This window comes from Biomphalaria glabrata, chromosome 4 (assembly GCF_947242115.1).
Source record: "Biomphalaria glabrata chromosome 4, xgBioGlab47.1, whole genome shotgun sequence".
In the NCBI taxonomy this organism is placed as follows: domain Eukaryota; kingdom Metazoa; phylum Mollusca; class Gastropoda; family Planorbidae; genus Biomphalaria; species Biomphalaria glabrata.
Genome location: NC_074714.1, coordinates 5881834 through 5953922, shown reverse-complemented (window position 1 = coordinate 5953922; position 72089 = coordinate 5881834). Strand labels below are relative to the sequence as shown.

At 37.5% G+C, this 72089-nt stretch overlaps 3 protein-coding genes across 8 annotated transcripts; 2 read left to right on the top strand and 1 right to left on the bottom strand.

Annotated features, from left to right (window-relative positions):
- The first annotated feature begins 25098 nt into the window (after positions 1-25098).
- Positions 25099-45063, top strand: LOC106061661 (uncharacterized). Of its 3 annotated transcripts, none has more exons than XR_008777738.1 (11): positions 25099-25256; positions 25388-25501; positions 29152-29264; positions 30899-31039; positions 32845-33004; positions 35050-35165; positions 37287-37421; positions 37842-37992; positions 40669-40875; positions 41770-42680; positions 42729-45063. XR_008777738.1 is itself a non-coding variant. In XM_013219855.2 (10 exons), exons 2-10 carry the CDS (start codon positions 25405-25407, stop codon positions 41832-41834), a joined length of 1185 nt encoding a protein of 394 aa, XP_013075309.2. In that variant the 5' UTR covers positions 25099-25256; positions 25388-25404; the 3' UTR covers positions 41835-45063. The 3 variants fall into 3 exon arrangements, 1 of the variants encoding a protein (XP_013075309.2); XR_008777737.1 differs by having other exon boundaries at positions 41770-44644; positions 44702-45063; XM_013219855.2 differs by having other exon boundaries at positions 41770-45063.
- A 2518-nt stretch (positions 45064-47581) lies between these two features.
- Positions 47582-64107, top strand: LOC106061662 (uncharacterized). 4 transcript variants are annotated; one of them, XM_013219856.2, is made up of 10 exons: positions 47582-47965; positions 53316-53509; positions 54168-54279; positions 54566-54709; positions 55899-55976; positions 56195-56438; positions 57210-58227; positions 58722-58942; positions 60610-60806; positions 61648-64107. In XM_013219856.2, exons 1-10 carry the CDS (start codon positions 47724-47726, stop codon positions 62249-62251), a joined length of 3054 nt encoding a protein of 1017 aa, XP_013075310.2. In that variant the 5' UTR covers positions 47582-47723; the 3' UTR covers positions 62252-64107. The 4 variants fall into 4 exon arrangements, with proteins under 4 accessions (XP_013075310.2, XP_055883426.1, XP_013075311.2 ...); XM_056027451.1 differs by having other exon boundaries at positions 55899-55977; positions 56199-56438; XM_013219857.2 differs by lacking the exon at positions 54566-54709.
- A 1665-nt stretch (positions 64108-65772) lies between these two features.
- On the bottom strand, positions 65773-68648 carry LOC106061677 (antistasin-like). The gene is made up of 2 exons (XM_013219879.2): positions 68496-68648; positions 65773-66586 (listed from the first exon to the last, which is right to left on the bottom strand). The coding sequence occupies exons 1-2, from the start codon at positions 68560-68562 to the stop codon at positions 66129-66131; spliced, it is 525 nt and encodes a 174-aa protein (XP_013075333.2). The 5' UTR covers positions 68563-68648; the 3' UTR covers positions 65773-66128.
- Between the last annotated feature and the right edge of the window lie 3441 nt (positions 68649-72089).

Genomic DNA, 72089 nt, shown 5'->3' with positions numbered 1-72089 from the left:
ATTAGTTGTTTGTTTTTTTTTTCAATCTGTAAAAGACTCTTAATAAAATAAACATTGCTACCTGCATCGGTCAAGTTAACTGTCTGGGTTTAACCAGTGGTTCTCAAACTTTTTTTTGATCCAGGGACCCCTTTACATAGCCATAAAGAGAATGTTTTGTCGCCGTCAGCCGATTGTCCACAACGGGTGCCCAATCCGTGGTTTCTATGTGATGTGTGGCCCCCCTCTTGTCAAATTTAGTGGAACGAACACTAGATATTTTGATTTTGCCAAAATAAATGAATACGTGAATACGTATTATAACGATTGTACCCAATCATAAACAAGTTAACTCTTTCTCTCCGTAATTATTTACCACATTCTGGTGGAATCAACGCTGGTATCGTCAGTTAGGAGAGAAAGAGTTAACCATTGCTATATAAAAGCTTGTATTCAATCCAACCATTATGGAAGAATGCGGTAGTATTTTAACGTCCCAATCCAGCTATATTTGTCCGTTGTCATCAGTAATACGTTTTAAATCACCTTTAAAAAACTGAAGAACTCGAAATGGTGAGTGATTGTGTTGCAAACTAATATAACTAATAATATAGAATGCACCAGGCTAGGAAGAGGCGGCCTTAGCAGTGCGCGGGGGCCCTGGGCGAGTGGCAGGGCCACGAATATTTGCACGATGAGCTGACGTGACAAAACATTCTGTTTATCAAGGGGTCTCCCAAAGCGCAGGGCCTGTGGTGATCGCCCCACTCTCTACCCCTAAGGCCGCCTCCGGATTCTGAATTTGGTCAGCATGGAAGAATTCTGTGCAACGCATTTAGTCAACGTACCTGAGCATCGGTTGGTACTTCAATTATATACATGTACCGCTTTCATTTCACAAGGTGTTCAATCTATTTCTGATTAGCTGTGAACTGATTCGATAGCATCAGTGTTATACATTAAGAGATGAAATCATCTTTCTAAACCTTTGTGCCATTATCTGATAAATTGTAGCTATATATATTTCTAATGTTAGGAAGACATTCGTTTCAAACTTGCGCTCTTCAGTCTTAAATTGCTGCACAGGCCCTCCACACTTTTAGGTCGTGGCACACCGGTTAGGCTTTTTTTTTTTTAAAGCGTATGTGTATGTGTTCTATATATGTGTATGTGTGTGATGTTCTGATTGAGTGGAAGGGGGACATGTACTATCTTTATCAGGCCCCGCCTCTTTGCAGTCGTATGTAATTGATTGAATGATTGATAAGCTATTGAAAACAACAATTGGTGAAGTGGCAAGATGAGACCACCTGGTTTGAGAGTGCTTTCTTTAAAGATGAACCTCAGACCTACACTCAACTCGCGAACACTCTTTTTTGTGTGTGTGTGCGTTAGCGTGCCTGCGTGCGGGTAATCCAGTTTTTAAATTGATTGCCCCCACCTGTTTCATGCGCATCTCTCATAGAAGGAGGGGGGTGGGGGGGGGGGAGGATGTGCAAACGCGGGGTGGGTGGGGGGGGGACCTTTAATCTAGATGCAGACGACATTAAGCAGAAAATCGTTTGGGGGTGGGGTCCGCTTTATTTTAACCACAGGGGTGACAGTCACTGGATGACTTCACCCTCCCTATAGACCGCTCCCCCATCCACGCTTTTCTCCCCCCTCCCCCACTCCTTTGGACCCCCCTCCCCCGGCACCCCGTAATGTTGACGCGTGACAGGTTCATTAATTAGTGAGCCCACGATTCATTATGCCGCGAGATTCATTAGACTCTCGCGTTCAGCGCCTTTCTGAGGCAGAAAACAAGGTCGCCGCGACATCCAACGCGAAGTGTTAAATGTTCCCCCTGGCCAGGCCTCTTATGTAACGTGTCAACTCTTAAAGTCAGCATTGTTCCAGAGCAGTGAATTATGGCTGTACTAGTGATATTTATATCCAGTCGTGTTTGCGATTTCTGATTCGTTTTTTTTTAAACATGTTACTTTAAAAAAAAAAAACAACTTTTTACTTAAAAAAAAAATAAGTGGACAAGAATGTGGAGAATTGCAATTAGTATGTAATAAATATTCCCATAACTTAACATTATGTTTATGGTAGTAGCTTTGAATGGTTCTGCTACTTCTGACACCATTTCTCTATCTGTATTGGTATCACTTCACCTTTCTATGATACAGTAGTTATCCCTGCACCTGTGCTGTCCCTCTTTCATGACAAAAAGTACCCATTGACTTCAATAGGTAGCTTTATTTAAGTCCAATTGGTGGATATAGTCCTTGGATAAGTTACCATTGTAATCCACTGGATGCACTAGATGTCACTCTGACACGTTCCTATCCGCCACTGTTGCATATTTTCATCTTCTTGCAATCTAGTTTTCTGATTACTTCTCAACACCTGGGTGCTAGGATTCCATTGCTGTGCACAGCTATAGTGCAGTTTAGCACTACAGCCATGCTGCAGCCAGAGAGTGTCCTACAAGTGTATAGCTGTTTATAACTTTTGTTGATTGCTTGGTGCCTTGGTATATTAAAACTAAACAGCCCAACGAAAGCCTTATGCTATTGTCTTTTCTAATCTCTAGACATATTTACATGGACATTTTAAAATACTTTACTCATTGGTCTATTTTTTTAATTATTGTTACATCAAAAATCTTTATTATATCTTTTTTTTTCTTGCTCCTGGTATGAAATTTTCATATTTTTTAAAAATATTATATCCAGGTTCAAAGGTTAAAGGTGATTTGACACGGATTATTTTTGAAAGTTAAAAATTTAACAATTTATTTTTCCTTTAAGTTGTAAAATTGTGTTTTCATATAATGTGATATGTACCTAGCTTAACCATGTCCAGGAGCTGGACCGCCATGTTGACTGACCCTTGCTATTTGACCCATTTTCTCCATTTTTTAAATATTTTTTTTGTTATGGTTGAAAAAGTAAAGAATATAAAAATAATGATTGTGATAGAAATGTTGAAGATTGTGTTTGATTGTAAATTGAGGCACTATTTAGATGTGTAAGAAGTACACTGCTGCCTTCAGGTGACCAAATGACTCTTGTGCCACTGTTTTATTTTTCCACTGTCTCACATTGTCTGTCTTTCTTTGTCTCCTTTTTTGTTTTTTTTCTTCTGTCATTTCTAAACGCCTATAGCCATTGTAAAGTAGCCATGGAAATTAACAGATTTTTTTTAGAAAGTAAAGTTAAAGCTGCTAAATTTTTTTCATTTCATTGAATGATGGGATACGGCAAAGTTGAGCATTGCTTAGCAACAGTTTGTTTACTCATGGCAACGCCAGCTCTGCACTGGACAAATTTGAGCGGACTGATAATTAAGAAAGGGAGAGCATAATTGTGGTAATGAAGTCTTGCTGCCTTGTTGTTATCACAAGACACTTTTAACCTACCAGATCTTTTCCTTGTTTCGAGTGATCACTTTTAACAACTCTGTACCCCCAGCTATCACAGAACTTGTATGATCTACCTCCTTTTTTTTTTTCTCATCCATGTAGTGTTTAAAGTAATGTCAATGTGGTCACATGATTTGACAGAATCATTGCCTGTTATACATTCAGCACACCCCAGTATTCGTTACTTTGGCCAGATTTTTCTAAAGCCAGAAGTTAAACTGCATATTTGTGTTGTTTTCTGTTGAATTATTCTGAATGGTCTAGCTCTACAACTCAGTGGAATTAAGAAGCCTAGGTTGTTTTTGTGTTGTTTTTTTCTCCTGCAGTTTGTAAACTGTTAAACAAGACCACTGGTTGAGTTCACCCATGTGTGATATTATCTGTTATATTTCAAGTATAAACAAACTACATATATATTCAACCAATTAGTTTGGCTTCATGCACGTTAAAATGTTTTTGTGATGAATTGCTGTTATAACATTTTGAAAATGAATTATTCGATTGAGAGAAACCATGATGAAGACATTTAGTCTCTAGATATAATTATTGGACAAAGGCTGCCATGTGTTTGGATCTATGGTAGATGACATAACATCATCTCCTCTGTTGATCCTGTGTTGATTTTGTTTATGTTCTTTTTTCAAGTGGCCATTTTTTTTTTTTTGTTGATTTTGTTGATTAGATTCTTTCAATCACTTTTTAAAATTTGTGTTTTTCACCCTTATTTTTTTTTGTTCTAAGGTTTTGTTTTCTTAATGACGTATCGTTATCTGAGGCATAGCAAGTGTTGGTGTCTAGAAATGTGTTTGGCCTGGTCTATCGAATTATTTTATTGTAAAGCTAGCAATATTGATGGATGGCTGGACATGTAGTTAGCCCTTCGAGCTTTCATCAGGATGGCTTAAGTTCGAACCCTGTACACTGCCAATCCCTGGTGTCATGCAGGAGGCTAGAGCTAGGATGCTATAATCTTCATTTCTGGAGGAACATGCCAAAGAAATTAAACAATATTGCTATTAGTGTTTAATACAATATTCAGTTGATGAATTCTAATCTACGTTTTGTTAAATGACAAAGTGGCTCATTTGTTTTAAAATTGAATAGATACATTCATTTTAATTGGATCACCATGGTCCACCCGCCAAAATAGCTTTTCTTTGCCTCGTCTCCTCACCCCCCATCCTCTTCGCACTTTTGTCAATAGGAAGTTTTCTTAAAAATCAAGAAATGTCTGTGTCTGTGCTTTACAGTCAAGAACCAAATTGTATGGACTAATACAAAAGATGAATTTTCAGGATTTAGATATATGGCACATTTTCATTCTATGTTTCACCTACATTGTGTTTGATGCTTCACATAACGAGGTATGCAGTTTACTTTTATTTTTATATTGTTTCATTTCTTTTGTATACAAAATTTTCATTTTCCATGTTTGTTTTTTTTTACAAAGTTCTAGACCTGTTTTTTGATGGCGTTAAACATTTTTTTAAAAAACCTTTACTGTTGTTAAATCAATTTCTTTGTAAATAGCTTGTTGAGTGGCAGGCCTACACATGTTTGATCTGCCACATCAATTTCTTTGTTACTCTATGTTTTCCTGTGAATACAACAAATTGATTTCTGACACACCCGTTGAGGGCAAGCCTTCTCTCTATTCATGACAATATTCTGATGTGATTTGTAGCTTTCACTCTAAGTTGACAAATCACAATCCTGTAAGATGGGTCATAATTGTACACGATTTTTATCATAGAAATATTTTCTGTCTTAATTAAGAAAAAATATAATATTAGACATTTATTAATTACTTTGAATTTACCCTAATCAAAACATAGTCAAACATTTAGTCTTAGACTTAAAAAGAAAATTAGACAGCATAATGCATTGGACGGGTTTTTATGCTATGTTGTGGAGTCTTTATAAAGGAAACAATTGTTTCATAATAATAGAATTTTAATTTAAAAAAAAAGACTGTTACAAAATTGGTATCTTCAATATAGAATTATTATTTCAGAAATTAAAAAAAAATATATATATATTTATAGATATAGATAGATATAGATATATATATCATCTTTGATATATTCTAATTTAAGTGGTAAAAAAATGTGATTCGATTCAATGCATTATTCCAAGTAAAACATGTGAAATATTGAAAGACATAATAAAACAAAAGCACCTGGAGTCAACAGTAATGAAATGTTACTTGCTCGAATTATTTTGTTACAGAGATCTTTGTTTTCCATGCTTTGCTCTATTCTTGATTAACAGTAGATTAGCATCCATCTTGTATGACTCAGCCATAGCATTGATTAACCAAATATTAGTTGCCCATTACTTGATGGCTGCACATTAACCAAATATCACTTAGAATCTTTTCTCTTAATTTGTTTCATTTCAAGCTGAAAATTATTTTGAGGATTTTCAAAAACACTGTCCATTATTTCATTAGTTCCAAAATTAGGCTGAATTTCATATTAATCTGGAACCAATTTCTTCAATATAAAACACTTTAGGGTCTATCAGTTGATGAAGGGAGATTACTACTTCAAATTTAGTTCACTCTTGTGTGTGCAGTTGCATTAATAGTAATGTCCCTTGTCATGTAACACCCTAACACTAATGTAACTAGATGTAGCTAAACACTGAACCACTTGGATCACTTGTGTCTGAAAGTGTTGTCACATCCCTTTCATCAATTATTTTTTTTTACAGACATTCTGATAGAAAAACAAAACTAAACTCAGAAATAACTCTTTATTTAACTCTTTGAAGCCTGAAATTGACTGCAGCGAAGATTGGCTTTATTTATTTTGTTGATCTTATCATCATTGTTTGTTTGTTATTGTTTTCCTCTGCTTGTGAATACAATGATAAATATATATATATAAATATAATTTTATCTCTACCTACTTTTCAAACAATGAACACTCCCCTACTCCCACTAAAAGAATGACAGTGAATTAAACCCAGAAAATTAACTCAGTTTTTAACAAGTTCTTCTCCTGAAAAATGATTGTGATAATAAAACTATTATGATAAAAATCTACAAATGTTGTTGAGAGTTATTTTGAAGTCTGTTGTGCATGATGTGTGTACTAGGATATTTTGACATTATTTTTTAGTGCAGGACTGCCATACTTAGTGCCTATAATTGAAATCTTAGTAGTGATTAAGAACTTTTATTTCAACAGCTTCTGTGGATTCACTTAAATCTGGGTAGTAAAACCAAGTTGGAGTATCATTGAAAACAAGTTATGTAGCTTATATTGAACTTGAGGTTTCGATTTCGTATAGCATGGAAATGGACTAAAAACACAGCTTTACTTAATCTTCCTTGTACAGTAAAGTTCCCCTTTCAGACCTTGAGATCTATGGGGCAAATGATGATATGGCCCATGATTAATGAGGGTGTCATGTGGCCAGCACACTGCTCAATGGCCTTTATTTTTCCCCAACTAATGTCAGGTACCCATTAGAGCTGGGTGAACTCAGAGGCACCCTAAATATTCCGAAAGTAAAAATACCAGGCGCTTTACCACTCAGCCACTGTGCCTCTAATTTTTCTTGTGATCTGGTTTAAATAAAATTTTGTTATGTTTCGAAATTTGAAAAAATACTTATTCAATGATACAGTGGTAATTACTATGAAACAGAATTGGCTTCTTTACTTGCACAGAGCCTTTTAGGCGTAACACTACATTTGTATAGAGATGGGAAACGAACCGAACCCGAACCGAACTCGAACCTCACTTATGACCGAACCGAACCGAACCCGAACTTTGAAACTGCTTGGTACGAACCGAACCGAACGAACCCTCCTTTTCTTAACCGAACTAATTTTGCAATTTTTGCATCCCTTTTTTATATTTTGTGTTTAAAAAAAATAATTACTTAAATATTTTATTTAAATTCTAATGATTCCATTATACTTTGAAAACTTGGGAGGGGGGGGGGGTGGTATTTTGAAAAAAAAAAGCGGCGCGCTTTGATTCCCATGGGTTTTTCCGTACGTGCCGACTCTCCCCCTAACCTTGAATTTTCGCGGGCTGTTTGCAATATTGAGTTTTGAGTCGAATAGGCGCCCTCTAATTAGATCTAGATCTAGATTCAAGTTCCTAGTAAGTAGAAAGTCAACATTAAAATATTGTCACTTTTATTTGAGATGACTGTTAGTTGAGAGTAGAATATTTTTTGCCGATTAGAGAGTGTAGATATCTACAATAAGTTCATTTGTGTTCTAGTTTAAAATAAATTTTAATTATCTTCTATTAAGTGATTTATTTTTACAAAATTGTGAAGTATTCCATATTGGAATATTATCAGTGGCGTAGAAAGGGTGGGGGAGGAGGGGGAGAAATGTAAAATCCCCCCGAGCCCCCACTTGAGGGTGGCCCCAAATGAGTGTTTTTTTACAATAAATATTCAATATTACGCAAAATGCAGGGGCCCCCAAAGAGGTCCAGCCCCTCCCTGGCCCCCAAATGATGAAAAATTCCTATCTACACCCCTGAATATTTTTACTATTATTCTGTTTTGAATTATTGATCATCAGTATTTTTAATGCAGCGTTTCTCAAACTTTGGGTCCTCTCCCGTGGGTGGGGATGGTTAGTACCTTGAATTGGGGGATGGGGAGACGCAACTTCTTGACAAAAAGGGGTGTCATAGAGTGTGTGTGTGTGTTTTCTGGTGGCGGTAAGAAGAGGTTAAACGATTGATTGGTGTTTATGCATTAAAGATGTTGAAATTAGCGTAATGCAAATGTGAAACGGCAAACAATCTTGAGACATGAAAGAGTAAAGACGTTGTTTTGTGGTGACCTAGATTTTGTTTAAATATCAGTATATTTCATTAATATTACATCTCTATCTCAAATTAAATATGTGAATATTGTAATAACAGTTAGTGAGTTAGGCTATATTGAGTTGTTCACATAAAAACTTTATTTTAAAGTTTATTAAGTTTATATATTATTATAAGGCTTGTCTTCGAGTCCGAAGATTAGTGAGGAATGCAGTTTTTCCCATGGCTGCGCTTGCCCAGATGTGAACTACATATTTTTCCACATCCAGGGCAAGCATAACCACTGTTCGCAGGTGGTCAATTTAGTTTTTCTTTTTGCGTCTGCGTTTGTCCTCGGCAGCGGATTTTCTTTTGGTCTCAAATGTGTATCCCGCGGCCTTCGGGAGTGAATTCCAGCTGACTCGTTCTAAGGCCGCATGCAACCAGGTGCTCTCTTCTATGTCAGCTAAGCAAAGTTGACGCCTAAGCTGGTCTTTGAAGCGTTTTAGTGGGGCGCCTCTGTAACGTCGACCACCTTTTAGCTCACCAAAATAAAAAGACTGCCTTTGGCATACGTTCGTCTCTCATACGGGATACGTGCCCAGCCCAGCATAACTGTCGGACCATAAGAAGTCCATCTATACTATCCTTACCGGTAAAAATATAAAACGCCTATATTGGTTCAATTGTACGAGCTGTTTGTAAGCGACAAACCAACGACCAACTAACAAAGAGAGGGGGCATCGAAAAAAAAAGTTTTATTTTTAGTGTAACTTATGTGAATATTAGTATAATTACATGTTTAAAAATTAAAATATATTAAGTGATGTCATTTTATCTTCTAATAACACCTTGTCAACTGAAGACTGCTTTTTGCGAGGCGCGTATGCACAATATGGGTCAAAACGTTTTGAAGAAAACATTTTAAAACATCTCCGCTAGTGTGATTCTTCTGCATTTTTTTTGTCTCAGAATAGTCGAATTTCTTCCGTATATTGCAATTTATAACAGTGACGACTTATGTGTGAAAAAAAAATCCTCGATAGAGACGTCTTTACACGAAGAATATTTCTTTGCATAATTCTATTGGCCAGGTCTGCCTCTTTATTATTAGATTTAATATGGCCCTCGACTTTTTTTTATTATGATGAATAGTGCGTTCTGAAAGAAAGCACATCGATATTAGCCTTTTTAAAAAATTCGCTTAGCGCCGAGTCACGCCCTGAATTAAACCACTTGCCGACTTGAGCGAAAACCTGTCGCATCTTCATTTCTATCTCCATTAAGAAATTTTTACAACGCTTTAAATGTATTTAGGCAACATTATGTTGGAAAAAGTATTGCCCATAGGCCTATTATATATTGCAAAGTATTTGTTTCATGTAAAAACTCAAATAAAAAAGTTTTAACTAATAAATTGCATTAAACCGTATAACTTAATTTTGCTATTACATAATTTCATAGCATCGAACCGAGCCGAACCCGAACTTTAGACCTGACCGAACCGAACCGAACCCGAACTATACTCGTCATCGAACCGAACCGAACTCGAACTTAAATCTGACCGAACCGAACCGAACCCGAACTTTAAAAGTTGGGTTCGATTCCCATCTCTACATTTGTATAAGACCCTTTTACAACCATTTTTATATCTGATGGAAATAAAAATGTTAGTTAAAGGGAGGTAACCCACTTTATTTTATTGTTGTGAATAAGGGTTGTAGTTTCCCCTGGAATGCGATAATAATAACTAAGTTCAGTGCTCACATTTTTTTTTACATAAAAATTACAAAAAAAAATATATATAAATGGAGTGTTAATCGATAATGAATACATAACATACTAAAATATCAACCTTAACTGATTTCACGACTATATCACAATTTTCAAACACTTACTTCAAAATCAACAGACTGCGGCATTTATTTCTCACTGCATTATTCATTACAAGATGGCCGATATTCTCCACCATGCAGACCCGAACGAATCATGCAGCCTAAATTCATCAACCTGTTCGATATTAACCCTTTCTCTCCCAACTGACGATACCATCGTTGATTCCAACAGAATGTGGTAAATAATTACGGAGAGAAAGAGTTAATGTTGTTCATATAGCACACCCATACAGTTATGATATACATAGTGGTATTGTAAAAAAAAAATTTACACATGGAGACATCGCTATTGTAAATTTGTAGACAATATATTATTGACCATTTCTTAATTCATGCGCACGTCATTTTTGTGATGCCTGTAATTGTGAAAATGAGACACGGAAAGAAGAAGGTAGAGATTAGAACATGGAGCTATAATTAGAACATGGAACTATGATTAGAACATGGAACTATGATTAGAACATGGAACTATGATTAGAACATGGAACTATGATTAGAACATGGAACTATGATTAGAACATGGAGCTATAATTAGAACATGAAGCTATGATTAGAACATGGAACTATGATTAGAACATGGAGCTATAATTAGAACATGAAGCTATGATTAGAACATGGAACTATGATTAGAACATGGAACTATGATTAGAACATGGAGCTATGATTAGAACATGGAGCTATGATTAGAACATGGAGCTATGATTAGAACATGGAATGATGGAACTATGATTAGAACACTTCCTCTGAGATGATCGCCATTTAAAAAAATAAAAAAAAAATAGAAAATAAAATCACTAAAAAAACTTCAGAGCACACACAGAGACTATACACGAATAGGTCCAACCTTAAATGTATTCGTCTTTTCAAAATGGACTCCACGGCCATCACTAAGGCCAGATTCACTGATAGACAACATAGGGCCCACAAGAGATATTTAGCACTGACATATAATCTTTAGACTTATAAAACGGCCTTAGCACCTTAGCATAGCATCTCAATCACAGAAGAGATTTACGCTTAGACTAATAGACAAGTCACAGAGTTCTGCTCTGTTTGAGATTTGATCCAATTTTAGCAATTTGTTTTTCTGTCTGAGGACTCACACTACATGGAGGCCCTAGGTGGCTGCCTAATTTGCCTATGCCTAAGGCCGGCCCAGACCCAGGAACAGGAAATAGGATTGTAGTCCCAAAGAAAAAGCTATTTTGATGTCCAGAGTAGAGTATACTAGTTATGTGTGTGTGTGTGTGTGTTTCCAAGGTGACGATGAGAAGAAGTTAACGATTGGTTGGTGGCTATGCAGTGAGGATGATGAAATTACAATCGCGTCTATGACTATGTGTATGTATAAGAGAAACGACTCCAGGATGTCAGAGTGTAAAAATGTTGGTATTTTTTATGGTGAGTTAGATTTGTTTAATATCAGTTTATTTCCTATCTTTTTATGGTCTACATTGTTCACAAAGAAGTCATTCAAGGGAGTTCACGTTTTATACGTTGAACTATAATACGGCTGCAGCGGTTTAGTTGTCTACCAGCATTTTGGTGCTATAAGTCAACTACTGTCAATACTGCAATGTTATTAGGTCCTCATAACAGATCAACCCTAGAAGGTGGAGCAGTTGGGTGGCACATAGTTTTCTAACTCAGCCTTTCCCATATTATGCATCAGTTTAACATCCTGAACAGTTCTCACAAAATATTTGTTGTTTTTTTTTTTAACTATTGAAAACACACACAGTAAAGTAAAGATATAAAGCACATGATGTAAAGATCATCTTTTTCTGTAGCCCACGGTTAACGAGGGTGCCATGTGGCCAGCGAAACGACCAACCGCCCTTACTTTCCCCAACTAATGTCAGGTGCCCATTAGAGCAGGGTGGACTCAAAGACGCCCAAAAATCCCGAAATCTAAATCCCATGATTCGAACCCAGGACCCTCAGTTCAGAAGCCAAGCGCCTTACCGCTCAGCCACCGCGCCTCCAATAAAAACATGAGCAGGACATAATATTATATCGCAATGGAACAATGCACATCAGGGCCGGTCTTAGGCCACCGCAACCTATGCCGTCGCAGTGGGCCCCGAGCTAATTTTATGTGTAATTATTAATTGGAAAATATATACGAAACATTCCTGGAAATAACCTGCACTTACTAAAATTTCCTGAGAACTGCCCAGAGACACACAAATTTATCATTTGTGTGTGTCATTCATTATGGAAAACGCCATTCCTACTCGCGTTTAAAAAAGAATGAATAAAATGCAAAGCCGAATTTATTTTCTAATACAAAATCTTAATTCTCACTTATTTTCCTTATTCCCACCCAGACTAGGCCCCGCGCAATTAGTTTCGCACAGGGCCCCGCAATCGCTAGGACCGGCCATGATGCACATTATTGCCTTGATGTAAGTTACATACCCTTCATTACAAGTTGCCTCCTTTTCATTGCAAAACGCTTCCCCTTCATCTCAAACTTGAGACCCCCGTTCATTTCAAGTCAAATCTCTTTCCTTCACTCTTGTGCCACCACGGACTTAATGACTCAAAAAAAAAAAAAAAAAATAAGTAAAACTCTTGTATGAAGTTCCTGTAATATATTCGGCTTGCGTCTTCAACACTTCCTAAATCTGTCAAAACTACGCGAAATAAGAAACAAAAGTAAACAATGCACTGTAAAAACAAACACAGTCTGGAAACTATGTCACTAGGGCTTCCACAGAATGTCATGTCATTTCACTCGTTAAAATTATAAAAACAAAAAAAAAACATCTTGTTGTACTTTATGTAGGTTAGGGAAAAGCGTTTACAAACGTGTCGTTAGGTGTTAAGGGTCACACCTCGCTTGAACTCTGTACCAGTTGGTTCCACGCGCCTTTCTTTTTTGTCCAGTACAATAATTTCATTTGAGTTAGGAACTTGAAGTCTGGTCCTCTATGTCCTTCATGTCCTCTATGCCCTACTGTCAGCTTGAATGTTGTATGCTTAGTCTTGCGAGTTTGAAATATTTCTGCTGTACATTAATGTCTCGGGTGAAATATTGGTCGCCATGTTACGTAGCTACGTAAAAAATCTCATATTGAAATTTAAAATTTAGATTGACTTAGTAAATATACTCTGAGGCATGTTTGGTCTCTTGACTTTATGAGTGTGATACTCTGGGGCATGTTTGGTCTCTTGACTTAAAAAGTGTGATACTCTGGGGGCATGTTTGGTCTCTTGACTTTATGAGTGTGATACTCTGGGGGCATGTTTGGTCTCTTGACTTAAAAAGTGTGATACTCTGGGGGCATGTTTGGTCTCTTGACTTTATGAGTGTGATACTCTGGGGCATGTTTGGTCTCTTGACTTAAAAAGTGTGATACTCTGGGGGCATGTTTGGTCTCTTGACTTTATGAGTGTGATACTCTGGGGCATGTTTGGTCTCTTGACTTTACAAATGTGATACTCTGGGGGCATGTTTGGTCTCTTGACTTTACAAATGTGATACTCTGGGGGCATGTTTGGTTTATTGACTTTACAAGTGTGATACTCTGGGGGCATGTTTGGTCTCTTGACTTTACAAGTGTGATACTCTGGGGGCATGTTTGGTCTCTTGACTTTACAAATGTGATACTCTGGGGGCATGTTTGGTCTCTTGACTTTACAAATGTGATACTCTGGGGGCATGTTTGGTTTATTGACTTTACAAATGTGATACTCTGGGGGCATGTTTGGTCTCTTGACTTTACAAGTGTGATACTCTGGGGGCATGTTTGGTCTCTTGACTTTACAAATGTGATACTCAGAGGGCATGTTTGGTCTCTTGACTTTACAAATGTGATACTCAGGGCATGGAGATGTTAAGCACAGGATAGATCAGAATGGAAAGATGTGCTAGAGCAGGCCAGGGCCCTCCGTTGGTTCTAGTGCCACTGGGATGGATAGATTCTAATTCTACCTGAGTATCTTTAACATTTCTTCATACGACTTGGTATTGTGTGTGTATCTATGTGTGTGCTGTGTATATGTGTTTGTGTTCAATAAATGTGCCTGCGATTGTTCAATAAAGTTCTCATAAGCAGTGAAAGGAAAGGAAAAATCAAAGTCTCTGTTATCGGCGTAGCTAGAGTATATGATGCCTGGTGCGGTACCTCATCTTGATGCCCCCCCCCCCCGACCCAAAAAAAAAAAACTAACTAATTAATAACATTGCAAAACCTGTTCAAAATAATATGTATTCATAAATCAAATATTATTAATTCAAAAAAATCACTTTTACATAAACATACTACAAATGAATTTTACGCGCTTTCTTGCTGGCAAAAGTATCAATAATTTTATCGAAATCCATTTTTTCCACCAGCTCTTGTTAAATGGAAGAAAATAGTCAAAAAATATGCGAATCATGATGACGATATTCGGGACTGAATCATCTAGCTGATATTAATTTATAAATTTCAAGAGCTCAACAGGTTTTGGAAGTTCGGAGGCTTCTGATGAACCCGTTGAAGTCTCTTTCGCTCCAGCAGAAATTTGTTTTTATCAATGTCGCTAGGAGTACTATCGAGATTGATTTCGACCTAAGGATTTAATAGCTAGGACGATATTCGGGACTGAATCATCTAGCTGATATTTATTTATAAAATTCAAGAGCTCAAAAGGTCTTTATTTTGGAAATTCGGAGGCTTCAGATGAAACTGTGACAAACCGTTGAAGTCTCTTTCGCTCCAGCAGAAATTCGTTTTTATCAATGTCGCTAGGTGTACTATCGAGATTGATTTCGACCTGAGGATTTAATAGCTGGGAAGGCGACAAAAATTCATATCTATCTGCTACATCATGAAGTTGCTCGAATCGGGTGATTATTTCTTGAACAATCCTGTCCAAGATAGAATACATTTTCGTTCGTAGCTCTTCTTTGTGTGTAAGTACAGAGTAGTCACTTTTCTCACCAGGAATCTTTTTCTTATGGCCAATACGTTTTTGAGGTTCTGTACTGATTCTCAGATCTGAACACACGCTTTCGGCAAAGGTAATGCTGGCTTCAGCGATGTCCTCTCGATTACTACTTAAAAATGTTTCTAATGTTTTTAGTTTGAGTGAGCAGTCTCGAATAGACAATCTTTTTTTTTTTTGAAGGTAGAATTGCGCATCACTAATTTCAGTTAATACAGGAGCTCAAAATCCAAGATAGGTGAGAAAATTAAGAGACTGAACAGCAACCAATAATCCACCTGCTTCAGATCTAGTCGATGAATTTTCATCTCTGCTAGTTAATGTCTCCAGACTTTTAGCAGGCAATGAATAGTGACTTCTAGAATACGTTTTTGGACACCGTAGTTTTGACCTTTCATGACCGCAGCATTATCATAGCCTTGACCCCTGCAGTCCATTATGTCTAAGCCATCCGAACGCAGTTTCTCTAGAATCATCTCAGCGATTCCAGCAGCATGCTTTTCCTTTGTGTCGATGAAGTCAATAAAAGACTCACGAACCTGCACCCCGTCATTCTCCATGACAACGTACCGTAAAATTTGGAAAGTTTGATCCAGCTTTAAGATGTCAGGTGTACTGTCAAAAATAATAGAGAAATATTTGGCTTGTTTTACTTGCTGTATGATTTATTTTTTAGCGTGATCCCCCAATTTTGTAATAAATTTATTTTGTATTTGTGGAGACATGTATGTATTCGGTCTGGAACAAAGGTTAGTTCGAAGCATTTGCTCCGTCAAGAGTGGATCGTACTTTGATAGTAAATTTTCTAACTCTCCAGGTTTTCGTCTCTTGTATAATCAAATCTTGGGCCTTGTCCATATTGTTTCCTACTCTCTGGCGAACTTCAAGTTCCCTCCAAGCAAGCGATGACTGAATGTGAGCTCTGCTGGTCTCATGTTTTTCTATTTTCGGGGATAACCTCCACCACTTATTGAATCAATCTTTGGATTTAAATGAAGATGATGAAATCTTAACAAACGTGGCACCTTAACATTTAAGGAGGGAGAGGGCGGTACTTACGGCCTACGAGCGCTACAAAAGAGGCGACTCTAGGCTACCCACCACAATCTTAGTGCAACAGTGGAGAGAGAGGAACCGCATAAAATGCGATAGTTCCTCCACATTGCGGCAAATATGTCAAAATCATCTGGGCTCTCCACTAATAGAATTCCTATTAGAAAAATTAATACTTGCCCTCCGTGAAGGAGATTAAATTTTAATTGCCAGCCCCACAAATAAACATGTCCCTTATAGGACAAGAGGGAGCCACCAAGAGGCGATTAACACCTGCCATACTCCAAAACTTGGCATCAGCTACACTAAAGTCCTTCCCATCAGATGCCATTTTCTGCTACACCGATGGGTCGTTAATGAGGGACCCCGATAGATCTGGGTATGGGGCCCTTATAGACTACACAGACTGGACAGAACCAGAGATGCCGATTTCTCTGTCTGAGCTTAAAAGGGTTTTGAGGCGCCAGCCAGAGTAGTCAGTCTTGAGCACTGTTCATCATTTTGTTTACGTTACAGTATTACAATTAACTAGTTAGTTAAAAAAAAAAACTCGTAGAAAACAAAGGTTAGCTTATTTTAAAAAATTGACATTACAATAGAATTATTTCCCAAATTAAACTATTAAAAATCATAAAGAAATGAATAAACTAAGACAATTGTTTAGAGCTAGAGTTTAGAAATATATTTGTAAACTCTATATCTAGATTAAACCAATGGACTAAACAATGAAGTAAAAAAAAGGTTGGCCTATCTTCTTCTTTATATTACAGAGCATTGATCAGTGTAGTAACAACATGTAACGTGTGTTTGAAATAAATGTAGTAAATTAGATACAAACTGTTCTATAGCTTACATTGTATGGAAGAAATAGTCAAGGAGATGAAACAAAATAGCGACATGACTAGTTTATAAATCGTTAGTTCATGTTTAAAATACAGTCGTTTAAATTTGTTCGTGTCCATACAATTAGTCGTTTTTACTGAAACGCTCACGGAAATAGGAAATTAATACACACTGGGGGAATTTTGGTGCCCCTCTCCACTTGGTGCCCTGTGCGGCCCGCACCACCCGCACATTGGTAGCTACGCCACTGGCTTCAATTATAAGCGCTGTTATAATTATAAGCCTATTAACTAAACAGGCTTACGAATGCTGTTAAAAAGCTTTTAATCAAACATTATTTCCCTTGCAAAATTATGGGATATTGACATAAAGCATCAAATGCACGTAGTGGGGGTCTCTGTTGTCTTCGATAATGAACTCGTTCCATAGCTAGAATGTATGAAAAGACAATGCCATTATTTAAACTGGTCAGTGAATTAATTCTGAGATAACAAATGTGTGCCGGATTGATGAGTTTTGTTGAATGAAGTAAGGTCGATACATTTCTCGAGAATCTGAAGTAGCTTTTAGAAGCAACATTTTGTTATAGCGAAGAAGAAGAGACCTTCGTGACTTACTCACAAAGCATTTAACATTTAACCCTTTAAACGCGTGTGGTAGATTAGCCTCTAAACATCAGAATTGTAATTCCATATTTTTTTTTGTATGAACTCATTGTAAAATAGCTCAGCACTTTAAGGGTTAATAAGGGACCTCGTGTGTTCAGTCTATATGTAACTACACAGAATCGTAATACTACTCTTCTACAACAATTCCTCTATTCAGGTTGCACATTCATGGGCAAAAACATTTATCTCAAAAATGGGCTAAAAGGATTTTCCTAGAAATTTGACAGTTGATGAATATTGTTGGTTAAAGAGTTACTAGCTTCTTTTCCTTACTGGGGATTGTATACTTTAACCGTAAAAATATTTCAACGTAAACAAAATAAAGTTAAAGTAAACTGGAGGACTAGAAAATGTTAATTTTAAACCTACCACGTATTCCTGTATTTCCGCATGTCGTTCCTAGTCATTAAAGAGTTGAACAAATGAATGTTCAGGAACATTTTGCGCACCGCCTCTAAGGCCAATCATTGGGCATATTATAAGGTCTAATAGATTTACACATTCCCTTAACCTGGATTTTATCTGAGGGGGGGAGGGTTAAATATGTTCCATTTTTTACAGTCTAACTCTTATCATTTAATTAGAGCTAAATAATCGCTTTAAAAGATTTATAAAGGAGGAATTCTATTTTTTAACGTATTTTTTCTTGTTTCCTCTGGCTCAGAGGCGTAGCTAGGCCGGGGGGGGGGAGGGAGGGGGAGAATTTGAAAATCCCCTCCCGGGTCCCCACTTAAGGAGGGCCCCCAAATGAGTGGGTTTTTTTACATTAAATATTAAATATTACGCAAAATGCAGGGGCCCCCAAAGAGGTCAAGCCCCACGGGCCCCTAAATGATGGCAAATTCCTAGCTACGCCACTGCTCTTGCCAGCATCCTTTTAGCATTGATTAGTATTCTACATGTAATTTACAAGCTACGTTTAGGCGGGTCAGGCCACCGCGTCACCCTTATTGACCATGCAGGTCCAGATAACTCTGCTGACTTGAAAGGCTCCTTCTATTTAGGGGGGAAGGGGGGGGGGAAATGGGGGACTGGATGGTCACATCAGATGCTATCTAGGTAGCTGCTACTCGAGACATCTTTCTTTCACTATATTTTCTTCTGCTTCTCCTCACATTGACTGCTGTACTCTAGTGTCTGGTTGATTTAAGGCCAAATAAATACATAGACAATCTTTATGTGGAGGACTTAGAGACTGACAAAGTCAAATATCATGAGATTGAACACAATATAACCAAGTAACGAAATTTTATTTTAAAAACTATTCCTCCTTTAGGCAGCCAATTAACGGCTGTAAGAGCAAGTATTTCCCTCTTGGTATTTAATGAATAATAGATTTTTTTAAAAAATCGGAATATGTATATGTTTATAGGCCTCCATAAACTGTCAGATTTCTAGAAAAATCGTTAGAGTCATTTTTGAGATACGTGACCAGCCAGGCTTTTTTTTTTTTTTTTTGAAGTTTTTTTGTTGTTGTTTTTTAACCCCAGGGAGAATTTGCAAGCTGAAAAGAGGAATCGTAAAATTATTTTTTTTTAATTAATAAAGATTATATTGAGTAAAGGAAGCGCACCGTTTCATATCTACCATATCTCAATATTGCAATTTATCTCCTTTTTCCATATAAACCAAAATTAATTAATTATCACTAATTGATTAACTGTGTTTTTTTGGTGTTCTTTTTACTATTGATTCAAACGTTGTCATCGACAATGAATAATCTTGTAAAATTTCAACTAGATACGATAATGGGACATTGGAGGGAAAAAAAGTATAAAGGAATCCACCCAGACAGACAGATGTAGTAAGTGAATATAAACCTTATAACAAAGTATGTAGTACTAGGTATAGGGTTAGGCAGATCCAGTTATAACCGACATACTTTGCTACAACTAACATGGTCAATAACATTGTCGCTCAGAAGTCGAATAAAGATCTTAGCCTGTTTTCATCTGTAGATTTCCGTTGGGTCACAAATGTTTGTATGTCCCACCAGGGGCGTAGCAGGTTACCCGTGGGCCCGGGTTCAAGAATGCGAAGTTTGGCCCCCATCTTATAGTGTGACTGAACCAAAACTGGGCTCTACTGTATCTAACGAGAGAGTACATGTCAATGAGAACTTCTACGCCAGACACTACACAAAGTACACCTGTTTCTCACGGGGTAGAAGAGAACAATTTCCTCAGGCTTTGGATCTGTCCTGTCTTGTCCTGTCTTGTCCTTGTCCTGTATGGTCCTTTCTTGGATTTTGTGGGCTGTCTTACATTACTTTACTTATTCTAATGCAAGTCCGAACACATCCAAGGGCCGCAACAATTAACAATTAATTTACTTGATAAAACTTCTGAATTAATTGATGTTTTTTTTTACAGATGGGGATGATGGTCTTGTCTCTTTATCCGTTGTTTTAATTTGCAGATTATTCAATGTCCATCTTTCTACAAACCCTAGACATATTCTGCTCCTATCATGTACCCGTATTCTGCAGCGTCATTCGGCTGTCTGACTACGTCACTACTTTGACCGTCACTAAAAACAATGCACAATAGATTTATTTACAAAACTAACATAATCTCCAAACTATAAACTAGGTCACTGCAGATCATTTGAAGGGCCAATGTCATTGGTCAACCATGTGACTTGTCGGGACTGCGAGTCACAAGCTGAAACTTCATATATTCTGAATGTGTATTGGTCGTCATATGTATACGAAACTGACAGACTTCCCACAGCGCTATAGTTCTGTTTTACATTCGCTTCGTTATTTAGGAGATGATGGTTTTAAATGCACCTTTGTAAAGAAATTAATTGCCACCGCAATCCCCCGCCATCCCTGTGGGGGGTTTGTTTGGATGTTATAATCTTAAATCTAAAAAGTAGGAAGAGTAAGATTTCTACCTGGGATCATGCTCCCCCCCCCACCCCCATAAGCTATACGTGAGCTGGGCACAGGAGGACATGCCTCCGTTTTCTCTCCATTTTCTTGTTGAAGGTCTAAATTAAATTAGTTTCGTTTAAAAATGCATCCATGTTTTCTATCATTGTTGTCTTTAGATTTAGCAATATTAAAACCCACTTTCACGTTATAATGTGATTTAACAATAATTAGAAAACAAAATTAAAATTAAAGACCGAAATAATGGATGATCTATCTATCTATCTATCTATCTATCTATCTATCTATCTATCTATCTATCTCTCTCTCTCTCTCTCTCTCTCTATATATATATATATATATATATACAAAAAATACAATGAATATAAACAATATGATCAAACCATTTCGCGCCAAAACCGCTGCGCCAAAGAGACCAACGCGCAAATACGGGTGCGCCAAAATCGTCGCGCCAAAGCGGCTGCGCCTAAATGGTCACGCCAAAAACGGCTGCGCCAAAACGTCCTGCTTCGATAAAGCGATAGAGAATTCTTTAAATGTATCACAATATCGTCTTCACCGGAGCCAAAGGTTTTGAATTATATTTCTAACATTTATTCAGTAGCAGATTATACTTCCCAAAACACACAAGACAAAACCGTAAGTTCCTTCACAACAATTAAGGTTGACATCGTTCAGACATTGTTCAGACTTGACGCTGATTAGGTTGTCTCTTGTCCTCTGTTGTAGACACATGTACCTACACATGCCAAACGAACGATCCCTTGAAATTGGGATTTTTTTTCGAAAAAGAAACTGTCTTTAGTTTCCATGGAAGATAAAAAAAATCAGAGAAACATAATGCTACATGTTTTTTTGTTAGTACATTTACCAATTGACAAGCATGAATTGTTAGTGTAAATGTTATTATGATGATAAATGTACACTTCGAACTGGGCTAATCAACGCTAAGGCTGTACTCACTTATTATATCACGTTGTGTACAAGTCGTGTGTCCTGCTCCACTGTATACAGGCTGAGTTATGAGGAACAGGGGCGTAGCTTTGAATTTTTCATCATTTGGGGGCCCGGGGGCTTGACCTCTTTGGGGGCCCTGCAGTTTGCGTACTGTCTAATATTTAATGTAAAAAACACTCATTTGGGGACCCCCTTAAGTGAGGGCCCGGGGGGAATTTCAAATTCTCCCCCCTCCTCCCTAGCTATGCTACTGATAAGGAACTATAATTCCTTTTAAAGTAGATACAATTTTGCTCATGACTAAAAACTTTACTTGTATTATTTACAAATACAATTAATTCAAGTATTTTAACTGGTCAATAGGCATTGTAATATTAAAGAAATAAATAACTCTTGGACCAAAACAAAAGCAAATATTATCACATCATATAGATAAGATAAGATAATTTTATTGATCCAATCAAATGGAAATTCAGTTGGACTACAATTGACAACCTCAGCGTAAATACTTCGCTAAAACAATATGGATGAAAAAAATTGAACAGCAACCACTCACACACATACACATTCACAACCAGATCTAGAACTTGTTCACAATGAGTAGGCACACCAGTAGTCATTGTTGTTATTATAATTATTATTTATTATTAAATTTTAAAAAATCTAACAAGTTAGATTTAAATGAAACGCTGTTCAGACAATTTAAGAGTTACCTTCCTTTAATAGATTGCATACTACAGTAATACGATCTACATGACTTTCTTATGTTTGCTAGTACACCAGAAAAAGAATTTAAGAAAAATGAACATGATTTAATTAAAATAATGGCCCCTGGTGTTCGTGGGCCATGGCGCAATGAACCCTTACGAGCTACGCCACTGTGTCCTACGTCCAATATAAGAGTTTAGCTGTCGTTCCCAAACCATTTGCTGTCAGAACAAGATAGTTAAACGCGTATTTAACAGAATATTTCTTTTAAGAAACTTATGCTACTTTTATACAAATTGTACATATCTAAATGAAAAAACTGATACACTTTTATTTGTAATAGTGTAAATATGTTTGTGCATTTAAAATAAAATTTCTTTTTCTATGTGTTGGCTTCAAGACATAGCTAGTTCATGTGCACCATGGCGCTACATGTCTTCAACAAAGCAATCTGCATATCAGAAGCTACTGGTGTTATTAAACGGGTGGCTATCCCCATGCATATTTATTGCTTATTAGAATCAGGAGATTTCAAAACCATCTCTTCTTCCCTAGCCCAGCGCGACTTTGTGATGTCTTGCTATACAGAAACTAGACGGAAGGGGTTGAATGTAGCAGAGGCGGATGTTTATGTGGGTCGACAGAGGCGTTTCATTGTGCCTCTAAGAGGAGTGATAAATAGGTTTTTAAATTGATATGTCTGTGTGATTAGTGTGTGGGAATCTTTTTTTTTTAACATCAAGCTTAAAATGTGTTCATCGTTGTGTTGGTCTTGTTTATGTGTAGGATAGTTTTTTAAAAAATGTGTTTCTGTATATCTTATCTTATCTTATATAATACAGACGTTATTTAAAAAAAAGAAGATGATTATGTCCTATGCGTCATGCATTCAGTCATGCATTTTAACCAATGGCCTAAATTCTGCCAAGTCACTGGTTTTCTTGACTAGCTTAGGCCTGCTTAGGCAACCCATTCCATGCTCTAATAGCGCTAGGGAAGAAGGAGTATTTGTACAAATTTGTCCTAGCATATGGAACGAGAAATGTGCCTTTATCTTTGTGTCTTTCAGAGTATTTTATTAAATTTTGTTTTTGTATTTGAAGATTATGGTTCAGTGTTTTATGTATAATTGCTACTTTACTTTTGAGTCTTCTGTCCTGAAGGCTTCCTAAGTTAAGTGATTTTACCAAAGGTGTTACTCTAGTCAAATGTGAATATTCGTTTGTTATGAATCTCACTGCTCTATTTTGTGTCTGTTCCAGTTTCTTAATGTTTTCTTGAGTTGAGGGGTCCCAAACAGAGGATGCATCTTCTATTATTGGCCTAACCAAGGTTAAATGACCAATGTTTTATGTTCTTATTTGATTTATATTTTTTCTTATTTGTCTCTCTATATATACGTCTCTATATATAGCTGTCTTTCTTTCTATATATATATAGGTGTCTCTGTATATAGGTGTCTCTATATATAGCTGTCTTTCTTTATATATATATATTGGTGTCTCTGTATATAGGTCTCTGTTTTGTTTTAGAATCGGTTTGTGAGTGTGTGTGTGTGTCGTCGTTATCAGTGTACCTTTACTATTAGTGTCTGGGTGTTTATGTTGTGTGTAATAGTTGTTTCTGTGTTATTGGTTTGATATTGGTGTATATTTTTGATGTGTTGTGTTACTGATCGGTCTTCTTCTTATATAATACAGACGTTACTTTAAAAAAAGAAGATGATTACGTCTTACGCGTTATGCATCTAATCATGCATATTAACCAATGACTTAAATTCTGACAAGTCACTGGTTTTCCTGGCTGGCTCAGGCAACCCATTCCATGCTCTAATAGCACTAGGGAAAATGGAGCATTTGTACAAATTTGTCCTAGCATATGGAACGAGGAATGTGCCTTTATCTTTGTGTCTTTCTGAGTATTTTATTAGTTTTTGTATTTGAAGATTTTGATTCAGTGTTTTATGTATAATTGCTACTTTACTTTTGAGTCTTCTCTCCTGAAGGACTTGATTAAGTTTTGAACTATATTTATGTACAAATGTAATAGACAAACAGATCAGACACAATTTTGTTATGTCACCGAGCTTCTACATGGAGCTGCACAAATCTAATATGAGTTTAACAAAATCAGTGGGACCCTTGGGACCTGGTTCATTGAACACCTTCGCGCCATGGGTTCAAGTCCTGTTCCTTGTTGATGGATAGTAGCCTAAATGACACCGTAAATGTATTTCGTGTATTATGTAAATACGTAAACATTTGTTTGTAATTAATGGCAATAGAGATGTCAGTGTTGAATGCAGTGTCTCGTTTCCGTCCTAATCCAGCCATAGTGATATTCAATTCTGAATTGAGGTTTTAAATTCTAGGGTTACATAATTTTAAAACTTATAGTTTAAAAAAATGTAGGTACTCAAATATTCTACGAATAGATCTTGGCCCTAATTAATTGCTGTTTCTCTATCATTTTAAAGTTGCAAGATTATTCTTTCTAATATAAGAATGAAAATAATTTTATATAATATAGAGGTTTTTTTTTGTTTTTTTTTTTACACTACAAGTTGCTTTCCTTGACACTTTAAAATTAACCTATTTATAAGTAACATACTGACTAATACTACCTGTCATAATGTTTTGCTTATCGATTTTGTTTTACATAGACAGGTGAAAATGAAATGAAAGTGGATGATAGGTTATAAATAATAATCATTAATCCTTATTTGTCATTGTTTTATTTCAGTTTTCATTCACCCACTTTTGTTTGTTTAGATTCTCTAGTAAAGACGAAAATGTTAATTAGAAAAAGGTCCGGTATAATTAGAGATGTAGACGTTGTATTTCAAACATAAAAAAGAAAGTAACCAAATGCCAAGGAAGGAAGGAGGGTGGGGGAGGGGGGGTAGATGTATTGGAGGGTGGGGGGTATGTTCGATAATGTATGTAGACAACTCTGCCAGACTTCCCCGCGCATTGTGACGTCACGTAAATGTGAGCCGGGAAAATCTTCCATCAAGACCTGATGAGAGTAGTCTGATCAAGGGAGTGAAATCTCTTGGTGTAGGATATCCACTTATCTTCCCCTGTGAGCTAGTTTTAGCGCTTTCTGAGTGAAAAAAAAATTGTAAGTACATCAAATATTGTAGATAATTTAGTTTCATAGTGCACCTCTATTTGTACACAGTGCTGCTAGTTGGTATTTTTTTATATTTTAATATTTACATTTTTAAATAATACAATTATCTTCTTCGTTAGGAGAAACGCTTGTTGCCATGACAACGTATTCGTCTTTTGGACTCCATCTCTTAATGCTGACCAACTTGACCAACGTGTCGGTCAGTGGTAGTGAGGAGGAGAGGTTCCACAGGGGTAGGTCCAACTCAATTTAGAATTGATCTGTAATTAAAGCTGAATTAGAATAGGAAACATACAAAGTTTGGCAGTTTTTTAGGCACTGACGTCTTTCTGTTTTCTTGATGTCAACTTTCTGTTCCTTCTCTGCTTTCTTGCATCTGTCTTGCTGCATTCGTGGCTTTGTGCTGTCTTCTTGCATCTGTCTTGCTGCATTCGTGGCTTTGAGCTGTCTTCTTGCATCTGTCTTGCTGCATTCGTGGCTTTGAGCTGTCTTCTTGCATCTGTCTTGCTGCATTCGTGGCTTTGAGCTGTCTTCTTGCATCTGTCTTGCTGCATTTGTGGCTTTGAGCTGTCTTCTTGCATCTGTCTTGCTGCATTCGTGGCTTTGAGCTGTCTTCTTGCATCTGTCTTGCTGCATTTGTGGCTTTGAGCTGTCTTCTTGCATTTGTCTTGCTGCATTCGTGGCTTTGAGCTGTCTTCTTGCATCTGTCTTGCTGCATTCGTGGCTTTGAGCTGTCTTCTTGCATCTGTCTTGCTGCATTCGTGGCTTTGTGCTGTCTTCTTGCATTTGTCTTGCTGCATTCGTGGCTTTGAGCTGTCTTCTTGCATCTGTCTTGCTGCATTCGTGGCTTTGAGCTGTCTTCTTGCATCTGTCTTGCTGCATTTGTGGCTTTGTGCTGTCTTCTTGCATCTGTCTTGCTGCATTCGTGGCTTTGAGCTGTCTTCTTGCATCTGTCTTGCTGCATTTGTGGCTTTGTGCTGTCTTCTTGCATCTGTCTTGCTGCATTTGTGGCTTTGTGCTGTTTTCTTGCATTTGTCTTGCTGCATTCGTGGCTTTGAGCTGTCTTCTTGCATTTGTCTTGCTGCATTCGTGGCTTTGAGCTGTCTTCTTGCATCTGTCTTGCTGCATTCGTGGCTTTGAGCTGTCTTCTTGCATTTGTCTTGCTGCATTCGTGGCTTTGAGCTGTCTTCTTGCATTTGTCTTGCTGCATTCGTGTCTGTGTGCTGTCTTCTTGCATCTGTCTTGCTGCATTCATGTCTGTGTGCTGTCTTCTTGCATTTGTCTTGCTGCATTCATGTCTGTGTGCTGTCTTCTTGCATTTGTCTTGCTGCATTCGTGTCTGTGTGCTGTCTTCTTGCATCTGTCTTGCTGCATTCATGTCTGTGTGCTGTCTTCTTGCATTTGTCTTGCTGCATTCGTGTCTGTGTGCTGTCTTCTTGCATCTGTCTTGCGTCACATTGTCTTTTTTCTGTCTTCTTGCCTTTGTCTTGCGTCACTTGTGTCTTTTTAAATGAAAGGACATTATTTAAAAAACAAAATGAAAAGAAAGACTTTGTTGTGCGTCACCTGCTCCTTAGTACTATTGACTTTGGTCTATCATGATTACATTGACTTATCATTAAGTATAAAAACATTGATTTTTATTTTTCTTTCATATTTATATATTTGATGCTACTATGATGGTACTTTTGGAATGTAATAGTCATAATTTCTTATAGGTCTCTTTTTTTTTCTTTAGTTTATTTTGCCCATGGTTTTTATTGTATTGCCTAAAAACTAAAACCTCCTGAAAAAAAACAAGAAAAAAAAACGTATTGGTGTATGCTGAAATATATTTTAAGATTTTAGCTCTAGCACAAAGAAAGTTGTCAACAGGATACAACAGAAATAACCAAACATCTCCCTGATTTGGAAACCACTGCGCAGTTCATCTCACGTATTGGTCTAGTCCTCTGAACACTCCAACATAACGATGAGAACAAAGAAGAAGAAGAAGAAGAAGAAGAACCAAACATATTTTGGACGCTGAAAACTGAATTTAGGGAAACATGCTCTCTTATGTTGATACACCAGAGAATTCCAATCATTTTCTTCAAAGCTGCTTACTTTATCAAGAAGCCTGAACATGATATTGAACCAAAAACATTCCTTTTAAAAAATGCTGTTGATCTGGAAACTACTTTGAGGTTCTTCTCAGATACAGGACTAGTTATTGGACCCTTCAAGCTGGATTAAAGAAGGATGAAGAAAATGACTTAGAGTGCGGTAAGCCCCTGGAGACACAAACACGCGTGACGCTTCTGCGTTGCTTCCTGGTTAATTAACATGCTCGGCTATTTCCTTACACTGCATGTAGCATTTATCTTTCTCAATGTCAAGGACAGGTGCGAAGAACTTTACGTTTGATGAAGTCAGGACATGTTTGTAAGCACGAGCTCTTTGTTGGGGGCAATTAATTCACGTGATAAATCGTCTGCGATCTGGGCCTCCTTGATTCACCGTTCATCCAACCTTCATGTCCATCCTGTACATCTCTGAGCACCCATTTCATGGGCTCTTGTTGCTTTAACAAAATATTTTCCTACTGCTGGACCAAAAAATAAATGTCCTAACATTTTCATTGGACGCACCTGTGGAATGTCATTTTCGGTTTATCTAATGACAGACTGGCCTATATATAGTGTACTTTCACGATGACCCTCTCCTCCCCCAAGTTAAAGCCTTTTCCGTGTTCTTGAGATTTCTCTTTGATCTTTGACCTCTTCCGATCCTTAAGCGTGACAATATTTCACTTCTAGAAATTCTTTTAAAAAAAGCTTTAACCGTTCATCATACTTTAGTCTCAGAAATTAAAAAAGATGCCCAATGCGAACAAGATTTTCATGAAACAATAAAAATTTAAAAATTAAAAAAAAAAAATAAACGAAGCTAACATTGAGTGAAATTACATCAATTCTTGTCAAGCATTCATGTCATCAATTACTAATAGAGCTAGACTATCAGTAGTACATTTCTCCGTTTGGAAATATTTTTGTTTTTCTTTAGCGCAACTTTAACGCTTTAAGCATGCTCACTGCAGTATGGTCCAATCTCTTTTGTGGACCAGTTTGGGGGGGGGGGGGGGAGAGGCGTTCTGGGACAAGTTTTCCGTGATGCATTCTAAAAGCAATTTTTTAAAAAAGTTGCTTGATTCTGAATTCGAACATTAGATCTGAATTCGAACATTAGGTCTGAATTCGAACATTAGTTCTGAATTCGAACATTAGATCTGAATTCGAACATTATATCTGAATTCAAACATTAGATCTGGATTCGAACAATAGGTCTGAATTCGAACATTAGTTCTGAATTCGAACATTACATCTGAATTCAAACATTAGATCTGAATTCGAACATTATGTCTGAATTTGAACATTAGGTCTGAATTCGAACATTAGTTCTGAGTTCGAACATTAGGTCTGAATTCGAACATTAGTTCTGAATTCGAACATTAGATCTGAATTCGAACATTAGGTCTGAATTCAAACTCGAGGTCTCTAGCCTGACGTAGACCGACATGCTAGCCACTAAGCTATTTTGAGTACTGAAAGAAAAGAAGTTTTCATATAGACTATTATTAGTTTAAAATGTTTAGCGAATGACCTTATTCTCTACACAAGGCCTATCTTCCCCAAAGCTTAGTACTTTTTTTGTATTTTAAAATAATTAATTAATTACGGGTTATCGATTATATAGGTGCATCTCCAATTAATTTATTCGACGTCATCGCCAATGACTAATTGTGCAAAGTTTCAATTTGATCCAAGAACGTGAAGTGGGAGAATTAAAGGTGTGTACGAGTTTTGTTTTGTGCTAAATGCTTGTTATGTTTTCCTGTCCATAGAGACCATGCGGCTGTCCAATAACTGTTCTTCTATATTCATTCGGCTGGACAATTATCATCATAGGGTGGAACTAACTTCAACAGACGAGAACCCTCAGGAGTCTATCATACGGGTAATGTTTCTGAAATCTGAAGAGCTTAGGAATACGTAGCAGTGAAACTATATTAAATTCAGCATACGATTGTTAGACATGTAGATCAGTTATATTATTGGTGAATTATTTGGGAATAGAATAAAGCTTATTGATCACGTTATTTTCTTGAATAAAATTGTAAAAATTGGGGTCTTGATTATTTTGGGAGACAGGATTGTTTTGGCGCAGCCTTTTAGTCGTCGGATTTTTTTACGCTAATACTCGTAGTATATGTTCTTTTGAAGAGGCGGTGGCTGAGCCGTAAGGCTCTTGGCTTTCAAACCGAGGGTACTGGGTTGAAATCCTGGTGAAGACTGGGATTTTTAAGTTTGGGATTTTTAGGGCGCTTCTGAGTACACCACGCTCTACTGGATACTTGACGCTAGTTGTGGAAATATAAAGGCGGTTGGTTACTGTGCTGGCAAAATGACAGCCTCGTAAACCGTGGTCCACAGTAACAGATGACCTTTACATCATCTGCCCCATATATATCGTATGACTAATGAGTGGAACTGTAATTGACTCTTTCTATATTTTCATTTAATTGTTTATATATTGGTATTTGATTTGTGTTTAAAGTATGTATTTCTTATGTGCAGAGAGAAAATGAACAACCTTTTTCTGGTTACCATGAGACTTATTAATTCAAAACCAAAATTCCTTTTCATCATCTGAACTATGTATTATGTGGCCAATAAGTGGAACTATACTTTAACACATTTATATTTTCATTTAATTGTTTATATTTTGATATGTGATTTGTGTTTAAAGTATGTATTTCTTATGTGTAGAGAAAACAAATTCCTTTATTTTTCAAGGAGAGTGTTTTGATGAGAGTTTGAATGATGTGAACAGATCATGAAATACTCGATGTGAATAATAATTGAGATAATCAACTTAACACTATACATAGTGGAAGTAGGTGCCACCAATCACAGCCTTTTCTTTCACTTAAAGTGATAAAACTTTACTTCTAGGATCTAAAATCCTAACAGTTTTTATAAGGTACTAATATGGAGTAGGTGAAAGTAGCTTTATGTCTTTTATATTTTCTCTTCCGCTGTTAAATAAATTATAGCTTTTATATAGCGCTACTTTCATGCTTATAGCATGCTCAGAGCGCTTTGGTCCAATCTCATCTGTGGACCAGTTTAAGGGTGGGGAAAGGGGGTATCAGGGAGAAGGTTTTCCGTGCTGCCTTTAGGCGCTCAGTAAACACAACTCGGGTGTGGAACCTTAGAACACCTTTCCTAGATAGCCAAGTCCAAGCGTGCTTAGCATCTCGACCACGCTTCCCACTACAACGTCAGTTACGCCGCTGGTTGCCCGAGTATGTTAGACTTGGGTGACCAGCATGTGACCTAAGTGGCCTACACCTGGCACAAGTAACACCAATACGACTCAATAAAGGGGGCTAACTAGCTAATAGCATCCGATAATTAGAACACGAAAACATTAGGCCCATTGTTTGCTTCAGAGTTTGTTCCCCTTGTTGGCAGCTGCTCGTTAAATGTCAGTTGTGAACACAGTTACTGTCACAGGTGTCATTAGAATAACTATAACATGCGCAACAGTAGAATATAAATAGAAAGTACTCCTCTCTCTACTCTCAGGCCAATACGTCATGCTCAGCCCACGTTATGACCGGAAACAAAGATCAAGGCATCTGCATCCATAGCAACGACCTGTTTTTCTTGAGCAGAGACCTCGGTGTTCAGTTAAAAATATACACCTCCAAATTCGGACCTGAGAGGGTATGTGCTGTATTAATAATCTTAGACACAGAGAGAGAGAGAGAGAGAGAGTGTGTGTCTGTCTGTGTTATTGAAAAGGCATTGGCTATGTTTTATCACGCTCACATCTGCCATATTATAAGTTTTAGTATCACTGCCTTGTATGGCAATCTGAACATTAAAAATAGAAATAAACTTCATAGAATCCTAAATGCTACTGGTAAAGTCACTGGCAAAAATAAACAAACCCCTTTTGGGCAGCTGTTTGAGGCAAACATTCATAAAAAAGCCCTTTGCATCAGGATTTGTGATTTTACCATCACACAAGAGATACAAGATACCGATAGCAAAGACAGACACAAAAACTATTTTGTTCCCCTGGCAATCAAATCATTAAATAGAAACAATTTGATATCAACTTTTCACATGTAACTTACGAATGAGTGTGGTGTGAATGTACATTTTGGTTTTCTATAGTTACAATGTTTTGTTTGGTGTAATGCACAAATTGTAAGACCAATTTCCTTACGGGTAATAAAGATTATTATAATGGTGTGTGTGTGTGTGTATGGTGACGGTTCGAACTAGCGGGAAGAGATTAGCGATTGGTTGTGAATGATGCAACATAGGTGGCATTGTGGTCACTTGGTCTTAGGGGAGACGACTCCAGAATATAAGACAACAGCGGGTGTGTGTGTGTGTGTGTGCTATTGTGTGTGAATGACAAATACAAAGCTAAGTTGAATGAACACTAATACCCCCCCCCACACACACACACACAAACACACCAGCTTTAAGTTGATGTCTTTTCAAATCTTTAATATCACTTTTAAATAACATATTTTGATTCCATGGAATCTCTAAGACAAGAGGAACTCATAGACTTTGATATGTAGGTCAGTTCAGTAGAAGGAAATAATTGGATTTTGATCATTCTTTCATCCAGTATCTAATCATATCGTGTCTTCCTTGGATCATAATGTCTATACACCATATTTTGTATGTTTAGATATGAGGAAAAGGCACATGCAGAGCACATCTGGTAATATATATATATATATATATATATATATATATATATATATATATATATATATATATATATATATATATACGATCTTCTCAATCAGGCCTTCTGCAAAAACTGCTAAACACAACACAGCACATGTAACACAAGAACTTGACAACAAGAGCTAGGATGAACAATGTAGCGGTTTAATTACAAATACAAAAACAACTACTAATAAACACAATTGGCTACACTAACTTCAAATGCTACACTACAGAACTGCCTAACTAATCACTACAGGTCTCTCTAGCTCGTACAGCTACATTTTCGAGGACTCTCAAGGTACTGCACAGTCCTTTTGCTGTCGTGGACTCAACTGTCCTTTTTTGTTTTATACATTGTCTCTCGACCGTAAAGGCTTTCGGTCACATGACCACAGCACGGGTCATACTTGCGTGCACTAGCAGTACTGTCCCTTGTCTATCGACAGCCGTTGACTCGTTGACCTGTGTGATTGGCCTGAGTCGTGTATCAATAAGCCGCACACACATTAATCCTTTCAGTCCGCCACTGGAGTTACTACAATAAATATTGTTACGAATCTCACTATCCAGGCTCTCTGCAAACTGCACCATACACCACCAACTTAAAGAACTTGACAAATCAGGGCTCCAAATATATAGCGAGAGAGAGAGAGAGAGAGAGAGAGATAGGCCTATGTGTGTGTGTGTCTATTTATAGTTGTAGAAAAATAATTATTTATTTTGTCGGCATTTATTTTCTGCTGTTTTGTTGTTTTTTTTTACACTTCTTTCAGGCCTTTAGTCATGGTCACACAAAGTTTCGCCACTGGTGTACCCCCCACTCTTTGATCACCCTGGAGCTGACCACGTCACGTGACTTTCAAAACCAAAATGGCGAATACAGATTCACCTTCCTGCTGAGCAACGTGACCAAGGCCAACATCAACACGCACTGTAAGTCAGAGTGCTCTCGCTTTCCCAACCCGCACTGTAAGTCAGAGTGCTCTCCCTTTCCCAACCCGCACTGTAAGTCAGAGTGCTCTCCCTTTCCCAACCCGCACTGTAAGTCAGAGTGCTCTCCCTTTCCCAACCCGCACTGTAAGTCAGAGTGCTCTCCCTTTTCCAATCCGCACCTGCTGGAAGAATGTTAGGAATGCCACATCAGATGGATAAAAACATACATTCTCGGTATCCGGACCTAACCTTAGGACCCCCCAAAGCTATAAATGTAGCCCCTGCGTAAAACCTGCAATAAATATGCATGAGAAGATAACCTAGGTCAGATCTAAATTATCCCCCTTGTCTCCGGCAACGTCAGCCGTAGAGAAAATGTATCTGGCTTTTTTTTTCCTACCATTTTATAATGGCTAAAGTTCATTATTGCCGTGTAAGCAGTTATACCATTAAATGTGCCCGCAAAGCGTAGCCTATATATTTACTTTTTTTTTTTAGTCTAAAGTACGCATATTTATAAAGACTTTGAATCTGAAGCACTTTGAAGTTAGGGCATACAGTTGTGAATGACATCTCATTAGTTTGAATAGCCTCAGAACAGTGGTTCTCAACCTTTAAGCTCTGCGTCCCCTTTTTACAATCCCCCACTTTTCCGCGACCCCCCCCCTCTCCCATACACAAATACAGAATTGTAGGGTAGACAATAACAATCCATATTTTCGATGGTCTGAGGCGACCCCTGACAAATGGTCAATCGACCCCCAAAGGGGTCGCTACCCACAGGTTGAGAACCCCTGCCTTAGAAGGTGCAGGAGTAACTCTTGTCACAGAATCGATCAGTGAAAAAGAGAGAAAGACGTGAGTGAAGAAGATAAAAATAGGCGGTTGAGAGGAGGGTCGACAGAATGAGTTCGAGTAGTGAAAGACGGGGTGGAGGGGCATCTCATCATGATAATAGATTGTGTCGTATATTGTCTTGGTGACCATGGCCGAAATAAAATAATGGCATTTCATCATGATAATGGATTGCGTCGTATATTGTCTTGGTGACCATGGCCGAAATAAAGTAACGGCATCTCATCATGATAATAGATTGCGTCGTATATTGTCTTGGTGACCATGGCCGAAATAAAATAATGGCATTTCATCATGATAATGGATTGCGTCGTATATTGTCTTGGTGACCATGGCCGAAATAAAGTAACGGCATCTCATCATGATAATGGATTGCGTCGTATATTGTCTTGGTGACCATGGCCGAAATAAAGTAACGGCATCTCATCATGATAATGGATTGCGTCGTATATTGTCTTGGTGACCATGGCCGAAATAAAGTAACGGCATCTCATCATGATAATGGATTGCGTCGTATATTGTCTTGGTGACCATGGCCGAAATAAAGTAATGGCATCTCATCATGATAATAGATTGCGTCGTATATTGTCTTGGTGGCCATGGCCGAAGTAAAGTAAGTTGTATTTCGTTTCATCTGTTTCGGATATTCCTTTTGAATTGAAGATCATTACATCCTAGTCCTAATCACCTTCTTGTGGGCAAGGTTCGAACCTGGGACCTTCGAGACGACAGTCCAGATCACACGAGTAGGCAGCCAAGTGGATGCCTTGGGCAGAATGTTTGTGTTGGCCCACAACCTCCTTTCAATGTTTCTATGTAAATGCAAAAAGAACATTAACTAATCGAGTAGCAGGTCAGAGTGGTGAGGAAAGAAAGAAAGAAAGAAAGGAAGGAAGAAAGTAATATTATTACATTTTATCGTTTATCTCATTTCCTTTTCCTTTATTTACTTAATATTCATTTTGAACAAAAAACATATTTTTCTATTATTTGTAAAATTGTGACGCCCCCATTCGGGTTGAAGACCTGGGCTGCCTCACAGTCTGAACTACCGTAAATCTGAACCTGCATGGTGTTCTGAATGTTATTTAGTTTAATGAATGAGTAGGCCAATAGAATAAAACATTATCTTTTTTTTTTCTATTTTTTTTTTCAAATCTTTTATTTTCCTTCTGCTTGTCTATGTGTAGTCCATCTAGACTCCTTCGACCAGTGTAATTTAACGCACACTTTGCAGGCAGGGGAAGAAATCACAATATCTGGACAACGCTCTCCTGTACCTGATAAGCTCCCTTCTGTTTGCCAGGTAATTAAATTTAAAACGTTTGTTTTGTTTGTAAAATGTTTGACATGTTTCGGATGTTCCTTCAGAGTTGAAGATAGTCTACTTCCTCGTCCAAACCAACCGAAGGACGTCGGGGGATGGGAGCGGGCAGTGTTTGAACCCGGGACATCGATAAATCCAAACGACAGTCCAGCGAGCAAACCGCACGACCAGGCGGCCACCCGAGAACAAAGAAATAGAAATATAATATACTTTTAATATTATTTTGCCAATAAACTAAAATAGATCTAGTATATATAATGTATCTATTTATAAATCTTTCTATAAATTGTCTATAAATATATCTATAAATTAAAATTTGGTCGGATGTAGAGTCTTGGAGGTTGGCTGCAGAGCTAGAGAGAAGGATCCTAGCAAATGGAATTGAGATGCTACAGAAGAATACTAGGCATCACTTTCAAAGACCACATCACAAACCAAGAGATTAGAGACAGGGTTACTGCAGCGATCGGACCCCATGATGACCTGCTAACTACTGTAAAGAAACGCAAGCATAAAATATATGGCCATATTACAAGATCCACGGGGCTCGCAAAGACCTTCCTTCAGGGAACAGTACCAGGAAAAAGAAGAAGAGGCAGACAGAGAAAGCGATGGGAGGACAACATAAAGAATGGACGGGCCTACCATTGATAGAGATTTTAAACAAGGCAAAAGACAGGAAGGAATGGAGAAAGACGGTCGACAAATCTGGCTTGGTGCCCCAACGGTCCAACATACTAAGGGATAGGTAAAGGTAAAAAAAAGAGGCAACGGTAGATAATATTTTTGAAATAGACAATGGAGCGTCTTGGAAGGGATGTTTATCTTTGTTTAATTTGGATTGTAAAATACTTAACCTTCGTTGTATATAACAGTGGAGTCGTAAATATGTCAGCACATCTAAATGCTATATGGTTATCATCATTGTTGAGCTCCTCAGAATGACTATGACTCGTATCGTAGAGCATACCGAGATGAGTGCCTGGGCATTAGTTATGGTCAGAACTGTGTAGCCCACACAGCAGACCCCCTCCCTCCTCTCCAAGCATCCGATATGTCCGATATTTGCATCGTCCAATAGTTCTAACATTTTCTACCCCACTCTGTCCAACAGTTGACCCTGGATACAAAGACAGAACATTTTCTACCCCACTCTGTCCAACAGCTGACCCTGGATACAAAGACAGTTCTAACATTTTCTACCCCACTCTGTCCAACAGCTGACTCAGGATACAAAGACAGTTCTAACATTTTCTACCCCACTCTGTCCAACAGCTGACCCTGGATACAAAGACAGTTCTAACATTTTCTACCCCACTCTGTCCAACAGCTGACTCAGGATACAAAGACAGTTCTAACATTTTCTACCCCACTCTGTCCAACAGCTGACTCAGGATACAAAGACAGTTCTAACATTTTCTACCCCACTCTGTCCAACAGCTGACTCTGGATACAAAGACAGTTCTAACATTTTCTACCCCACTCTGTCCAACAGCTGACTCTGGATACAAAGACAGTTCTAACATTATCTACCCCACTCTGTCCAACAGCTGACTCTCGAGACAAAGACAGTTCTAACATTTTCTACCCCACTCTGTCTAACAGCTGACCCTGGATACAAAGACAGTTCTAACATTTTCTACCCCACTCTGTCCAACAGCTGACTCTCGAGACAAAGACAGTTCTAACATTTTCTACCCCACTCTGTCCAACAGCTGACTCTCGAGACAAAGACAGTTCTAATATTTTCTACCCCACTCTGTCCAACAGTTGACTCTCGAGGCAAAGACAGTTCTAACATTCTCTACCCCACTCTGTCCAACAGCTGACTCTCGAGACAAAGACAGTTCTAACATTTTCTACCCCACTCTGTCCAACAGTTGACTCTTGAGACAAAGACAATTCTCACATTTTCTACCCCACTCTGTCCAACAGCTGACTCTCGAGACAAAGACAGTTCTAACATTTTCTACCCCACTCTGTCCAACAGCTGACTCTCGAGACAAAGACAGTTCTAACATTTTCTACCCCACTCTGTCCAACAGCTGACTCTCGAGACAAAGACAGTTCTAACATTTTCTACCCCACTCTGTCCAACAGCTGACTCTGGATACAAAGACTGATGAAGAGTTTACCGAGATTTGCCTCCAGATGGAGGACTTCAGCGTAAAGGAGAACTGTGCCACTAAACTTGAAGTGTCAGGGTTTAATTCTCGCTTTTGGCCAGAGAGTGAGGTGAGTTATTTGGTCTTCAGTTTCATGCTCTCACTGTTTCTCACTGTTTCTTATAAACTGCACGAGATATGATTCTTGATTTCAGACATGTGTCATGGGGCATTAAACTTAAGGACCATTAATTAATAATATGTTCCAAAAGAAAAACTGATGAAAACTTGGCTTATTTTAGCTTTAATATATGAATCAGAGCTTTTTTCTTGTCTAAGTACTATTGAGCTATCGATAAATAAAGGTTAGTAGACAGTTTAAATATAATTCGGGTCTTTCTCTGTAAACTTTAGTTATACCAATAAGCACTAATCACCAAGGAAACGATTTGTACAGTAAGTCTTGATTTGATTTTACTTGTGGTTTAATAACTTTTCTTTTTGGTTAGTCTAAATCTTTGAATTTTTTTTTAAACATTTTTATGACTAGGTGCTTGGCTGCAATGATACTCATTCAAAGTTTAGATCTAAGAAAGAGCTGTGTTCCGGAAACAGGTTCCTGGTTGTTAACCTTTCAAGGATGAACTTGAACCACACAGGGATGAACTTCAAGGCCGTTGTGAAGGTGAAGCGACATCCATGTAAGTGACTGGCCTGGTTTGTAGGTCGTTGTCAGTTTATAATACCTATTCCCGGGACACAATGTTTGCTAATTTGTATCATTTTAAATGGGTGACGGGTGTTTTAGCATAGTCTTTTACGGCCGGCCTTAGGCATAGGCAAACTCGACAGTCAACTCGGGCCTCCGATAAGTTGGGGGACCTCTTCATTTTTTTTTTTTTTTTTTTTTTTTTTTTTTTTTTTTTTTTTTTTTTAAAGTTAGAGGGAAAAAAAAAGCTTAATTTGTGTTTTATGTTATTGTTTGAGTACACTAGGCTTTGAATAAATTTCGTCATTTTAGTTTTTTCTCTGTTTATTTGTTGCTTTTCTATTTCATTTGAGGTTACCAAAATTTACTCCGCATAGTGCCTTCAATTATCTAAGGCCGGCCCTAAGTCTTTAACACATGTCAATATTCTGTGTCACCAAAATCTATCTAGAAATAAATGTTTGACTTATTTGTGCAAGTTTCGAGCCTTTAAGTTGGAAAATAGACAAAAAAACGAATATACTGTGTTAGATTACTTTTTTTTTTTAAGAATCTCCGTAGTCTGCTATCGTAAACCGGAGTTATAAAGTTAAAATTTGTTAATATCTCATATTTAAAACATATACCAATTACACATTTGAGATCCTAAGAAGGGACCTTGCCAAAGACAGGCACAGACGCAGAATAGAAAATTTAATTAGACCGAGACCAGGCCTGAACACTAATTGTGACGTCACAGCCTGTGGGCAAGTTTAAACCAATAGCTCGTCGCCACGTCGTACAGTATTCTGACGTGGCAAAATATGCAGGTTACAAATATGTTTGCGTGGCAGCAACGTGGTCATGCGAAATACAGTACTTATCCTAAATCTTCGTAATTGAAGACGACGTATAGACCTAATTGACAATTACGATACAAGCCACATATTCAATGAACTTAAATATTTGAACTAGAAGCTAAAGATACTTTATTGCTTTCGTTAGGTTGCATTCTTATTTTACCGTTTTAATGCTCGGTCGTTGGTTTGTAACTCCAAACAAATATTTCAACAGAACCAATGTAGGGGTATTTAATTCTTAATACAAATACGCCGCTTTTTTGCAGGGCCGGCCTTAGGCCACTGCAACCTATGTGACCGCAGTGGGCCCCGCACTTTCATAGGACCCGCGCTAATTCTAGGTGCAAACTATTAAATTAAACCATTGTATAACTTTTAACAGATTTCTTGTGGCCTCCTGATTTACCAGAAGCTCCTGGAAATCTCCTGTAATTGCAAAGTATACTCAAAGGTCCTGAAAATCTCCCGAAATTATTAAAATCTTTTAAAAACTCATTCAAATATCCGGAAATATTTAGACAAAATTGTCATTTTGGGGTGTCATTCAATATAGAAAAAACAATCCTTCGATAAATAAAAACGACATTATGCAATACCCGTAATTGTGGAATCTAGAAAAAGAAGCTTCTCGCGCCTCAAACTAATGAAGAATTACTTGAGGTCAACTATTCTCGTAGATAGATTGAAATATTTGGTAAACGCTATTGAGTGTGATCTATGTAGGAAATATAATTTTTATGATATACTGTATGACTTCGCAACACGCATGGCTCATAAAGTAATTCTGTATGTAGTAAAGAACAAATAAAATGCAAAGACGAATTTATTTTCTAATACAAACTCTTAATTTTCACTATTTATCCGTATACCTACCCAAACTTGGCCATTCGAAATCCATTTCTCATAGGGCCATTCAATTGTTAAGTCCGGACCTGCTATATAGTGACGGTTGAATACTACTTGTTCTCCCCACCCCCTTTTTTTTCGTGGCGTAACTCTAGTTTGTCCGACTTGCAGAAATAAAAGAGTGATCTTTCCCTTATGTGGTGTCCAAACTCGTGAGCCTTTAAGAGAATTATATATGTATAGATAATATAGAATGCACCAGGCTAGGAAGAGGCGACCTTTTAGAGTGATCTTTCCTTTACTTCTTGGTGTTCAAACTGTTGAGCCATGAAGGGAATTATAGATATTGTTATGGCTCTTCCGCGGTGTCGAATGTAATCAATGCAATGATCATGAGGTAACCTTCAACCAAATCAGAAACACCGGCGAAATGCCAAACAATCAATATGAGTAGTCGACGCTAGTATCAAACAATCATAAATACATTAATACTTAAGAAGGGATCCGTCCAATGTCTTTCAGTAAAACCGTATATCTATTATTTGTTATTTCTAGTGCTCCACACAAAGCGTATTCTTTGTAGGGTAACTTAGAGCGTTCTTGTTTTTTTATGATCTGTCACGTCACTTGTCACTAAATAAAACTTTCCCCTTATTCCCGAAACAAATACTAAATTCTAATCATGTCATAACAATATATATATAGATAGATATTTACAGATTCAATTTGAGTTTTAACTCATTATAAAAAGGTCGTGTTCACTGTCTCATGTATCTTGGAAAACTTCCTCTACCATCACACACGTGACTTAAATTAACATCTATTATGACATACCAGCTCGTGGTTTCATCAGTAAACTGTTCCAGTCTACCCAACCAAAAACATCCGCTCCCCTTCCAAGTGGTTACCTGGGAAACAGACACATACACTCCATAGAATCCAGTAAATGCTTCTTCATTGACTGATGTTCTTTCTCTTGACAGTCTGGGAGGTCATCTCGAAAGAAAACTACGAGCTACGAGGGTTGTCGTTCGTGAAAGGCTTGACATTCTTCATAGCAACCATCAACTCCCTTGCTGGCTTCGGTGCCGCCATATTAGCCTCGATGTTCAAGCGTCCAAGATGGTTCTGGAAAGAGTGGGCAGAATCCATGAACGCCGGGAATCATTGCGCATCGGTTCACTACGAAGGCAAGTCATCCAGTTCAAATGATTGAGATATTAACAAATACACATTGTTATAAATATATTTATTTTTTAGACAGTAATAATGCGCCGAAACATGGTGCGCACCAGCGAACTGTTCAGCACCAGTGATGTGCGGATTGTTGAAATTAGCAGAGAGACAGTCCTGCAAAGAGAAATGGGAAACAGAACTAGAGTTTAGCTCGAGCCGCCTGGAATTTGTAGAAGTTATCATCGCCAGTGGACAGGCCAGTGAGACCAGAAACATTAAAGGTTCTCTGGGCTGCTTTTCAGGTCAAGAAGTTGTCTGGAAACGGTGGATGGGTTGTTCCATCGACCGGAAGACGTCCCTGTTGGTTTGTGAGGGTAACCGCTTTTGGAGACATCCAGAAGTTGGAGAGCTGCACGGACTGTGACCCAGTATCAGTGTTGATAGAGTCGACATAGGCGAGACAGTGAACCCTGTAGGGAAGTGAAGACAGGGGCGGCACCAGTGAACCCTGTATGCTAGAGCTAGAAGACCTGATAACCAAGACTGACATTTTTGTTTATTTTGATCGGCTCACATCTTAATTTCGGGGATCTTCGGACGCCTCTGAGTCCACCCAGCTCTAATGGGTACCTGACATTAGTTAGGGAAAAGTAAAGGCGGTTGGTCGTTGTACTGGCCACATGACACCCTTGTTAACCGTAGGCCACAGAAACAGATGACCTTTACATCATCTGCCCTATAGACCACAAGGTCTGAAAGGGAAACTTTACTTTATTTTACATCTTGTATCACCTGTAATAAATATTCATCCTTTACCTTGCTCCCTTGTTGAGTGGCGTCCCTAAGATTCATTACAATATACTCGATTTCTAATTTGATAAAATACATTTTTTTTTTTCTGTTTTCAGCTAAATGTACTGAAGTTTCATCAACTTCAAAAGCTGAAGATGTTCCAGAAGTTTCATCTTATTAAGTTATACTTTTCATGACGAGATGACGTTAGTTATAATAAACATCTTATTTACATCTCCGACTTAACAGTAAACAATGTTTTCAATGCATGACGTTGTGACGTAGTTCAGTTCTGATGGTAAACATTTTACTCTGGTGTTCAATTTAAATTCAAGAGTTCTCTCTCGAGTCTTATGGTGTGAATGTTGATCTTTTGTAGACGAAAATATTTCTGTACTTTTATGATCGTTTTAAAACTGGCTGCCTGGTCGTCTCGTCTGCCCGCTGGGCTATCATTCTATTGTGTGGATGGTCCCAGATTCATACCTTTGCATGCTGACATGCCCGTCGTCCTGCGGGAGGTTTGGACTAGCAAGTAGATTAATCTTCTACTCTGAAGGAATATCCGAAACATGTAAAACAAAAAAAAAATCAATAATAATAATATTAACAAATAATGTTAAGTCTAGTATCCAAAAGAATCGCTGATAACTAAAGACTGTCCTATAGATATAGTTAGAAATGTTATCAATGTATGCTATCAACATTTAGTAACGATTACCTTAGTTTATGTCTGTCCTTTTTGTGTTACCTGAACACACGTAAGTGTAAGGTTAGTTTGTTCCAGTTTCGCGATGACCTTATTAGTACTCAGATGATGAGCAGGATGTTTACAGTTAGTTCAATCACTTACCTCGAATTTATGGGAAACAACTTTTGGCAATGAACTAGATTCAATAAATACAATACAACGCTGCTGAGAAGAAGTTTACGCTCTGTAATTAGCCGATTACTTTTTTGATTGACGATTGATTGGAATTAAAATGAGATTTTCTCATTCATTGTTTGTTCTGTACACCAGTTGATGGTAGATGTACACTATGTTGAGTAGTTAGATGTACACTATGTTGAGTAGTTAGATGTACACTATGTTGAGTAGTTAGATAATATAAATGTTTATAATGTTAAGTACATGTTAGTTTGTTACCTGGGAAAAAATGAAATGGAGAAGTAGCATTCTACTTTGCCTAAAAATGCCAGACTTTCTATAGAGTACCTGGATCACGCACTTTGCCTAAAAATGCCAGACTTTCTATAGAGTACCTGGATCACGCACTTTGCCTAAAAATGCCAGACTTTCTATAGAGTACCTGGATCACGCACTTTGCCTAAAAATGCCAGACTTTCTATAGAGTACCTGGATCACGCACTTTGCCTAAAAATGCCAGACTTTCTATAGAGTACCTGGATCACGCACTTTGCCTAAAAATGCCAGACTTTCTATAGAGTACCTGGATCACGCACTTTGCCTAAAAATGCCAGACTTTCTATAGAGTACCTGGATCACGCACTTTGCCTAAAAATGCCAGACTTTCTATAGAGTACCTGGATCACGCACTTTGCCTAAAAATGCCAGACTTTCTATAGAGTACCTGGATCACGCACTTTGCCTAAAAATGCCAGACTTTCTATAGAGTACCTGGATCACGCACTTTGCCTAAAAATGCCAGACTTTCTATAGAGTACCTGGATCACGCACTTTGCCTAAAAACGCCAGACTTTCTATAGAGTACTTGGATCTCGCACTTTGCCTAAAAATGCCAGACTTTCTATAGAGTACTTGGATCTCGCACTATGCCTAAAAACGCCAGACTTTCTATGGAGTACCTGGATCACGCACTTTGCCTAAAAACGCCAGACTTTCTATAGAGTATTTGGATCTCGCACTTTGCCTAAAAACGCCAGACTTTCTATGGAGTACCTGGATCACGCACTTTGCCTAAAAACGCCAGACTTTCTATAGAGTACTTGGATCTCGCACTTTGCCTAAAAACGCCAGACTTTCTATAAAATACCTTGATTTTGCACTTAGCCTATAAACGCCAGACTTTCTATAAAATACCTTGATTTTGCACTTAGCCTATAAACGCCAGACTTTCTATAAAATACCTTGATTTTGCACTTAGCCTATAAACGCCAGACTTTCTATAAAATACTTTGGTTTTTAACTTGGCCGGTACTCTCTAAAGGCTACTTGATGGTAGTTGGCGAAGTTATTTTTTTACGTACATATTACATTAAAAAAAAAAAAACAACCCCAAATTAACTTAATTAACCCTTAAAATGCGTGTGGTAGTTTAGCCTCTCAGCATCATGATTGTAATTCCATTTTGTATGCACTAATTGTAAAACTGCTCATCACTTTAAGGGTTAAGGAAGTATTTCTTTCTTTCTCGACATATTAACCCAAACATTTTATTGGTGGCCATCAATACTTCCAACGATAGAACACATGTCGCCCAACCAGTGAGCTCTGGACAAATTGCAATCTCAAGTCATGCAAACCAGTTTTTTCAAATGTCTTTCATTTTTATCTCATTTGTTTTTGCTTCCATATTTTTTATCATTTGCTGCTTTGGCTGTAGATGTCACATGGGGATAAATGGTCGAGTGCTTAGTAGCTTTGCTGTCTATTGGTCCAGAGTTCGAGTCCTATATTGTGTCTGAGAGGCATGTAATCAGTCAAGAGGGGCTAGAGTTTGAGTCCCGACTCGAACTGAGTTGTGTTAGCGGATCGCAGAAATGCACTTTTCCAGAAATACACACATACTCTTGGACTATGCAGTGTGCAACTATTGATGCTATGCAAGATGCGTTATAATAAATGTAAAGACCATTTTTTTTGTGTTTTATTTTTTGGTGATATGGACTCTGAATATGGACTTCCCATTAGAGAGCATGAGTTATCTCCGAACTAAATGATATCTGCCAAGAAAGAGAAACAAAAATGTGGCTACTGGCTACATTTTATTCTTCTTTAATTGATGGCCTGTAAACTTTGGGACCTAAAATTTGCTTTCCAATTGATCGATATATTTCGATAAGGAGCTTTTTTCCTTTTAAAGATAATACATTTTCTTTATCGATTTTACTATTCTCAAAAAAAGTGTAAATTAATACTTAGATATTAATGTCAGAATTGTGTTCATATATGTATATATAATATGTATATTGAAACAAGCAATAGCATTATGTTTTGAATGACCAAGATTTCCTGATTTGTCGCATTTGTAGCTAGTGGTACATACGAGTACTCCATAGTTCAGACGTTGTACATTACTTAGTGTTTTTTTTATATTTTGGAATAAAACTGTTATTTTAATTGTAAACTGTTTTAGATGTTTGTTTCTTGTAAAATGTTTAGCTGTGAACATCATTATTGATCAAATAGAAAAAAAAACAACAACATCTGATCTTGTGCTGTTCTGATCTAGTTATGTCTTTTTAATATTGTAAATTAACTATCACTTTAGAAAAAAACACTTTGGGTAATATGTAGGTCAGCGTCATGAGCAAAAAAAAAAAAAAAAACCAAAAAAAAAAGCAGTGTTTCTGTAGACTATGCTGTTAAAAAAGAGTCTTTGTATTTTAAATGATGTCAAGTCAAAATGGGTTCTATGTGACTCGCGCTGCTATTCTATTGTTGGATGATTTACAGATGTGTTGCCAACTAAGAGTATTTTATATTTGGATAATGTTGTATTTACACATTTGCATCTAATCATAAATCTAACTCTAAATGTGAAAAAAAAAATATTTTGTTGGTCAAAACTTAGCTACTAAAAGAACAGTAAAAATGAATTTTTGGGTGCGTCATCATGAGACGAAAGAGAAACAGGAAGAGAGACAGAGAAAGCGAAAGACGGAGAGAGAGAGGCAAAGACAGAGAGAGACAGAGAGTCAGAGACACACACATGCAGACATTCGAAAAAAAAATAGAGAGAGACACATACACACAGAGACATAAAAAAAGCTTCCCCATATTTGCATTAGTATGCGTCCTATGTTCCAGTCTGAACCGAAACTCTAAATACGGCGCTCAATAATTTCCCCTGCTTAATTCTTCATTCTTGTTTCGCTATTTAAAGAGATCAATGGATTGGGGACTCTCTCGATCACTTTCGATCTCATTCAAATCGATCGCCATTGGAAAGAGAGGGACACTTTAGAGAGTGAAGGGAGGTATGGGTTCATGCATGGCTGATTTTTAAAACGTGAGGTGCTAAATTTTGAGGTGCTACTAGGGTTAGAGTCCATTACACGACACACACTCAGATGATCGAACTAGGAGTTAGAGTATGTGCTTATAAGCTTATTAACTCTTTCTCTTCTAACTGACGATAAAAACATTGATTGGACCACATATAATTAAATTAATTTTTGGTTTTATAAACTTTAATTTGTGTAATATAAAAAGAATACGCATTATTCTATAATTTTATGCCATATATGACATTTCCTGATTACATACAACAAAGTTATTGAAGTTTAATCATATCAATGTAGTGAAACACACATAAGCAAAACTAATACTTCCATCGAAATGCGGAAAATAATTACGGAGAGAAAGAGTTAAAATAAATTTTTTGATGGCTTCTTCAAGACAACATTTACAAAGAAAAGTTTATATAAATAAAAAAAAATCATTTTGTTCCAAAACTGATTTTTTTAAAAGTGTTAATAAAGTTGATACGTTTAAAAAAGTCGATAAAGATGATTAGGTTGATAAAGTTTATATTTAATTAATAAAGCTGATATAATTGACAACGTTGGTGGTTGATAATGTTGATAAAGTTGATACAGTCATTGTTGTTGATAAGATCGATATAGCTAAAAAGCTGATATAGTTAATATAGTTGATAAAGATGATAAGGATAATATGCTTGATAAAGTTGATATAGTTGGCTAACACAAATGAACCAAGTTTTTTTTTTATGTTATAGCTGAATTGAGGACCTAACTCCTTTTTATTAAAGACTAGATGATACAGACTCTAACAATAGATTATGACGATACACTATGGCAGGCGCGGTGGCTGAGCGGTAGAAAGCTTGACTTCCGAACCGGGGTTCGAATCTTGATGAAGACGGATTTTTATTTCGGGATCCTCGGACCCCTCTAAGGGGTACCTGACTTTAGTTTGGGACACATGACACTCTCGTTAATCGTAGGCCACAGAAACAGATGAACTTAACATCCATCTGCCCTATAGACCACAAGGTCTGAGAGGGTAACTTCTTTTATGGTACTTGACCATTGAAATCGAGTCCAAAGACTAAGAACTAATGACAACACAGACTCAGTTCCGGCCTACACGCTTAGTAACGCAGACGAAGCTTTTTTTTTTACGGAGGTAAACTAGAGACAGTCCAAATCTTAATCCACGATATTTTGACTAGGACTCAAACCATGGATTTTCTTATTGAAAGCGGAGGGATTATTTACTTATAACCCCAATCCTTTTATAATAACTATAAATATATATCAACATAAACGCAAAAAAAAATCGCGTTTAAACAAATACCGCCATTATGATATGACAATTTGTTATGAATGAGCATTTCGTTAACTATCCTTTTATTTAGTTATGATAGTGTGGTATATGCTTGTCGTTTCCATCATCCCTAGCTCGAGCACTGCCCTCCAGCAAAAGGTATGACCTAAGAGGTACTAATCTTAATTTTTACACCTGTAACGCATTAAAACTATCATACTCAACCTCAAGGACAATTACGATTTTAAATTTTCTTATATTTTAAAAGACTTTCAAGTAGAATAAATTAAACACCTTCTGTACACCATACCTTAAGATCTGCTTGTTAAATAGGAAATCGATATTTCGATATTTGCATGTCCTCTGGCTGGTTCCCGCTTCAGTTTTGTTGACATTTTAAAATAGGGCAACAGTCTCATCGTTGTCAAGGGTAGGTCTACTTAACGATCAAACTGAAAGCTGGGAACTTCTCCTTTCCTACACTACAAGAATGCGTGCTTACGAAATATCTGTGACAGTGCATTCGCCGTGTTAAGTTGGAGTGATGTCCCAGGGGTTTAGCTTTTGGCATTAGCCATGGCTAACTGGACGTTCTGGATTCTAGCGGTAGTGGTCAGTGTGTTGACCAGCCGTGTGTCCAGTTTAGCCAACTGTTCGCTCATGCCGCTGAACAACAAGACATTCGTGGACTCCATATATGCCTACTTCAGTGCAGATAGTCAGGTCAAGGTCTTGGAGTACACTCTGACCTTCAGTAATGTCAGCACGACTTTCAACTTGGAAGGACAGTCGAGCAGACTGGCATTTCATCCATCAAAGTACGTCTTTTAAATTTAGATCTAGCTTTAAATATTTTTTTTTAAGGATGCATGTCAAATAAGTCAGAGACAGTCTCTTGGAGTTTTGTGGCACCACCCGTGATCTGACAACCGGTTCTCTCCATTTCTTTCTGGCTTTTGCTAAGTCGCAAGGATTAGACTATCTATATTTGATTGATATGTCCGTCTGTTCTTAAATGATGTCTTCCCATTGATTTTTCAGTCTGCCTCTCTCTTTTATTTCTCTGGTACTTGATTTTAATACCCTAAAGAAAAGTTTTTGCGAACCCGGAGTATGTTTTTATATAGCCGTATAGTCTTTTTTTTTTTTTTAGGAAACCTCAGAATTTGCGCTATTCAAATTTAGCTTTATCATCATAGGAATCCTTGGGCCTCTTTTCTTTGCCTCTTTTTCGGGCTTTATATGGCTCTTTTATGGGCCCTCTTGCCTCTTTTGTGGGCGTTTTTTGTTTTTTTTGTATATTTTTATTTGTAAGTTCTCATAATTCACAAGTATTAAATAATAAACAATTGAAAAGTGATTAACCTAAAAATATAATAATAGTAATAGAAATATTATTTAATATCAAAGACATACAACCTAACTATTTAAACCACCAGAGACAGAAATATGATTCAACGATCCTCTACCCCAGAACAATCAGCACAATATCAAATATCCCTGACCCCCAACACCCCATTTCTGGAAAACTGCCCGAGTATTGTACAAGCATAAGAAATTCAAACTAGATAATTCTCTACCCTAAAATCAATAATCTTCCTAAATGTCAATTCTAAGTGATTACGATCAAATACTTTATTATTATGTAGAACTTTGAGCCAGCCAGCCCAAACAAGATTCCTGTATTCGGAAACAATAATGAAGTTTAATTATATTCCATTTTATTTTTAGTTTTGGCAGCTTGTTTAAAACAATAGACAAGTTAACATTCACATAGTTGCCACAGTTAGCTTCTAATAAGTCCCTTACAGTAGGCTACTTTTAACTTGAAGGAATAATGGACATTCCAAATACATATGTTTCTCGTTATCAGCATTTTCAAGATGGCATAATTTACATTCACGGTTATTTACCCGTCTTTTAACCATAGAAGTCATCCCAAAGATAAGTGTATAAGTTATCTCTCTAGCTTTTGGTGTGATATGTTTGTTGTGTAGGTTTTTTTTTTTACATGTTTCTGATATTCCTTCAGAGTTGAAGCTAGTTTACTTCCTAGTCCAAACCTCCCGCAGGGCGACGAGGGATGGGAGCGGGCAGGATTTGAGCTCTCGACTATAGATAAATCTGAACTACAGTCCAGCGCGCAAACCGCATCCAGGCAGCCATCCGATTCAGGTTTATATGTCCTTGAATTCTGTCACCCCAAGATCTCTCCCCCAACTTTATCCTATTCACTAGGCTTTCTTGTAACAGCTTTTTAAGTGTTGTGTATGATTCTTTGGTTTTGTTGTGTATTAAATGTTCATTACCAGGTAAAATTCTTGAAATAGATCTGTAAAATGGATGAGTGACTGTACCTAAATAGTGAGGAGTGTCATTGTGTATTGGAAGAAGACTACTTAATCTTAAACCATAATAGTAAATTGTCAAGGGAAAGTTGGTTGGGTTTCTAACTACTTGACCTACAAATTTTAGCCTTAGCGAATGTATTTTTGTTTTAACATCTTGCAAGTTTATCCCCCCATCCTCTTTGTTTTGAATGAGTGTAGTGTGCTTAATGCTCCTAATAGTGTTTTTAAATATAAAGCTTCTAATTAACTTGTTCAGCTTGTTTATGTATTTAGGAGGTGGCTCTGTAATGTTAGCTAAATAGACAATCTTTGGGATGACAAAACTATTTATCAATACAGCTCTACCAAATATTGTAGAACCTGTGTGCTGATAAAGTTTAATCAAGTTTGAGGCTTTGATAAAAATATTCTCCCACTGGTCTTTACAATAGAACAAAGGATTACAGGTATAGACAATAACACAAATCTTGATTTTTTCTACAATTTTGAAAGTGCAATTCTCTTTGAATTTCCATTTACCTAGTCCCATTACAGAGGATTTATTTATATTTATTTTTGAGCCACTAGCTTCTCCGAAAAGTGTAAATTTCTTTAGTATATTCTCAATAACTTGCTCCGAAGAAGGAAAAAAGGTTGTATCATCCGCATAGGCTTTGACTTTGATGGTTGAGAAGGAACGACCCGGTATATTTATCCCAATAATAGAGGGGTCAGATCTTACAGATTCCAAGAAAGGTTCCAAGCAAAGGATATACAAGAAGGGGGATAAGGGACAGCCCTGTCTGACAGACCTTTGTATGGGGATACTCCTACTGAAAGAATGATTAATTATCAATCTACTTGTTGCATTGGTATAGACAAGCTTTATATATCTGATTAACAGGGAACTTATTTTACATTTCTCAAGCACATTGAACAAGAAGCTATGGCTTACTCGGTCAAAGGCTTTTTCTTGATCTACAGATAAAAGAGACACATTGATGTTTTAATCCTTACTGTACATGATAAAATCCCGTAAAGAATGCGTCATGCCGTCAATTGGTTACATTTATTTTATTCTTGTTTTGTCAGGTTCAAGAAATAATTGTGCAAATTTGTAACTTGATCCAAGAATAGATGTGAAAAAATAACGTGTTCAAACTTTTACCAGACTGACAAACAGACAGAGTGAGTTGATATAACCTTTGTAGAATGATTAACGGATAACTCTTAACTTCTTAAGAATAAAGTGATAAAAAGGAGTTTCATTTCTATCGGTATAATTGTTTATCTGATTCATTTAATATGCATATGGCACAATTAAAAGACTAAGGTACTTAAAATAATAAAAATTAGTGTTACACTCCAGTGTGTAAAAAAATATATCGGGCTGGAACCAAATGTGTAAAGCGACACGCTTGACAGCACACAATCAGATCACCAGTGAAAGTTAAATGGCTGTATTATCAGGTAAGGGGACGCGGTGGCTGGTGTCCTGGGTTCGAATCTCGGTGAAGGCTGGGATATTCATTTTCGGGATTTTAAGGGCCCCCTGAGTCCACTCAACTCTAATGGGTACCTGACTTTAGGTGGGTAAAGTAAAGGCGGTTGGTCGTTGTGCTGGCCACATGACACCCTGCTCTTTAGCTGTTGGCCATAGGAACAGATGACCTTATCATCATCTGCCTCATTGATCGCAAGGTCAGAAAAGGGAACTTTACTTTTTTTTGTTTATTATCAGGTATCATCACAAAAGCGTGGGAAAAAAATAACAGACAGATTCTTCCAGAAAAAAGTTTGCAAAATTATAGTTCAATATAAAGGCTGTCAGAGAGTACCACATGACGCAGGAGGGTCTAGAATGAGAATATTCTTGGCACAGTAATATGTAAGGAGCATAAAGGTGGATCAAAGTCAGAGTTAGAGTTAATTAAGTTAGTTGGTTGCTGTTCACTGTTACTCTATGATCATAGTTATTTTAATTCCTATATTGTATATTATTATTATAGCTTTTATATATAGCGCTACTTTCATGCTTATAGCATGCTCAGAGCGCTTTTGGTCCAATTTCATTTGTGGACCAGTGGGGGGGAGGGGATATCTAGGAGTTGGTTTTCCGTGCTGCCTTTAGGCGCTCAGTGACAACTCTGTCCGAGTCGGGTGTCGAACCTCGAGCCCCCTTCTAGGGGGCCAAGCCAAGCCAAGTTCAAGCGCACTTGGCTTCTCGACCACGCTTCCCTGTATCTACACTTTATTATTTCATGCTAGATGCTAGAGTCTAAAAATATTAAACCTAAGACAGTTATATCTAACATTGTGTCGCTTCATTACGTTCTAGTGCGTATTGAACTTACGAATACACATTTGTCAGAAGATTGTGGAGAAAATACAACACAGCCCTCTCTTCAAACTTTACCATTAAATTGATTCTTAAATATGTTCTGTTTACAGATGGTACAGAACTCAGGGACTGGGCAGCTCTCTTGTGGTAAAAAATACAACACAGCCCTCTCTTCAAACTTTACCATTAAATTGATTCTTAAATATGTTCTGTTTACAGATGGTACAGAACTCAGGGACTGGGCAGCTCTCTTGTGGTAAAAAATACAACACAGCCCTCTCTTCAAACTTTACCATTAAATTGATTCTTAAATATGTTCTGTTTACAGATGGTACAGAACTCAGGGACTGGGCAGCTCTCTTGTGGTAAAAAATACAACACAGCCCTCTCTTCAAACTTTACCATTAAATTGATTCTTAAATATGTTGTGTTTACAGATGGTACAGAACTCAGGGACTGGGCAGCTCTCTTGTGGTAAAAAATACAACACAGCCCTCTCTTCAAACTTTACCATTAAATTGATTCTTAAATATGTTCTGTTTACAGATGGTACAGAACTCAGGGACTGGGCAGCTCTCTTGTGGTAAAAAATACAACACAGCCCTCTCTTCAAACTTTACCATTAAATTGATTCTTAAATATGTTCTGTTTACAGATGGTACAGAACTCAGGGACTGGGCAGCTCTCTTGTGGTAAAAAATACAACACAGCCCTCTCTTCAAACTTTACCATTAAATTGATTCTTAAATATGTTGTGTTTACAGATGGTACAGAACTCAGGGACTGGGCAGCTCTCTTGTGGTAAAAAATACAACACAGCCCTCTCTTCAAACTTTACCATTAAATTGATTCTTAAATATGTTCTGTTTACAGATGGTACAGAACTCAGGGACTGGGCAGCTCTCTTGTGGTAAAAAATACAACACAGCCCTCTCTTCAAACTTTACCATTAAATTGATTCTTAAATATGTTGTGTTTACAGATGGTACAGAACTCAGGGACTGGGCAGCTCTCTTGTGGTAAAAAATACAACACAGCCCTCTCTTTACCATTAAATTGATTCTTAAATATATTGTGTTTACAGATGGTACAGAACTCAGGGACTGGGCAGCTCTCTTGTGGTAAAAAATACAACACAGCCCTCTCTTCAAACTTTACCATTAAATTGATTCTTAAATATGTTGTGTTTACAGATGGTACAGAACTCAGGAACTGGGCAGCTCTCTTGTGGTAAAAAATACAACACAGCCCTCTCTTTACCATTAAATTGATTCTTAAATATGTTCTGTTTACAGATGGTACATAACTCATGGACTGGGCAGCTCTCTTGTGGAGAAAATACAACACAGCCCTCTCTTTACCATTAAATTGATTTTTAAATATGTTCTGCTTACAGATGGTACATAACTCATGGACTGGGCAGCTCTCTTGTGGAGAAAATACAACACAGCCCTCTCTTTACCATTAAATTGATTTTTAAATATGTTCTGCTTGCAGATGGTACAGAACTCAGGGACTGGGCAGCTCTCAGCTCTTGCTTATCAATCAGTTCTACTATGGGCTCCTGAAACCCTTGTTGTCCGCCAGCGTTGACCAAGTGAACGTTAACCTTCAGGTCAGCCCACTTACCTGTTTGGACAATGTGACAGGTGACCAGCTTCAGCAGCTTATCAATGACTATTTACTGCAAGGTAAAAAATTAAAATTTTTTACAACAACAAAATGTATTGAGAAAAAAAAATAATTTAGTTAATTCATAATGTTTGTAAGGAATAATTTATTTGACGGTCATATGTGTTCGAAGTTAGACCGAACCAATAACTTAAAAAATGTTTACATCTCTATTCCATTCTATTTCGTTGTAATTTGCACACTATATTTCTATTAAGATATTTATATATCACAATAATAATAATAATAATAGTTTTTAACAATCTTTATTTTCCGTTAGAAAATTTGTCTTACAATTTATGCATTACACCAAACAAAACATTATAACTATAAAACAACAAAATGTACATTCACACCAGATTCACTCATAATTTACATGTGACAAAGTTTATATCAGATTGATTCTATTTAATGATTTGATTGCCAGGGGAACAAAAGAGTGTTTGTGTCTGTTTGTCTTTGCTATCGGTGTCTTGTATCTCTTTGCGATTGTAAAATCACAAAATCCTGACCCAAAGGGTAATTTTTTATTTATTTATGCTTGTCACAGTCTTGCTTGACATTAACTGCTAGATAGAGAGGGGGTAGAGAGAGGAGAGAGGAGGAGAGAGTATTTAAGTTTAAATGATTTATCTAAAGACTGCAAGATATAGTTTACTGTCTTGTTATTTTACTCAGATTTCTATGTTAATGAAAAAACCGTCAAGAATCCGTTCACATACTCCGATGATGTTGAGATATGTACAGCCAATATAGCTGACAATGATGGATGGGGCAAACTTGTTTACAGGTATATTAATAGACAAATACATCAGAGGTATAAATACTTGTGGTTTAAAAAAAAATGTTATATACTTTTACAAACATAATTCACCTGTAGTCAGCAGCGTCGCTATGGTCGGCGTCAATGTTAAAGCTAGTGGTGTCGCTTGTGACGTTGGCCATAGAAATACTCTTCAATTCATAGGGCTGTATTTAATATAATATATATAGTGCATGTTTTTATTTTTTGTGTGTTTTAATCATACATTTAATATTTGTTTCGAACACATTTTACTGTATGAACTGTTCCATAGATGCTGTGGTTTCAATTCGGACAAAGTTCAACTCTGTTCCACTGTCCAGGAAGAAGATTGGGTTTGGGCTCTGCAGGCGGTCATCATAACACTGACCATTATACTCTTCTTTTATTTTCCAAGCCTGATTCCTAGTGGCTATAGGTCAGTTGGTCAATTCTACTTTATCTTATAGATTACAGACGTTCTTTCAAAAGAAAAGATACTGTATGTAGATGAGTAGATCTATTCTATGTATGAATTTAGGTGGCCAGTCCACAGGTCTGGTCTTAGACCACCGCAGTAGGACCCGCACTTTCATAGCCCCACGCTAATTTTAATTAAACCATTATAGCTTATAACAGAGTTCCTGCGGCCTCCTGATTCACCAGGAACTTTCCCTAATGGAAATTTCCGGAAAACGCATGAAAATCTCCTGAAAAAAAAATAGGAAAAAAATAGGTCATATTTGGGTGTCATTCAATTTCTTGAGGTCAACAATTCATGAAGGGATGTTATACAATTGGGCACTTCTTGCTATTGGGCGTTATCTGTGTAGGAAACAGAAGAATTTTGATGTTTTAAAACTGCATGACTTTGCCACACTCAAAACCCGTAAAGGTAATTTAATCGTGAATTTATCCTTAGTAAAGAATGAACAGAACACAAAGACGAATGTATTTTTTTATACAAAATCTTAATTTTCACGTATTATCCTTACCCCTACCCAGACTGGGCCCCGCGAAATCCGTTTCGCATAGGGCCCCGCAATTGTTAAAGCCGGTCCATAACTTGTATGACAAAATCATATTGGCTTTAAAGGTAGATAATTATGTCTACATTAATCTTTTACCTTTATGGTTTCTTACCTCCCTTTTTTTTACAAGTTGTTTAAACATCTTATCTTATCTTATCTTATAAGTTGCAGAATTTCTCTTAAAAAAGAGGCCAAGATATGTTTGATGCATCTATTTTCAAATCAAAGCTGTACAAACAATTTTTTGCCCACAAAAAAAAAAAAAAAGGAAATATATTAACAATTATATATTAATATATACCTTAACAATAACTTTTCAACGTAAATAATATAAACAAGAATAACATTTTTAAAACGAAACAATCTTCACATTGTAATACATATATTTAAATTTTTAATACAGTCGTTCACCCCTGCAACATTAAATTTGTAAATTTGAATGAGTGAATGATTAATTTGTTTTATGTTTCATTTTGATCCAAGAATGCGAAGTGAGAAAAATAAAGTGTACAAAATTTGTACCAGACATACATACAGACAGACAGACGTGATGACTTGATATCAGCTTTGAAATCACTGATTTGTTGTTTGTTCCAGAATTTACTCCTATACCTACACGCCAAAAGACGAGTTGACCTTCAGATTCATCAAAACTAAAACCCCACAGCGATACCAGTAAGTGCGATCTAGATCCATAGAATCCAATTTTCTGATGTAAACTTCACGTTCTGTAAAACTGTAGTATGAACCCTAGACTTCGTTTGCTTTTGTTATATTAATGGATGTGTAATGAAGATGTGCAAGACAAAAAGTTCCTCATGGATATTAAAGATAAATCGTGTACAAATGTTGTTCTTCTGTTGTTTTTTTCTCACATGTCTGTTCATTCTCAGAAAGCGTGGAGACAAAACCATCCCTAAAGAGAGGCAGCCGATAGTCCTCGGCTTAAATCAGCTGGCCAAGATGCCGACATTGTATCAGCAGGTGACACGTCAGCATGGCTACGCTGAGGACGTGAGGTACACGGCTCACATTAAGAGGGTCAGCTTCAACGTCAGCATGGACAGATTGATCATTGAAGGAGGGACAGCGGTCAGTGCCTTCAGGTCTCTGTTTGACTCCTTCATCATGTGCAAGGTAAGATAGAAGACTCGAAAGTAAAGTAGCAATTATACATAAAACACTTCAAATACAAAAACAAAATTTAATAAAATACTCAGAAAGACACAAAGATAAAGGCACATTCCTCGTTTCATATGCTAGGACAAATTTGTAAAATGCTATTTTTTCCATAGTGCTATTAGAGCATGGAATGGGTCGCCTGAGCCAGCCAGGAAAACCAGTGACTTGGCAGAATTTAAGTCATTGTTTAACATGCATGACTAGATGCGTGACGCATAGGACGTAATCATCTTCTTTTTTGAAGTAACGTCTGTATCATATAAGATAAGGTAAGTCACGTGACTAAAGTAGCTGATGAAGCGAGCTAAAAGCAAAATGGTTACGAAATTTCAATAAGTCTTCCGAGATTTTGACTCATGTGGCTAAGTGGTATAAGCAAATTAGCTACCAAACTGAGTCTCAAATCAGTTTTCCCTGTCAGGCCAATTAGTCAGCAATTCTTTACCCAAAGATATACATAAACCGTTATTTGACAGTATTGTAGTATATTGCGTTGTTTTTGTTTTACAGTAAGAAGGTGATCAAAGGGAGGGCTGAGTAGGAAATGGTGACGGTTAAAATTGTTCCTCTTTTTTTTTTAAATCTAACCTTCATTAGATATTCGAGGTAAATAATTGCTCTATAAGTTGTACAAAGGAGCTCTTACTTTAGAAAAAAACAACACTTTTATGTTTTTTCTTGTTAACAGTTGTGATAGCTATTTTTATAGTTTTCTTTTCGTTTCAGATTCGTCGCAGTGATCCCCTAAAAGACTGCTGTTATACCCCTGCCTGTGGGGTTCACTGCTGTAAGAGTTGCCCGCCCTGGAAGTCCTGGCTGAGAGCAGTTAGAACCATTGTGGTCATGCTAGTCCTTGCAGGCCCTGCCATCCCTTTTTTCTACGCCATATCCTCGGACGGTCTTCTCTTCCAGGAGCTGGACAAGACGTACGAGACGTTGGGGCTCGCAAGGACGTTTAACTTCTACGTCGGGCCCATCTTCGGCAAAGTCATCGTTGGCATTCTCGGATTGATGTACCTCATACACATAACCATTGTGGTGGTAGACGGCGCCACCGACCGCAACATCAGCCAGCTTTACATGGAGATCCTGAACCTCGCGGAGAAGAAAGACAAAATCTCAAGCAGGATCGAGACATCTCAGAGTCTCATTTCCAAAGCATGCGGACCCATACGCAAATGTGGAGTTCTGATAATCCCTTTTTATATCTTAGCCGTTGTGCTCGTGCCTTTGGTGGCCCTCATTCTCTTATTGGTTCACGCCCCAATGATACAGATCGTAAAACAGGGGGTCCAGAAGATCCTTCAGAGATTGAACTGGTTGTCGCGCCGTAAAGAAGACGTCTTCACCTTCTACAACGCCTGCGAACTTTTCTGGTTTTTCTTCTCCGCCATCGGCGTTTCTATTGTGCTGACTATCGGGGCGAATTTTTTGGTGAATGTTTTAGTGGTTGCTATCGTGACCGTTATTGTGCAAGCTGACCTGCTGTACCGTGTACTTCCGGTGGTGCTTATTCTAGTTATATACGTGAGAGACGCCTACGGGAAAGTGGGTGTCAGCTACGATATTTTTTTTGGCAAGGTCATTGGTACACTGAGGTCAAAGGTTCACAAAAACCTGAGTGACCAAGCTTTGAAAACTATTGCAAAACAAAAAAGTAAAATATATAAAGTGGACTATCAGAAAACGGAAGCTGAACTTGACGACGTACATGAAGATAAAAATGTAACAGTGAAATCAAAGGGTAACAGAAATTATTTGTATAATTATATTGTTATAAACAGTTTTGAATAGCCTAAACTAATTATATCCATTTTGATGACTCCCGTTGTTTATTTGTTTCTATGGTGATAGTAGCTTGGGGTGAAGGCTTCTCAGCTGTTAGATACATTCATACTGGCATATAACGACATTAATAGAAATTCATTTCCGTCCCCCCCCCCTTTTTTTTCCCCCTTCAATTTTTTTTTACCTAGGCACAACGAACACACACACACTCACACACGCACACACACTCACACACACACTCACACAACCAGTGAGTTGAACTGTAAACCAAGCAAATTGAAAAAAAAAAATACTTAAAAAAAACAACAAAAAGAAACTGCACATTTATAGCCATATTTATCAATACAGTAAGATTTATTTATCAAGATAAATTAATAAATTACGTCTTTATATACAGAGGGTTACCGACAATACATTATATAGCAATCTTATAGCTATATTTATATTTAGGCAGAACAACCATTTTAAATATCGCATTGAGGAGAACGGATGTGCCTCAAAGAAGCAACATCTTCCTCGTGAAGAACTCCAGCCCTCGACTCCGCCTCCGGCAGCTTCTGCTCTTCTTTAGCCAGGACGACCTCCTGTACCTCAGCAAGAAGTTTTTCTACGACTGCTGCACGATGTGCTGTGCTGGTGCTCCCGGCGCTTTGGAGGAAAATTATATTAATGTAAGTAGTGTAATCGTGCGTGGTTGCAGAGTGGTGAAGCCATTGGCCCCTAACCAAGGAGTCTTGAGTTCAAATCCCGTTGAAGAATTAGATTTGAGTTTGAGGGTTATGAAAACGCATTCGAATCCGCCCAACTCTTAATTGGTACAATTAGTTGGGGAAAATAGCAGCGGTTGGTCGTATTGTTAGTCGCATGACGTATCATTTTGACATCACAGGGAGGGTATCTTTTAAGCAGAGAAAGCGTCTGTCCATACTTGATGCATCTTACCTTTTACCTTAACCTTTATCTATTCCTTAGTGGGACCGTTGGGGTACCATGCAAGACTCATCGAACGTCTTTCTCCATTCCTCTCTGTCTTTTGCCTTAGAAACTCTCTCAATGGCAGGCCCGTCCATTCTTTTATGTTGTCCCCACATCGTTTTCTCTGTCTGCCTCTTCTTCTTTTCCTGGTACTGTTCCCTGCGAGCCCCGAAGATCTTGTAATAGGGCCATAGATTTTAAGCTTGCATTTTTTCACGATAGTTAGCAGGTCATCGTGGGGTCCGATCGCTGCAGTAACCCTGTCTCTAACCTCTTAGTTTGTGATGCGGCCTTTAAATGTGATACCTAGGATCCTTCTGTAGCATTTCAGTTCCATTGCTAGGATCCTCTTCTGTAGCTCTGCAGTCAGTGTCCAAGACTCGCTTTCTTTAAGATGCATCTAAAAAAGAAAAAAAAGATTACAGTCCCCTTAAATTTTAAATCAATAAGAAAGTAACAGTTTTGTTAAAATACATTTCGCTACTAGGAATAAGTTAGTTGTTTGCTTGATTGTACTCATCCTAAACTAAACTCTAAAACAAAACTTTGCCTGTGAGCTAAAAAGCAAAACATGACTAGGGGTCGTTGCGCCCTTGTCAGTGGGTGGTAATAGACTGAATGTCTAGATATACTACAACGTTGAATAAAGTTTTATAATGTTTAAAATATTAAAAGAAAAACAACAATATATTTACTTGTGTTATTATTAAGTTTAAAAAAAAAAATCAAGGCACAGAGGATGTATGATTTATACAAGTATTTAAAATTAACTTTCTATCTAAACTTTAATTCTGACATCAAATATCTTACAAGTATCTATATAAAGAAAAAACATAACTAAATTCTAAATTACCATATAATATAATTTAAACCTAAATTCTCCATTCAATTAACTTTGTTTAATTGTATTATATTATATTACACCTCTCAACTTTCCATTCTTTAAAGCCTCTGGGAAGCGTGGTCGAGAGGCCAAGTGCGCCTGAGCTTGGGTTGGCTTGGCTACCTAGAAGGGGCTCGAGGTTCGACACCCGACTCGGGCAGCACGGAAAACCAACTCCTAGATACCCCCCCCCCCCCACAAATGAGATTGGACCAAAAGCGATGCTATAAGCATGAAAGTAGCGCTATATAAAAGCTATAATAATAATAACCTGTGTTCATCAATAATGGTTGAAACTGAGGAACTTTGCTGATTTACTATAGTTGTTTATTTTTTAGAGATAAATTTCAAACAAATTTGTCGAAGCACTATCTCTGAAAAACTACTTTTTAAAAATGTCTTGTTCCCCCCACTACAACATCATTGATATTATATATTAATTTTAGCCTGAACGAGTTTTTAAATCTATGTATATTTCAGGCCACTCTTCAATTTGCGAAAATAGGAATCTTCCTTTTGTTTGTGTTCCTGGTTGTCATGGCGTACGGCAGCAGCTACTACATCTCCCCCACCAACCATCTCTTTGTGACTTTGGTCTCAGGCCTGGTGCCACTTATTATCAGAAACGTATTCAGCGGGACGTCGTCTGGAGTACAGGAAAGTTTGTCTAACTACAGGTCTGATATGCAATGAATGTATATAATAATATATATAATTGGGAACACATAGCTCTAGACCGCAACAGATGGAGAGAGAAAGTGACCAAGAAAGCTATGGACAGTGAAAGTGCATGGGTCTCAGCAAAGGAAGAAAAACGTACAATCCGAAAAACGGCCAGCTCCTCTACCACCGAAGCAAAAGCCACCTTAACCTGCGCTATCTGTGGACGGGAGTGTCTCTCCAAAATAGGGCTCCACAGCCACATGAGGAAGTGTGCTCTGAGATGAACCATAGTCGTTCTACGACTGAAGGAGGCCAATGAATGATATTAGGTTTAATAGGAGTAAATCTCTATTTCTCAAAAGATCAGACGAAGATGCAAGTTACACTACTTTCAGTTTCGTAATACTGCCCTTCCTTTACCCGCCAACACCAGGTCGTAATAGTCGAAACTAAGTCGATTTACTTTCTATTACACATGAACACACCTCTGTCACCTGAGCGAGGTTTGTGTATTGATAAATAATCTTCATTCAAGAAGGCTTACAAATCGAGTCTTCATCTCAAAAATTATTTTTTTCATAATGATATGGATAGTTCAGTTACTGCCCCCAATAAAAAAGCCTAATAAATCAACTTATAATATAATACAAATACTTATCAAAAAATCAATTAAGTGTTTAATTAAAATCTCGTGTACTTTTATGTACCAGCTTATAGATTTAAGTTTTGTTTTGTGTGCATGTTAAATCATTATATTGCATTAAACAATATTTACCAAACTTGTGTAATTAAAATATTAAAATTTTTATTTGAGCCAACATTTATTATACCTTTCATTTTATTTCATACAATCAGGTTCGAAGCTCAGCTGAATGAGAAAATTAAAGATTTTAGCCAGTCATGGGATATTGAGGATATACAGTTGAAGGACAGGATGCAGTTCAGGGATAAAAGACGCGATATATCTGGGGTCCAAGACATTCCGTCAGTTGACCTTATACTGGACATGAGCCATATTCCAAGAAGCTTTGATGACATTAAGAGGCTCAACAGCGTGTCCCCTTCAGTCACAGAGTCCGGAAACGCCTATGATACAAACGATTCTGAAACTCCAGTGATTGAGGAGGATGAAGAGGGTGCGAGAGAGGACAGAGGAAGAAACGGGAGAAGGAATCCTGCCAGAGGGGGCTATACACATGAGGGCCACGCCGCTGGGGTGGCAAGGGCGGAGGCTGCTCACAGAGGTAATGTGCTGGCGGACATTGACGCCCATCTGGTGACGAACGCTGTTCTGCGGAATCTTGGATTAATACCTGAGAGCGAGGATGCTACTAGAGATCGAGGAAACAGCAAAGATGAGACTCCGGGCACCCACACCGATGGAGAGACGAGGGACGCAGCCCCAGGACATACTTTATCGGGCGATGAAAAGGCTTTTATAAGCACCACTGAAGGATAATCAAATAATTATTTCACACATTTTAGAACTACAGAATCACAATTCTGAATTTCTCCACTTGGAGTATAAAATAATGATTTACAGAAGTAATCTCTCTTCTTATAGCGTTCATTGACATTGATAATGTCCGAATTTTCATTTTCTTTCATTATTCTTTAAATTCCCACTTGTTTCCTCAACATTTCTCTATTTTGCTTCTCTTTTTTTTTCTTTGTACTTGTTTGTAAATGCTTTACTTATTTCGGATGTTCCTTCAGAGTTGAAGATAATTACTTCCTAGTCCAAATCTCCCGTAGGACGACGGGGGATGGGAGCGGGCAGGGTTTGAACCCTGGACCATCGATAATTCTGAACGACAGTCCAGCGTGCAAACCGCTCGACCAGGCATCCACCCATCTTTATTGCTTCAAGAACGTAAACCGCAGTTTAAAATTAAAATGTAATCCAAAGAGGAGATTAAAGCGATTAGCTGTTGACTAGAGATCTCCTATACATTTGTTGTACTCTATATCCTGAGATTATATTGTTAACTTATCAAGCTCTTCTTGTCGGTGTACATGTATAAAGTATTGTATTGTTTTATAATGTGAACATATTAAATGTGTAAATGTATTTTTTTCATATTATATTTTTGTTAATTGCTCTAATATTGCTGAAAAAAGGCATATTTTGTCAACTCTTCCATTTTCAGATTTTTAGTTTGTTCTAGATATTACTTATATATATATATATGTGTGTGTTTTGCAAAATAAGTAGGTCACAGCTGGGACTGCGTAGCCACGAGAAATACTGCATTCCTCATTAATCTTCGGACTCGAAGACACGCCGTATTATCATTATATATATTTATTAATTATATGTACCTATTAGGATGATTATATGTTTGATGCCAATGATGTGATTTATGATTTGAATTTATAATAAAAATTCCCCTATCAGCACAACAACCAGCCGCCGATATTTTCCCCCAACTAATATGAAGTATCCTGTGGACTCAGGGGTGCCCTAAAAATCTCGAAATTAAAAATCCATGTCTTCACCAGGATTTGAATCAAGGACCCCTCAACTCAGAAGCAAAGTGCCTTACCACTCAGCCACCGCGCCTCCTGTATTTATAATGGCACTAACACAATCGCTTGTTGTGGAAAGATAAAACGCTTAAAACAAACTGAAGAAACTTCTGCCTTCTTTTTGTTTTCTTTCATGAGCGCCTTTAAACACATACATTCATTCAATTCATTAATTCACAATGTCGTATATCGAACAAGGGAAAGAAATTATGCTTGACTGATAAGGTGGTATAAGTTGAATAAGTTCCCTTTAGTGTTTGTAGAACGAAATATTTATGAATAACTATAAACCCTGTTTTCATACTCAGCTCCATGACACAATTCCATTAAATAAGAACAATCTGGTATAAACTTTGTCATATGTAAATTATGAGTGAGTCTGGTGTGATTGTACATTTTAGTTTCTTATAGTTAAAATATTTTTTGTTTGGTGAAATGCACAAATTGTAAGACAAATTTCCATACGGACAATAAAGATTATTATTATTATTATGTTAGAAATGAACGAGTAGTCATTCTCTGGCGCTGCCAGGGTCGAGTTTCGCTAAAGAGAAACAAAATTCATCGTAGTCCCTTCCACTGAGGAATTTTCTGGTGATGTGGCAGGTCTGCAGCAGTACCGCCCTCTGACAGGCAACGAAGATGTTCCTAGGAATGTTAAGGGCCTTGAAGGTGTCTGTGAGGTCAGTTGTTATTATCCCCTCGGTTGATATAACAATGGGGTATATTGTTATTTTGGTTATTATTATTATTATGTTAGAAATGAACGAGTAGTCATTCTCTGGCGCTGCCAGGGTCGAGTTTCGCTAAAGAGAAACAAAATTCATCGTAGTCCCTTTAACAGTTTCCACTGAGGAATTTTCTGGTGATGTGGCAGGTCTGCAGCAGTACCGCCCTCTGACAGGCAACGAAGATGTTCCTAGGAATGTTAAGGGCCTTGAAGGTGTCTGTGAGGTCAGTTGTTATTATCCCCTCGGTTGATATAACAATGGGGTATATTGTTATTTTGGACAATTTCCATAGACGCTTAATCTCCAAGCCTAGGTTCCCATATTTTCTTTGTTTTTCTATCTCAGTTTTTCTTAAATTATGAGACAGTGGTACGGCGATATCGATAATGGTAGCGGTTTTTTCTTTTTTATCGATGAACAGCAGATCCGGGCGATTGAAATCTACCGTTTTGTCGGTCAGAATAGGCCTATCAAAGTACAGCAGATGATCAGTAGACTCGAGAACCTCTTGCGGAGAGTATTTATAATAAGGGGGAGTGTCCTTATCGATCAATTTGTACGTCAAAGCCAGGTGTTGGTGTATTAACTTTGCAACTTGGTTATGGCGACCTAGGTAGGCTGATTCTGATAGGGCTGGACATCCTGCCATAATGTGTTCAATCGACTCGCCCACATTTCCACATTTTCGACATTTGTCGACAACATTGAGTTTCAGGATATGCTTCTCGTAATTTTTTGTCCTGATTACTCTGTCCTGTATTGCTGTGACAAAGCCTTCTGTTTCAGGGTAGAGATGACCTGCTTTGAGCCATGTTAAGGAAGCAGCCTTGTCGATGTTGTCCCCATGTAATGAAGCCGGAAATTTTCCGTGGAGTGTTTTTTCTTCCCATTGGCGAATCTCATGCCCTACGTCGTCCAAACCGATATTGACATCAGAATTGTGTAGGTTCAGAGGGGTTGCATCGGAGTCGTATTTCCGTAGGAAGGAAACTAATTTGTTGCTGGAGGCGAGCAGTTTTGATCGTACTTTTAAAACTTGCATCTTACACAATTTGAAGATGTTCTGCAATCCACGACCCCCATCCTTCCTGGGCAGGTATAGCCTTATGGTGGAGGACTTGGGGTGTAGGCATCGAAACTTGGTTAGTAATTTTCTAGTGAGTCTGTCAATGTCATGTAGGTCGGTGTCAGTCCATTTGATCACACCGAACGTGTAAAGGAGCACAGGGACGGCCCAGCTGTTAATTGCAGTGATGAGATTACTGCCAGACAGTTTGGTGTTGAGGATTTTATTAACTCTTTGCCTATATTTGCCAAGAAAGTCCTCTTTTAATTTCTTATGGTTTATCTTGGCATTCTGGTTTATTCCAAGATATTTATAAAGAGAGGCAGAGTTCAATTCCTCGATGCCTTCAAATGCAATGTTGGTGTTCGTTGCCTTGCCCTTTTTAATGCTTATGATGCCACACTTATCCAGACCAAAAGACATACAGATATCGTCACTAAAAGCGATCGCCCATTGTTTCTCAACTCCCCCCACCCCTCCTGAGATTTTCCCAACTGTTCCAGATAAGTGATAGGATCATAGCATATTGAGAAAGCTAAAAGCATGAAATAGCGCTAGACAAAAACAAATAGTAAAAATATTTCTAATCGCACAGATATATTGCTGTTGGTCTAATTCTATTATATACTTAATTGAATAAATGATTCAAACTAGTTGATACAATAACACTTTGTATAAGCTTTGTTTTTTGTTAAAGTAATGTTTATGCTTCCCTTGTTAGAGTGTCACTTTACTAAGTCTTTAGTTCTCCTGGCTCATCTAAGCAACTGTTTGAAGCTATACAGGTACTTAAAAAGAGTTTCAGACCACAGTTAATGTAACAACATGTTTACGAAGAATAATACTTTCACTAGAATAAACAGCATAGAAAGAACATTTAACGTACTTTTCTTTATTGCCAAAAGAAAACTATGAAAACAGAATCCATTTTACCAGCAGAACATTTTAAAAATTGAAAATGTGAATCAAATAAAAAAAAAAATTACTTTTGCTGTGATAGAAAAGTTACTTTATGATGCCATCGGACCCGGGTCAGTGTTACATCTGCAGGTACGACAGCCATTGTTGTCACTGAGATAGCCGTAGAGACATATGCTGCTGCACAAGACAGGTGGGCAGACATTCTGTCTTGATGGCGCCTTACACCGGCACTGGTCACAGCCGTCTTCGCCCTTAGCCCAACCGTTTGGGCAGCCCATTCTGCACAGTACGGGTGGACACACCTTCTGTGCGCCGCACTTGCAAACTTTGCATCCGTTGCTCTGAGTTGTAATTACCGCCCCTGAACTGCAGACGCTTGGACATACCAAGGGTGGACATTGTACTCTGATGATATTTGGAAACGGGGCTAGACACCGACAGCGTCTTTTGTCCACTACTTGGCCAAATGGACATGCCAGTCTGCAAGGCTTATCTTTCTGGTGCTTGCCACCATGTCTGAACTCTCGGGAGGAAGAATCGTCACGAGCTAGAAGAGAAAAGAAGAATGTAAACATATGAATCATATAACACTCACACAAACACACACATTCACACTTGTTACTACAATCCAATCCTGCTAATCGGAACACATAGGGACTGGATCATTTTGGTTCTAATTACCCAATAACCATACTAGACTTTTTAAAAAGGATTTCTTTAATTTTCGATTCTATTCGATTAATCGGCTGGTCCGATAAAACGGTTGTCCTACTAGCCGATTTCGTCTGTTCTTGTAAAATGCACCGGATAACTTAGCGAGCGAGCTTTTTCTTGTGATAACTGAGAGCCATACGAATTCAAAGGACAACGGGTTAGGATTTATTTCTTTAAATGTTATGTGATTAAGAGATATGCGAACAAGGGTGGCTGACTGGTAGTTCTTGCCGTCATTGTGATGTTTCCCGAGATCGAACCCTAGCGGCTTATCTCCCCTGCTAAACAATTTGGGCTATGGCGTAATAATCTTTATTTCTGAAAAAAATTTGAAACTTGTAAAAGAAAATCTCAAATAAAACATCGAGCGTGTTTGTGTGTGTGAGTGAGTGTGTGTGTGTGTGTGTTTCTATGGTAACGCTGGGAAGAGGTTTGCGATTGGTTGTGAATGAAGCAACATGGTCGCACTGTCGTCACTTGGTGTTAGTTAGGGGAGACGACTCTAGAAAGTGATTGCTGAACGGTTATGTGAGTTAGATTTTGTTTAAGAATATTATTTCTATGATACAATTTATGACGGGCATACAATTTATCATTAACTGTCTTCTGCGGCTTTTTTTTTTATATTCTCCAAGGACAGAAGTTTCAATGGATTGAATAGTTCCACCTGACCTGCCTTACCTCCGCCCCTCTTAAAACATTGCAATAAAGACATTAAACACACAAAAAATTCAACTAGCGACAGAGATTAGAGTTTGCTGTCGGTGCGTAGATTATGGCATTCTAGCACCAATGTGTATTAAGTGCACTATTTTTGAATGCACTTTCTTTTTGTTGCCTTGCTTGTAAGTTTATGGAGTGGTTTTGTTATTATGCTGTTGTAACGTGTGTTTGAAATTCTTCTGTGTTCCCCTGTTTAGGGTGAGTATTTAAGGCATTACTGCATTTCGCAGTTGTTTCGCTGCCTTAGTGTTTTGGAACTAGAGCTTTCAATTTGTCTTTTCTTATGTCTCTACAGGGAGTTAGTTTTGGGATTATCAAGATTTACATTGGAGTTTGTTATCAGCAGTGTGCCAGTGTTGAACGTGTGACGTTGTGTGATAGCAAGGTGCAGAACTATTGTTTAATTACTATCACCACAATATTCGAATATTTTAGATTTAATGTCATTACTCCATCAGTTGTCATTATTACTTATATTCATGTCATTAAACAGCTACATTATTAACGGTGAGTCAATTATTTATTGTAAGCACGAAGGTGCCTGTTGAATGTCAGGGGCCCGGGCAAACGAGCCAAGGCTTAAACACAACCCTGACATTTGCTAGTAAGCATTAACAACAGTGTCGAACATACAGAGGCGCACCATTGTTGCATTAATTCGAGACACCTAATTCTAAATGGGGCTATATACACCTATGAAAGTATATTTGACTCTTTCTCTCCGTAATTATTTACCACATTCTAGTGCAGCGGTTCTCAACCTTTTATGCTCGGCGACCCCTTTTTACAATCCCCCACTCTTCGGCGACCCCCCCTCCCCCAGATACACAGATACAGCACTAGAAAAGTAGACTATAACAATCCATAGTTTCAATGGTCTAAGACGACCCCTGGCAAATCGTCAATCGACCCCCCCCCCCCAAGGGGGTCGCGACCCAAAGGTTGAGAACCCCTGTTCTAGTGGAATCAACGCTGGTATCGTCGGTTAGGAGAGAAAGAGTTTTAAGTAATCAACTTACCTGCTACCTGCAGCACAGCGACCACAGCTAGTACAACCAGGACAGCTTGCAGTGTACGTACTGACATAGTGGCGATGGTAATGCAGACATAGAACTACCAGACCGAGTGCGCTTATATAGCCAGTATTTGTTTATATAAAGGGATGGAAATAAATGTATGGAAACATTCTCGAGTTTTTTCTGTTTCCCATGAGCAGGAAAAGCCGTTCGAGTCAATCCTAAATTAAATAAGGAAATACAGTCCACTGCACGTTCAAAGTCTACAGTTTGGTTTTTTTTATAGGTAGGGGGCAAAACTAATCAAATATAAATTGAAAAAAAGAAAAATCGTTACAGCACTTGTCATTAACAACAATAGAGTTTACGCTTTTAAAAATATGTTCTATTATTTTGCTATCTATTGTGCAGATTACGATAAGATTATTTGTTTCTTTGGTCAACAAGCAGCGTGTCATGTAGCCAGCACAACGACCTACCGCCTTTACTGTCCCTAACTATAGTCAGGTACCCTTTAGAAAGGAGAGACTCAGGGGCGCATGAAAAATTCCGAAATAAAAAAAAAATCCCAGTCTCCTAAGAGATTCGAACCCAGGACCGCTGGTTCGGAAGCCAATCGCTTGACCATTCAACCATCGCGCCCCCTTTTAAATATATATTATACTATATATCAGTGTGCAGATATAATTGTCGATAGATACACAGAGTTTTTTTTTTTTAAATTGATAATTGCAAATCAAAATTTATTAAACAGAAGGGAGCCGCTTAGTGTAGCACTGGAAACTATAACGGTTTTGAAACACTGATACATAATCAACCTACGTAACAATATATTGTGTCGAGACGTTATGAGCTGACCCTACGATCCATTCTGATACAGTTTTAAAAAAGAAAGACAACCCTTCGAGGACAAGCATAAAAATCAATCAGAGTTATCCCCCATGGTTGCTCTACCCGATACTCTTATTTACCTGGAACTAGACCGGAGATTATTCGGGGTACTGACCGGTGGCGTGGCAAGGAGCTATTGGTCTCCACTGACCACAAGTCCGTGTTCAGGTCAACTATGCCGATTGATCTAGGTTCGAATCATCTCTAGGTATCAATGGTCGCAAGAGAAGGCTGTGGCTTACAGGGCATACACGAAACATCTTTTATCAACTTGGATATAAAGCTTGTACTAAAATGACCAGGAGCCAACAGGACCACCCTTTTAAGTCATTGCATGTTTCACGTGCCTACCAAGAAAAAAAATGAAAAAGAATTACAATTAAATATATACCTATCAATAAGTACTACAATGAAATTATTAAGCAGAACCATCTGTGATATTCTTAGACATTCAACAACCTCGAACATAAATTAACTGTACACGTTACTATTGAATACACTTAACAAGAACTCCATCCAGAGAAGCAAGCATTTAAATATCAACAAGCAAAATTTAAAATTTTATTTATTTTTTTTTTTTTTAAAAAAGCTTATTTATGGGAAAGAACTTCACACTTACAATGATCTCTGAATAATGTAGAAATTTATTTCCCTTTAGGCTTATAACATATTAAAAAAATACTTAATTACCAATAACTAATTTTCTAATTTTTTTATTGATTCATGTTTTGCTAAGTACATTAAACACTCTTTTTTAGCGGCCACCGAAAGGGGAGAAGACGCTATAAGTTTTGTGTGGAATATCTGCCCGTCCGTCCGTCCGTTTGTCCAGTTTAGATCTCGTAAACTAGAAAAGTTTGTGAAAATCCGACATCATAATATTTTAGACCATTCAAACTTCTGATGCAACAGCTACTTTTTTTCTTTTCTGAAAGCGAAAAATCTAATTTTTTAATCCCTTATGCAAGCAGTTTTTTCATACCAACACACCACTTTTACAACTATTAACTATGAATAGTAACAAATACGGCAAATACGGGAGGCTCTCCGACAGGGAGGAGTGCATATACCCTATTTTTAAACTTGTAACACATTTTTGCAAATGGCTTCAGATTTTATGTCAAAACAATTTTTTGTTTACTCTTTTATTGCGAAGTTAAATATGTTCTGTCCTACTAACTACTACATTTTTTACATTTTTTAAATACTTTTTTTTTAAAGACAAAAAAATCTATTTAGTATACATATAAGTTGGTCATAATTTAAAACAACAATTAATAAAGTAGTTTTACATATTATCGTGTGAACTGCAGAACGACACCGCCACCATAGAACACTGAACTAAAGGAATTATTTTTTTTATATTTTTTTTTTACGATTTTTTTTTGAGGATTTGAAAAAGAGATTGACCCTTTAAAACAATTAAATCAATTAGATATTCATTATTATTATTATTATTATTACATTTCTAGTCATTTGAAAACAAAGTTGAGTGTACAATCTCTGATTGAAGGCAATGCTGTTGGTTATGGTTACGTCTCTGGTTACACCATCTAGGGATCCTTGCAAACACTCACAAAGAGGTTTCAGCGAGTATTAATGTTGCAATGTATTGAACATACATTCTGTACAGTTTGTTTTAGGTAGGTCAGAAAGCCCCGGTACCTTCCTAAAAGTGCCATAGCACCGTCAGTATCAGCAGAAATGAAATTAGTCAAGAGTTGAGCTTTTACATTGACAAATTTTGTTTCAATTCAGTAAATAACGTTTTATTTCTTTCTTTGTCGGTTTACAAACATTGAGCAAATAACAATTCTTGGCAACATGTTTCTTCTCTCTAAAAAAAAAAAATAACAAAGCTAAAAGTAAAGCACCGTTCCCATGTAATGTGGGCTTATCAAGCTGTACCGAGAATTTAAAGGTTTTAAACTACTAACGTAATGAATTTTAGACAAGCCTCCTCAGCCACCTTATTATTGTACTGAAGCCACTGTGCCAGGGAAGTGCTTATGGAAATAGAAAATGTTATAGTTATCCATTGTTCGTTTCAAATTTTTTCTCAACTAAGTATAAAGGGTACTAATTCAAGTTATACCACATTATCAGTTAATTACTATTTCTTTCTCTTGTTCGAGATACCGAACATAATAAATTATTTCTAATAGTTAATTAACTAAGGGGTTAATTTCTTTTTATTGATTCTTTTGTTGTCTGGTAAAAGAAATAACTGTAACAAAATTTCAGCTTGATCCGAGATTGGGTGTGGGAAAAAAAACGTGTACAAACTTTTTACCAGTTTTACCAGACAGAGTCGATATGAGCTTTGTAAAACAAAAAAAAAACAAAAAGCGGGTTGAAACTAGTTCTAGCAGTCACTGTAGATATTGCAAGAATGACGTGTTGCGATTGGCTAGATTTAGATCCGCATTCACTTTTGCTCAGATGAGTGACGTAGGCGCCGACTAAAATAAATCTCTCTTGAAATCCTTTTTTTTTTTGAGATTTAAAGAATTCGATGTCTAATGTATGCTTCACTCTTACAAGTATTACACAGAATTTTGTGTCAATATTTCAATTTCCCCTTCCAGCAGTGTATAAAGCTACAGATAGAAATAAAGAATCACCCTTTGTGTCAGGATTTTGTGATTTTACCATCACAAAAGAGATACAAGACACCGATAGCAAAGACAAACAGACACAAACACT

Excerpts from the sequence above, each read along its gene's own strand:
- LOC106061661 (XM_013219855.2), top strand. The coding sequence starts at position 25,405 with ATGACAACGTATTCGTCTTTTGGACTCCATCTCTTAATGCTGACCAAC. Across the intron at positions 29,265-30,898 it reads CTCAGGAGTCTATCATACGG|GCCAATACGTCATGCTCAGC; the intron begins GTAATGTTTCTG and ends CTCTACTCTCAG. Across the intron at positions 37,422-37,841 it reads GCTTTTGGCCAGAGAGTGAG|GTGCTTGGCTGCAATGATAC; the intron begins GTGAGTTATTTG and ends TTTTATGACTAG.
- LOC106061677 (XM_013219879.2), bottom strand. The coding sequence starts at position 68,562 with ATGTCAGTACGTACACTGCAAGCTGTCCTGGTTGTACTAGCTGTGGTC. Across the intron at positions 66,587-68,495 it reads CGCTGTGCTGCAGGTAGCAG|CTCGTGACGATTCTTCCTCC; the intron begins GTAAGTTGATTA and ends TTTCTCTTCTAG.
- LOC106061662 (XM_013219856.2), top strand. The coding sequence starts at position 47,724 with ATGGCTAACTGGACGTTCTGGATTCTAGCGGTAGTGGTCAGTGTGTTG. Across the intron at positions 54,710-55,898 it reads CTGATTCCTAGTGGCTATAG|AATTTACTCCTATACCTACA; the intron begins GTCAGTTGGTCA and ends TGTTTGTTCCAG. Across the intron at positions 58,943-60,609 it reads TGGAGGAAAATTATATTAAT|GCCACTCTTCAATTTGCGAA; the intron begins GTAAGTAGTGTA and ends TGTATATTTCAG.